We start from the raw sequence: 72,089 nt of genomic DNA, 5'->3' as shown, positions 1-72,089 counted from the left end.
TGACAACAACTGTCATTATTATATGAGAATTTCACTTCTTATAGGATGAAAACTCAGAAAAGATATTTTCTGGATAAGTGCTGCAAAATTCAACCTGAGTAGAAGTCATATGCTTGAATGGAAGCAGAGTATAATATGAAATGTCATACTGTGACAGTGAATGTCTTGCATGTAATATCTATGTATAAAAAGTCACATGCCATTTGGGTCTATATCTTTTAATTGAAATATGTAATTTGTCATACGTATTCATTTAACACTAAACAGCAAAAATCATTTTAGCGAACCTTGCAATCTTTATAATTTCAATAAAAGGAAACTATAAAGAGTGCAAATTGCTTTAGCAATTCTAGTGATGACGAAAAGCTATGTCTTAAACCGAGCTAGACCTCTGCATGGGCAGAAGTTCAGTTCTGACTTTTGGGGGTGTTGTTTCTTGCGCATATCATAAAGCGTTATAATTCCAGAGATTTGTTTAAATCTAAATACACCTCTCTACAAATAAATGCCGACATATTTCATCCATCATCGGACTGGTGGCAGGATGCAAATAATCAGTTATTGCAGGTGTTGAGATGCCCCCTCCAATCATAGCCTGATTTGATTAATGCGATAGTCGTATCCATCCTGCTAGCCGCAAGGAACAGTCAATAAAGCGATAATTGCAGAAAAATTGCTGTCTGGAGACCATGAGTTTTGTTTTGTGTGACACGCAGTGGCAGGTCCATTAAAAATGCTACAAGACACCTACCTTTCACTTCTACATTCATCTGCGCAGTCCACGTCCTCTTGAATTCAAATCTCCAGTAGGCGTGAAAGAAAGACGTAAACCATCAGTCGCACATAGACACAGAAGATGAAAACAGGTCGCAAACACCTGTTACGTCTGTGCGACTGGAAGGGATACAAAGGGCGTTCTTAAAGAGGAACGCCCTTTAAAAAAAAAACTTTTTTTATTTAAATTAATTTCTCAGCCAGTCGGTTCCAGGGGGGTGCAAGTGTGCACCCCCTTGCAACTGCCTGCAGGCGCCCTTGTTCGCATCATATCCAGAGGATACCAAATTCCCTTCTCACACCCCTCACCAACCCAAACGCCTCCCCGACATCCCACCCAATCAGAGGGAGGCTGCAGCTGCGGAAATTCAGCAGCTGTTGGGGGAAAAGAGCCATCCAACACGTCCCCCCAGACCAGTTCTGATCAGGTTACTACTCCAGGTTCTTTTTGGTGCCAAAAAAGACGGGGGACCCAAGGCCTATCCTCGATCTCTCCCTCCTGAACCTGTCAGCAACCAAAGAAAATTTCCAGATGGTCACCCTTCAATCCATTCTCCCCCTGTTGCGGGAGAGCGACTGGATGTGCTCGATAGACCTCAAGGATGCGTATTACCACATTTTGATGGACAAGTGATCCAGGAGGTTTTTCCGCTTCCGGCTAGGAGCCAGTCACTATCAGTTCAGGATCCTCCCCTTCGGTCTTACCTCAGCCCCCAGGGTGTTCACCAAGGTATTAGCATTGATAGCGGCCCACCTGAGGCTTCAGGGAATGCAGGTGTTTCCATACCTAGACGAATGGCTCCTGACTGCCCCAACAAGGCATCTACTCTGCTCAGCCAGGAATTACTTTCTCCACCTTGCTCCCCGGTTGGGGATCACCGTCAACATGGACAAATCCTTTCTCAACCCCACTCAAGTGATGGACTTTATCGGGGCCAGATTAGACACCAACAACTTACTAGCCTTCTTAACCACCGATCGACTTCACACCCTGAGGCTACATGTGCGGGCCATTTTACTATCGTCTGCTCCCCCGGCGGGATTGGTCCTGAGGGCACTGGGCTCCATGGCGGCCACAATTACCCTGCTCCCCATGGCTCGCCTGAACATGAGGGTTTTGCAGTGGACTCTCCAAGTCCAATGGTCCTTGTCGATATCCTCTGTCACCCCATTCCCCTCAGCAAGGCTTGCAGAAGGGCTCTCGCATGGTGGTTACAATCACTGGAACTCCAAGCGGGACGCCCTTTCTCCATGGCCCCTCCACTAGCCACGGTGACCACAGACGCCTCCCGCCTTGGGTGGGGGGGGCATTATGCGGGCAGGACGGTCCAAGGCACGTGAAACGATAGAGACCTCATTGCATATAAATGTTCTAGAGATGAGGGCAGTGCTGTTGTCGTTGCAAGCACTTCAGAGCCTTCTTCGTACAGGAACAGTTGCAGTTCAGTCAGGCAACATGTCAGTGGTCTGGTACATCAACAAACAGGGGACAACCAGGTCCTACCCACTCTGTCGAGAAGCTATGAGAGTGTGGGAATGGGGGATCTCCACCAACCGCTTTCTTATTGCAACGCACATTCCGGGACGGTCCAACATCCTGGTGGACAAACTCAGTCGCACCATACTGTCTCCTTACAAGTGGTCTTTCAACCCCCAGGTAGCGAAGCGGATATTTGCCGTATGGGGACAACCCTGTTGCGATCTCTTTGCCTCTCCTTCAAACACGAAATGCAACAGCTACTTCGCTCTAATTCCCGAGAGAAGCTCTGGTGCATGCTTGGCTTCCTGGTCTTCTCTATGCTTTCCCGCCTCTACCTCTGATGCTGAATCTTCTACAGAAAGCCAGTCGGTTGGGGAGCAAAATGATCCTCTTTGCCCCATTCTGGCCTCATCAAGCTTGGTTCCCTTACCTCTGGTCTCCTCTGGTGAATCTGCCTTGGATCCTAGATCCCCTTCCGGATCTGATTTCCCACCCCCGAACCTGGACAGTCTCAAGCTTACGGCTTGGTTGCTCCAGTTCCACTCGTAGCTAGGACTCCCGGTATCTCCTCCCCAGTTAAAGCTATCCTAGTAGCAGCACACAAGCCCTCTGCTAGGAAAGTCTATAGGAGTAAATGGAAGCTTTTCGCTATTTGCGCGGAGCGTCAGAACCTAGACCCTTTCACAGCTCCGTTGCCCACCGTCTTGGATTTCCTTTCAGGGCTTTTTCATCAGGGGGCTAGCTGTTCCACAGTCAAAGTTCAACTAGCAGCTATCTCTCATTACCACGTGGGACATGAACTGGGTCCATTGATCACCTCGAAGTTATGTAAGATCTTTCTGAAGGGCACCTTCTTACTCAGACCTCCAATAAAGGAAGTAGTGCCTTCCTGGGATTTGACGTTAGTACTTCAGGCCTTGACAGCTCCCCCCTTTGAACCTGCAGCTTCAGCTGATCTCAAATATTTGTCATGGAAAACGGCCTTTCTCGTCGCTATTACTTCAGCTAGGAGGGTTTCTGAACTTCAAGCCCTATGTGTAAAACCTCCTTATTTGACCTTCCACAAGGATAGGGTTTACCTCAGGACCAATCCCTCATTCCTTCCTAAGATTGCTTCAGAGGCAAATATTAACCCAATCTATTAATCTGCCAGTTTTCTTTCCTGAATACCAGAACAAAGGAGAATACAAACTGCATTCTTTAGACGTGCATAGACAGCTGCGTTTTTACATTCATAGAACGGCTGGTCATAGACAATCCGACCAGTTGTTCGTCTCCTTTGCCAAATTTAATTTAGGCAAATCTGTGTCGAAGGTCACCTTGTCGAGGTGGATTTCACAATGCATTCTTTTGGCTTATGAGAGTTCTGGCAGGCCCGCACCTCCGGGAGTCCGTGCTCACTCTACTCGGTCCATGTCTACTTCTGCTGCCTTTCGGGCTAGAGTACCCCTGGATGATATTTGCTCAGCAGCCACTTGGGCTTCACCTCATACCTTCATCAACCATTATAAATTGGATATTATCTCTAGAGGGAGAGCATCCTTTGGCTCTGCAGTACTCCGGAACATCCTTCCATGAAGGCCGCCCAAGGTACAGGTAGCTTGGGGACTCTGTCCCAAAGGTTGCTAACAAATGAAGTCAACTACTTCAGATTAAGAAGTTATGTACTCACCATAACATTCCATCTGAGTAAGTTGACTTCATTTGTCTGCAACCGTCCCACCCTCCTTCCCCCTGACCTTCGGATGTTTTTTTGGCCAGAAGTTTTTACTCTGCCCTTTCAAGGAAGGTAGTTAGTTTCCTTTTTCAGCCTTTTTGGTTATGGGCAAACTTGATCTGAGGTCAGTCAGGGATGGCAGGGGATTATGGGTGAAGGGGAGGAGCTAGGAGCTCGGATCTAAGCTGTGAAAGATTGCCAGCTCGGATCCGAATCCCAAAGGTTGCAGACAAATGAAGTCCACCTACTCAGATGGAATGTTATGGTGAGTACATAACTTCTTATTTATTGCATGCTGCTGCACAAGTAGGAAAGTATACTTTGCAATGTGGTTTTGATTCTCTGGAGGCCTCCTGCAGGGCCGCTGTTACGGGTTCTGTCATTAGGAGACCTGCTTGGTTAAAGGAACAGAAACTGCCAGATCATGTTAAAGCTAAGCTATTAGATGCTCCATTACAGCATGATACTTTGTTTGGTGTTAAAGCAGAAGAGGTGTTTAAGAAAATGGAGGACAAAGCAAAATCTATGCAAAGAGTCAAGGAGTTCTTACAGATACAGCCACCCAGATTTAGCAGGAACTGGCCTGCAAAGAATTGGTCCTTTCCAGTGTCAGGCCACAAAGAGGCAGATCCCAGCACCTAGGCTCATACAGACCTAAATAATGGGGTGCTTATACCTCCAAAAGTGGAGAAGACAAATCACAGCCATACAGAAAACAGTCCCAATGACTTTCCTCTGCCAGCATCAAGCACTTATCTTTTGGCAGCCCCCTTAGGGGGAAAACTAGCACTTTTTTCACAAAATTGGCACATGATTACCCAGGATAAATGGGTCTTGAATATAGTGTCACAGGGCTACAGGTTCCACTTTCACACCCTGCCAAGGGCAAAAGGTATGCCAGACCTGCCACACAATCAATGGGCAGAAGCACAAAAACAAGTTTCATCCCTCATGGACATGAGGGCCATTCAGCGAGTACCACTTCAAGAGCAGGGTCAAGGATTTTACTCAAGACTTTTCCTGGTACCCAGAAAGGACAAAGCCTGGGGACCAGTACTGGACCTGTCTATTCTAAACACATTTCTGGACATTCCAAAATTCAAAATGTTGACTTTGCAGCAGCTTCTGCCCATGCTGGGCAAGAAGGCTTGGCTGGTAACTTTGGACCTAAAAGAGGCATACCTGCATGTCCCAATCAGGCAGTCTTGCAGAAGATACCTCAGATTCAAAGCTGGCTCAATGCACTACCAATACTCTGCACTGCCCTTTGGCTTATCTACTGCGCCCTGGGTCTTCACAAAATGCCTGGCACCAGTAATTGCATTCTGCAGACAGAGGAATTCAAATATACCCTTACTTGGATGACTGCCTTATTCAAGCAGAGAGCAAGGACATTCTATTAAAGCATTTGGTGTTTGTAAAAATATTACTAATTTGCCTAGGGTACACAATAAACAAAAATAAATCAAAACTAGTACCCGCTCAAGAGATAATATTCCTGGGTGCAAGCTTAAATGCAACTGCCCAGATGGCTTATCTCACACCTGCAAGCACAATTCCTGCCAGAAAAGATAAATACTGTGGCAGACGAACTAAGAAGAAAACTCATGGATCCCCACGAGTGGAAACTGGATCCATAAATCTTCAGTGTGATAACGAGGAAATGGGGATGCCCAGTCATAGATCTATTTGCCTCCCCTCACAACTGCCAACTACGGAGATTCTGCACAAGGACTTATCACAAGCAAGCATGGAAAGTGGGTGCCCTGTCTTTCAGCTGGAAAACCCTAACAGTATATGCCTTTCCTCCTCTGCCTCTCCTCCCCAAGGTACTCCTAAAGGTCAGACAAGAGAAGCCAAAAATTATACTGATTGCCCCAGACTGGCCCTGCCAGCACTGGTACCCAATCCTAAAGAGTTTATCAAGGTCCAGCCTGGACATTACCTCAAATTCCTCACTTACTGACCCAACAAAACAATCAGATCCTGCACAGCCAACTCAGGACCTTAAATCTGGCAAAATGGTGGATAATGTAGCCATTCAGAACACTCCTCTCTCTAAAGCGGTGATTGATGTTATTTTACAGGCCAGGAGGCCCAGTACCAGAAAACCTTATGCAGAAAAATGGAAGAGATTCTGTGCTTGAAACCAGGCACAAGGGTTTGACACGTTTATTCCAAATATTCCTCAGATTTTACAATACTTAACTGCGATGCTGAACAAAGGCCTATCCTTTCATCAATTAAGATTCATGCCTCTGCCATTTCAGCCCATTACAATACGGAACCGCCAATTTTTTATTATCCATTACTAAAGCAGTACCTTAGAGGGGCCAAAAACATAAGACCTCCAAGGAGAGCACCAATACCTGCATGGGACCTCAGTTATGTCTTGGAAAAACTCACACTGCCTCCTTTTGTGCCATTCTCAACAGCTGATATAAAATTCTTATCCTGGAAAACAGTTCTGCTCCTAGCAATAACCTCTGCAAGATGAGTCTCAGAGTTACAGGCACTCATGGCTGTGGAACCTTTTATCATTTTCCATCCAGACAGGGTTTCTCTGAGGACAAACCCGACATTTATGCTATGCTTAAGGTGGTGTCCAGTGTGCCCCTTAACCAGACCATTTGTTTGCCTACCTTTTATCCAAACCCACAGAGTAAGGGTGAGAGACTTCTGCATTCTTTGGACATACACAGACAGCTACGCTTCTACTTGCACAGAACCAAAGCTTTCAGAAAGTCTGAGCAACTCTTAGTGGCATATGCTGCAGGATCACAAGGAAAGGCTATCTCAAAGCAGACTATTTCAAAATGGATAGGCCATTGCATTCGTTTCTGCTGTTCACATGGCAAATCAGTGCCTAAGGGCATTAGGCCACATTCAACCAGAGCAGCAGCCACTTCAGCAGCCTTCCTCAGACCAACCAAAGATATTTTAGAGGCTGCAACTTTGAGTTTAGTGCAGACTTTTACAAAGCACTACCACTTACTACTTTACTCTAAATCCAGAGCAGGCTTTGCCACTGCAGTTCTGCAGGGCCTCATAGCCTCTCCTAATCCTATTTAGACCCAGCCACCCATCCTCAGCTTTGGGATTCAACACAAATGTAATGACTGCAACAGTGAAACAAGATGAACATAGTACAGTTCTGTACCTGCCATAAATGTAGATGTTAGTGTATTCACTGTTGCAGTCCAGGTTACCCACCCACCATCCCCCTTTCCTTGCTGGGACTTATCTGTACTTCTCTAGTCTATACAACCTATGTATAGGAAGGAAATGTTTACTTTACTGCATGCATATTTGTTGGTATAATTTTTAGCCTACCCTTTTGGGGGCACCTGACATCTGGGGCAAGAAAAACTGAAGAAAATAGCATTGGCTGCAGCTTGTATACCCCTGGCGCACTGACGTCAGGGAGGAGGCGACAGAAACCAATGCCGGACCAGGACTTTGGAATTCAGGCCAACTGTGGGTAGCCTGCCAGCAGGATAACCCAAGTGTAATGACTGCAACAGTGAATACACTCGAACATCTACATTTATGGTAGGTACACAACTGTACTTTACCTTTGCTTTCAGCTGTTAACTGTTGAGACGTGCATGATTAAATACTTGAGCAAGTTCTCCAGCAGGTCCTAGATGGTTAGAGGAGAATCCACAGGAGGATGTGATGGCAGGATTGAAACTCGCCTAAAACTGTCATGTAGGTGAGGAAACATGCTATTAAATGCTGTTGTGATGCTGTTACTGCATCAACCAGGGTAAATGTTTGTGAGGTCAGTAATCGGGAGCCATGTTTGGCTGAGGATTTAATCTCTGCCAGAGTGTTTTGATGTGCAGCTAAGCTTTATGCAACTTTGTCTTTATAAAAGATTGCATTTTTGCTGATGCAGACCAAAGGGAATCAAACAAATGACAAAAATGAAGTCAGAGGGATTATTAGGGCTAGGATTCAGGAAGCAGCAGGGACTGCCTACCACCCCAGCCTCCCATTATCTGAGACTTCCTCCAGAAAGGAAGACATCCTTTTTTTTTCTGTGTACACATATGGAAGGAAATTTTAGCCTGTGCTGGCATAGAGGGGTAAAGCCCTGACTCCATCCCAGGTGACCAGAGTTAGACTAGCAGCTGCAGAGTTTGACTGTGCAAGCAAGGAGGGAGGGATTTGCCTGCTCTAATGATATGGGGGAGAGATTTGAGGACATATCTCAGCTGGAGAGCGGATGCCAGTCAAACTGGTACTGGGAAAGATGTGGGGTGTGATCACTTAACCCTGTGCAGGTAACCCCTGTCAACTCATGGGCACACAAGGTTGCATAGACAGCCATTGTGGTGATTAGTGCTTGTCACTTCTAGAGGTGCGCTTCCATTAAGAATGGAGAAGCTGGGAATTGCTGGTGAAGGCTTATTGTGCCTGTTGTTCTAAGAGTCTGTATTCTGGTTTAAGCACTTTGGTTCTAAACCAGTTACTTTACATTAGGAAGATCTGTGGTCAAAACTCTTGTAGCAGGAGAGGATAGCCTACACCATTCTAAGCTGGAAATTGCTGGTTGAAGGCCTATTGTGTCTGTTAGTCTATAGTGTCTTACTTCTGACTTAAGCACTTGGGCTCCAAAACCAGTTTTACATTAGGAGGGTTTGTTGTCTACACTCTTGTGCTGGGAATGTGTGGCCTACACCCTTCTAAGCTGGGAATTGCTGGTGAATAGCTGCTTTATTTAAACTATTTTTGCTGCTGTGACTGTGATTTTATGCACTTTGAATTTTTAGTACTATACTGAAAGATCTGAGGCATCTGTTGCTTCCAACTAATTATAAGTGCCTGTTTTTGCCCTTATATTGGCACTTTTAATTTGTATTTGCATTCCACTGTCTGTTTGAATTGTCTGGACTTTTTTTGCCACATTTTATTGTATACTGTACTAGTTCTGCTTGACGTAGCCGAGTTCCAGGTTTGCTGTTTCTGGGTCTGTTTTGTAACTTCTGATCATCAAATTGAAGCCATCTTTATTGGTGAAGGCCCTTTGGCACCCTTGTGGGAGGAGAGTGCTGTCTGGGGTCCCATCTAATCGATGGTGGTTGGACTACAACTCAGAGTGCATCCTTATTGGTTAGTTTGAGTTAAAAGGGTTTTCTTGTTTTATTTAAGCCCCGCTTTTGCTCTTGTTTACGTGTAACGCACCATCATGTAATGCCACGTAGCAGTGCAGTTGGTGGTTATAGACGCAAACATTTTGTTAAATTTTCCCTTTGCACTTTGGTAGTGGTCCTCCAGAGGTTTATCACAACCCTGCTCTCTACTGTCAGGTGGAACACTAAGCCTAGCCTCAGAGTTGCCAACACGTCTCTCACCCACTACCCATTTGTAAGTGCAGCCTCTTTTCCTGACCATATAAATTTACCTAATGCTATCAACGGCCAGTTTCCCAGATGTCCTTCAAGGATGCATCTGCAGTCCTAACAAATGGGTTGTCCTGCCTCAGGCAGCCCTTCGGTCGGCCGGATTCCAAAGTCTGGGTCTGGCCTCAGCTGATGTCGCACTTCACCCGACGTCATAGCTGCTGTCAATTGGGTATATAGGCATCAGCCGACGCCATTTTCCTCAGTCTTTCTTGCCGCGCGGTGCCCGAAGCAGAAGCTGTTCGCAAGTGCCGGTCGGTCAGATCCAGAGATTTCTACTACCGAAGACTTCTAAAAAGCTAAGTACCCCGTTGGGGACTCTTTCTTGCCTCAGCCGATGTCAGAAAAAGTAAATAATTGTTTAACTTGTGGGAAACAAATACCTCATAAGGATTTCCACTCTTACTGCCTTCCTTGCTTAGGCCCAGACCACGACGTAGCAGCTTGTCTAGCCTGTGCTTCCTTCAACCGACGGACACTTAGACGTCGGTCGGAGTTTGCGGAGGAGTTTTTTGGTCTCGCTTTTGCTTACAAAATGCCGTCGGAGACTCCGACTTCACAATTAGCTAAAAAGCGTAAGGAAAAGGACCGACACTTGCGGTCCGCGGTTTCGGCCGAAACCACGGTTAAGCCAACTGCGAGTGTCTCGGTTTCGGCTGAAACAGAGTCCTCGGTTCTTCCTTCGGCCGAAAGCATACCTCCTACAGCCGAGGCCTCACACAGCATGGCTGAATCTGCTACTGAAATTTCTCCTGCTGTAGCAGGCACCCAGGATTTATCAGATACTATTCCTTTAGACATATCTACTCCTGCACGTGGAGCTGCTAGGCCCCCTGCATCCATGTCTATCAAGGCTTTCTCTAGGGCTAAAGCAGCTAAATCTTCTAAGGCTTTGCCTGTCAAAACCCCCTCACACAGGCCTAGCTCTAGTTCCCAAATGCTCAGCCTGGCAGAGGATCTCATTTCTTTGATCAGGGGATCCCAACCTCACCCTGACAGGGCCTCTCATCCCCCTCCAGAGAAGAGGCCGAGAGCAGAGCCCCCTGAGCCAGTTTCTACGGATTATTCCTCTGATGATTCAGAAAACTCAAATCCTCCAAAAGGCCCTTATTCTCCATATGAGGACTCTGACGCAGAAGACTCCATTCCTTCTGCCTCTCCTCCTGAGGAATTTTCCTTTGGGGAAACCTTGCATGCTATGAGAGAGCAATTTCAATGGCAGGGCCAGGATTTTTCAGATTCTAGGAAACGGCTAAGGACCTTTTTACATTTGCCACAGCATAGGCCTTTAGCCATTCCTCCAGTACTAACAGTTGTGGATGATGCATTTAATGATGCTTGTACTGCCCCTGACTCTCTTCCCCGGCCCCTGCTAAGCCCGACAGATACTACAGGGTCCCGGACACACATTATCACTTGTATAAGGCTCCTATTGCAGATCCTGAAACTATTTCTCAGGGCCCCAAAGCTGTAGCAACTGCCAAAACCCCCCCCTCTGAAAGAGAATCTAGAGCATTAGAGAGATGGGGTAAAAAAGTTTATACTTCTGCTACTCTATCGGCTAGGGCCTTAAACTGTCAATTCCACATGATTCAGTATCAGGAATTTTTGTTAGATCAGCTAAATAAAAAACTATCCTCTCCTGAACCTATAGACCGTAAGTCCCTTCAGGATTTGGTACATAACACTCAGCAGGTCAGTAATCATTCCTTAAAATGCGGCTATGATGCACTGGAGGCTTCCTTTAGATCAGCTATGAGTGGTACAGTGATCAGAAGGCATGCATGGTTAAAAGAGCAATCCTTACCAGACCATGTAAAGTCAAAGCTCCTAGATGCTCCCATGGAGAAACTCAGTTTGTTTGGCTCCCCTGCACAGCAAGTGTTAAAGAAGGTGGAAGAAAAAGCAAAATCTGTCCAAACAGTCAAGGATTTCTTGCAGGTCCAGCCTCCTAGGTTTAGTAGAAATTGGCCTTCGAAGAATTGGTCCTTTCCAGACACCACCAGAGCACAGAGGGGCAGAAATAGGCGCCCACGAGGCAGAGGTCAATCCAGAGGTGCCTACAGGGGACGTCAGTGGCAGCCTAACAACCAGAGAAGTACTGCCACAGATCCAGCTACTACCACTTCCACAGGACAGTCACAGTGACTTGGCTCTGATACCGCCTACCAGGGAACAACTGCAAGCACCCTTAGGCGGAAAGCTAGCCTTATTTTCAGTAAACTGGCATTACATTACAGGAGACAAATGGATTTTACAGACAATAGACAAAGGTTACAGGTTTCACTTCCATACTCTGCCAAGGAAGAGAGGAATGCCAAACCTACCACCAAACCAAAAAACAAACGCTCTAGGACAAATCAACCACTTACTAAGGATGAGAGCTATAGAAAAGGTACAGTCTATGGAACAAGGACAATGATTTTATTCCAGACTTTTCCTGGTGCCAAGAAAAGAAAACCAATGGAGACCTATTCTAGACCTGTCCGCTCTGAACACATATCTCATTGTTCCAAAATTCAAAATGCTGACCCTACAGCAACTTCTTCCCATGCTGGGCAAGGAGTCTTGGCTGGTGACTCTAGATCTCAAGGAGGCATACCTGCACGTCCCTATATGACCAGATTGCAGAAGATACCTCACATTTCTTGCAGGATCAGAGCATTATCACTTCTCAGCATTGCCCTTTGGCTTATCTACTGCGCCCAGAGTATTCACGAAATGCCTGGCATCAGTAATTGCTCATTGCAGGCTTCAGGGAATTCAAATTTATCCATACCTGGACGACTGCCTGATACAAGCGGACAACAAGATCAAATTAACAAAAGATTTGGAAAACGTTATTCACCTATTGCAAGCCTTGGGATACACAGTCAACATAAAAAAGTCAAGGCTGGTACCATCCCAAATGATTACATTCTTGGGTGCAGAACTGGACACATCAAAACAAATGGCATTTCTCACAGCAGAAAAGCAAAAACAACTACCACTCTATTTCATGGCATTAACAACGCAAAACCAGCTTACAGCAAGGAAAGTCCTGCAAGCACTGGGTTACATGGCATCCTGCATAATATTGATTCCACATGCCAGACTACATATGAGGAAGTTGCAATGGTACCTAAGGAATTTATGGTCTCAGCACAAGCACAGCCTAGAAACCCAAATTCCAATAATTCCATGCCTGAAGCAAGAATTCCTGTGGTGGGCTCAGGCCTGTCAGTTGAACAAAGGACTGCATTTCCACAGCCCTCACCCAAACCAGACTATCACCACGGACGCCTCAGACCTCGGTTGGGGGGCACACATGGTAGACAAGTGTATACAAGGCCTATGGACACAGGACCAGCTGAACCTACACATAAATCAAAAAGAGATGCTGGCAGTGAAACAGGCAATTCAGACATTCAGACCGTTTCTTCAACAAGGTCATTTGCTGATAAGAACGGACAACACCACAGTTATGTGGTATATCAACAAGCAGGGAGGCACACATTCATATCCTCTATGCCAGATGGCAATGGACCTGTGGAATGTGGCCCTGAACCAAAACATTCAACTCCAGGCCATATTTGTGCCAGGAAAAGAAAATATACTAGCAGACACCTTAAGCAGAACTACCACGGATGCCCACGAATGGAGGCTGCATCCAGACATCTTCAAATCCATTACAAAGAAATGGGGGCTACCAGAAATAGACCTGTTCGCATCCCCACTCAACCACCAATTGAGAAAATTCTGCACAAGGACATACCACCCACTTGCTTGGAAGGTGGACTCCTATCCTTCAGTTGGGCAAACCTAACAGCATATGCATTCCCACCTCTTCCTTTGATGCACAAAGTGCTACTGAAGATCAAAGAAGATCACCCAAGGATCATACTGATAGCTCCAGACTGGCCGAGGCAGCATTGGTACCCGCTTCTGAGGAGTATGTCTCGGGCACACACATGGCCTCTACCTCTAGTTCCTTTGCTGCTAACACAGAACAACTTCAAGATCCTGCATCCAAACTTGAAAACACTGCAGCTAGCTGCTTGGAATCTTACATAAAACAAAATAACCCAGATTTATGTCAGAGGGTTAAAGACATTATCCTGGAGGCTCGCAGACCCTCCACAAGGAAGACTTATTCAGCAAAATGGAAAAGATACCTCATTTGGAGTGCAGCAGAAGGAGAAAATGTATCATTGGCAAACATAGCTAACATCCTGGAATATTTAGCAGAACTTTTACACAATGGCCTGTCTTACTCCTCCATCAAGATTCATGCATCAGCAATTTCAGCAGAATATAACATGGATCCTCCAGTCTTCTCTCATCCTCTACTCAGGCAGTTTCTGAGAGGAATTAAAAATGTAAAGCCTCCAAGGAAGCCACCTTTGCCTACATGGGACCTGAACTTTGTGCTAGAAAAGTTAACACTTCCCCCTTTTGAACCAGCAGCAACAGCAGAATTACAGTACTTATCTTGGAAAACTGCTTTCCTGCTTGCAATCACTTCAGCAAGAAGGGTATCTGAATTACAGGCATTAATGGCAGTACAGCCCTTCCTTATCTTCCATCAGGATAGAGTGTCCTTGAGAACTAACCCTACTTTTATGCCAAAGGTGGTCTCCAGGGTATCATTGAACCAAGCAATCCACCTACCAACATTCTTCCCCAACCCACAGAACAGGGGGGAAAGACTATTGCATACCTTGGATGTACATAGGCAATTGCGCTACTACCTGGACAGAACCAAGAACAATAGAAAAACTGACCAGCTTCTGGTAGCATATGCAGCAGGAATGGAAGGAAAAGCAATTTCAAAACAGACAATCTCAAAATGGATAGGAAATTGCATTAGATTTTGTTACTCTTTTCATGGAAAGACAACTCCAGAAAACATCAGACCTCACTCCACAAGGGCTACAGCCACTACCACAGCTTTCTTACGAGGAGTGGCTACCAAAGACATTTTAGAGGCTGCTACTTGGAGCTCTGTGCATACATTTGCCAAGCATTATAATCTGCCTTTATACTCCAGATCCCGAGCAGGTTTTGCCACTGCTGTTTTGCAAGGGATCTTAACTACACCATAATCTTCTTAGTGCCTCCTCCCCCAGTTTGGCTATGGTATTCTACCCATTTGTTAGGACTGCAGATGCATCCTTGAAGGACATAGTACAGTTTTGTACCTACCATAAATGTAGATGTCCGAGAGGTATGCATCTGCAGTCAGGATTACCCACCCTCCTTCCCCTCTGTGGTACTCCTAGGGTATTTGCCCATCTTGTAGCTAGCTGGGGGAATCTATTATGGTGTATTTGTTTGTATTTATGTACATACATGTTTATTTTTGTTTGCTCTCTACTGTTGGGAATCATTTGCATTTATCCAAATGTAGCCTTCCTAGAGGGCACCTGGCATCTGGGGCAAGAAACACTGAGGAAAATGGCGTCGGCTGATGCCTATATACCCAATTGACAAGCAGCTATGACGTCGGGTGAAGTGCGACATCAGCCGAGGCCAGACCCAGACTTTGGAATCCGGCCGACCGAAGGGCTGCCTGAGGCAGGACAACCCATTTGTTAGGACTGCAGATGCATACCTCTCGGACATCTACATTTATGGTAGGTACAAAACTGTACTTTTCTCCAGCCAGCTTCATCAACATAGGTATCCTGAGGCACTGTAGCAACTGCCTCATGTTCACCAACAACCCTCTACTCCTAGCCCACACAAACTCAACATGTGAGGTGCAACTGTAGTAAGAACCTTGAATGCATGCATGCTCACACCTGTCAGTGTATATGACTGAGCAGGTTGTCAACACGCACACCTCACTTCCTACTGCACCTAATCCCACATCACACATACCTACATGTGGAGGTCCTCACCAGAAACATAACTAAACACCAGAGACCTCCCAAACGCAAGCACGCTACACATACTTCCTCTGCAGAACACAATACAAATAGTAGTTCACACACCAGTGTCTCACCTTTCAAGCCCTTAAGGCAAAACACAAAATTAAACATTAGTCATGGGTGATTCCATCATGAGACAGAGATATTCCTCTCAACAGGGTGGATAAGGAAAAGGTCATGCTCAGCTGTCTGTCAGGTGCTAGGATCCGTCATATCATGCATGCACTTCAGTCTTTCAACAACAGGTACTGCTAATGACTCAGTCATAGTCCATGTTGGTGTGAACGATTTGAGACTTACTTATCTGGACTTACATGGAGAAAGACTTGGCTGAGCTGTTTGTTTCAGACAGGTATGTTGCTAGCCTTAAGCAGCATTTTTGCCTTAAGCAGCATTTTACCTTCACCTAGGATAATGCCTGAATACAAACAGAAAATTGACCAATAATTGGGTTAGTTTCTGGTGTCAGTCTAAGGGGATCTAGTATCTGTCAGCCTGGGATGACATGATCAACAGACCTTAATGCTTTGCCAGAGAGAGTCTTCATCTGTCACCCCTGAGATTTCTGCTACTGGCCAAGACTCTTGCCACCCCATAGTGCCTTTTTTAGGCAGTCTCAAGGACAAAATTCCTGATGTAAAAACTCCATCTAAAAACAACCTCAAGGTTATGCTGCTAAATGCTCGGAGTCTTAACTAGAAACTGCACTCACTGTGGAAGCATGCCTCGCCTTGGAAGGTGCAGGCATTTGTGAAGTCATGGACTCCTTGTTTCAAGGCTGTGGAGAGCACCCCAGCCATACTTGGTTACACCTCCTTCCACACATTCAGACCATAAACTGGAGGCATGAAAGCTAAAGAGAGTATGATTCCCTGAAGATACTTCAGGTGCAATTAACTGTTGGTAGAACACCTATTCAAGTCATTGCCAGCTACAGGCCCCCTCCATGAATCAGGGCACCCACTTTGCCTATTTGTATCTACTTGACTCTTATCAAGCTGCATCCAAACACCATGGTTTTGGGTGACTTTAACTACCCATCCATTGACTGGTTAAATTACTTGTGCTTAAACTCACTTGCCCACAGGTTCCTCAACTTTAACTCCATTGCTCTTGACCAGCTGGAGGACACCTCCACAAGGGTGCCAACATTGTGGATTTGGTGCTTACCAATATGGGGAGCCACTGTAGCACCCCCACTGTTAGGTCTTCCCTGTTGAGATCTGACCACAAATCAGTCTTATTCAAAGCATTTATCACACCTGACCCCCCCCCCCCCAAAGCAGTAACTAAACTAAACTTCTCCAAGGCAGATTATAACATCTTATGGGATTCTATATAAATTGCTTCATTGCACCTCCCCCTTAGTTGGAGCTGGCAACTATGCTGAGTTTCTACACCAGTGCATTATACAGACACCTGTATAACTGCATTGACTCCAGCCGTACCTGATAGGCCCAAAACAAGTTCTTCAAGGAAGAGCAAACCTTGCCTGGTGGACAACTACCATTAACAGGCTTTACAGTAAGATGAAGAAATTGCTGTCTGAGTAAGAGGGAGCGTGCCCTAAACTGGAAACACTCCCTCCTCAGCTTAAACAAGCAAATAAGTCTTCTTGTGAAGTCTTCCATAGCAAACTACAAATCCAAATTAGCTTCCTCAACTAAGGACAACTATAAGGTGTTCTTTAGTTACATCCATAACCTAAAAGGACAGGCCCATATTTGTGCCGAACTGGTAGTTAATGATACCACATATACTGAGCCGGTACTCATAGCTAACCTGTTGACCAACAAGTTCTATGAAAACTTAATTCTCCTGTCCTTGCCTTGCCACATGTACCCCATGACATCCGTACCACCTGTCCCCTACCTTACATTTTTAAAGGTCAGGTCATAAACACCCTCTCTAAGGCCAAAAACACACGCATCTATGAGACCTGACAATGTCTCAGGCTGCATCCTGCATGAGCTCCAACAAGAATTAGCAACACCATCCAATGTACTCTTTCCAGTCATATTCTAAACACCGGCTTCATCTCAGCTGAATGGAAAATGGCCATTGTTAGGTGCTTCCACTGACCCTGGGAACTATAGACCTATTAACCTGACTAGCCTTATCTGCAAGGCCGTGGAGTGAATCATCATGGACCCTATCAACAAAGGTGTAGGTAATCTCCAAACATTTGACAGTACTCTGGATTTGTCAAAGGAAAATCATACTTGTTAAACCTGGTGGTTTCGAGACTGTCACCAAGGCCCTGGATAAGGGGAAATCTGTGCATACAACCTACCTAGACTTAGCCAAGGCTTATGACACAGTCTCCCACTCGGGCATCATTGACAAACTCACCCAGCTAGGTATCAACCCTTATATCGTTAGATGGGTCACTAACTGGCTCAGTGATGGAACGTCTATAGTAAAAATAAGGGAATGCACTTACAACAACAGACATGTAACTAGTGGTGCTCCACAGGATCAGTCCTGGGACCTCTACTGCTGTTTGGAATCATATTTCTCTCAAGTACAAGCAAGACGTAAAGATGTTTTTTTGTATTTCACTGTTGCAGTTAGCACATTTGGGTTATCTGCTTGCAGGTAGCCCTCAGTCAGCCTGATTATCAAATTCTTGGGTCCTGCGTCGGTTGCTGTCTCAACTTCCATGACGTCAGGTAGTTGGGTATAAAGCATGCAGCCGATGCTATTAAATCAGTCTTTCTTGCTGTGTGGTGCCCAAAGCTGAAGCACTTTGCAAGTGCCGGTCGGCCGACTCCAATTTTCGTTTTGAACTTTCAGATTCGAAGTTTTCAACTAAGCTAAGTACCCCGTTGGGGAACCTTTTTCTTGCTCTAAACTGATGTCAGTAAAAGTTAATTGTATTTCTTGTGGAATGCAAATAACTCCTAAAGATTTTCATTCTACTGCATTCCTTGCTTAGGCCCAGACCATGACATACTTCGCTGTTGGTTTGTGCCTTATTCAAACCTCGTACTGTTCGTCGTCTGTTCATTTTTGCATCTAAATATTTTGGCACTCTGTTCAATTATCCAGAAATGGCTTCAGTAAGCCACCCGACTACCGACATTCTGAAAACATGCAAAGATAAAGACAGACCGCATAGGTCCAAAGCTGCCGACGACGCTTCTCCTAAGCTAGTCGCCAGTTCGCCCGGTACTCAGTGAGGCGCTTTCACAGCCCCTGATACCTGCTACTTCAGATTCACAGGTCTCTACTGATATCCATTCGGAGTCCGGTATACCGCGATATGATGCTTCGACTATGGAACCTGCAGATGTGTCCATGTTAGATGAGTCTGGAGCCACTGTGCAGACACCGGCTTCTCAGGGTGTATTCAGGCCTACTGACTTGCATATTAAACCGACGCCATCTTCTTGTTCAAGGCCTAAAACTCTATTCATGCCCAGAAAAACTATTACCAGACCGCATGGTCAGGCCCCTATGCCTAAAAAAAACAAATAAGAATGGCTGAAGACCTTATTACTCTAATCATGGGAAGCCACTTTTCTCCTTCTGAGACGTAGGACTGATTTTCCTTCTGATTCTTCTGATCTGGATGCTCAAATTTCTGTTTTTTCTGATGACCAGGATTTGCCCTCATCTACCTATGAACATTCTGATGCAGAGGACTCCATTCCCTCTGCTTCCCCTCCAGAGGATTTCTCTTTTGGTGAAATCTTGCATACTCTTAGGGAGCATATCCGCTGGGAAAGCCAGGATTACTCTGACTCCAAAAAGAGGCTTGGGGAAATGTTCGTGTTTCACTGTTGCAATCATTACATTTGGGTTATCTGCTTGCAGTAGCCCTCAGTCGGCCTGGTTAAAGTCTTGGGTCCTGCGTCTGTTGCTATCCATTCTTCCATGACGTCAGGTCATCAGGGGTATAAAACATGCATCCGATGCCATTACATCAGTCTTTCTTGCCGTGTGGTGCCCGAAGCAGAAGCAGTTCGCAAGTGCTGGTCGACCGACTCCTGAAATTTTCATTTTCGAGTTTCAGAACCGAAGTCTGCAACTAAAGCTAAGTACCAACTTTTTCTTGCTTCTTACCGATGTCAGTAAAAGTTAATAATTGCATTACTTGTGGAAAGCAAATACCTCATAAAGGTTATCATTTGTACTGTATTCCTTGCCTAGGCCCTGACCACGACGTACCTTACTGTCAGTTTTGTGCTTTATTTAATCAGAGCACTATCCGTCACCTGTATATTTTTGCCTGTAAATATTTCTCGTCTTGGTTTAATTATCCAGCAATGTGCGTTAGCCATCCGACTACCGGGATTTTGAAAAAACGCAAAGATAGACAGGCTGCTGAGGTCCAAAACTGCCGCCGACGCTTCTCCTAAGCCAGTTTGCCTGTATTCAGGCACTTTCGCAGCTCCTGCTACCCACTACTTCTGATTCGCAGGCCTCTACTAAGACCCATTCTGAGTCCGGTATGCCACGAGATGCTTCAACTATGGAGCCCACGGATGTCTCTCCCTTGGATAGGTCCAGAGCCACTGTGCAGGCACCGGATTCTGAGGTTGTATTCAGGCCTATGGACTTTCATATTAAACCGACGTCTCCTCCTTCATTTAGGCCTAAACCTCGAACCATGCCTAAAAAACCGACGCCCAGGCCACATGCTCAGGCCTCTATGCCTATAAAACAAATGCTAAGAATGGCTGAAGATCTTATAAGTCTAATCCGGGGAAGCCAACCTTCCCCCTTCTAAGAGACCTAGGACTGAAGTTGTTTATGAATCTTCTGGCCAGGATTCTGATTTTTCTGATTTGTCTGATAATCTGGATTTGCCCTTAACTACTTATGAGGATTCTGATGGAGAGGACTCTATTCCCTCTGCTTCCTCTCCAGAGGATTTTTCTTTTGGTTAAACCTTACATACTCTAAGGGAGCATTTCCACTGGCAAAGCCAGGTTTTTTCTGATTCAAAAAAGAGGCTTAGGAATTTCTTACTCCTGCCTCAGCATAGGCCTTTAGCTATTCCTCCTGTACTAGACATTGTTGATGCTTTTTTGGAATCAAGTTTGGCCCCTGATTCTTTGCCTCCTGCTCCCAGAAAACCTGACTGGTTATTACAGGGTTCCTGATTCACACAAGTTCCTTTTTAAAAATCCTATTGCGGATCCAGAGACTATTTCACAGGGGCCCAAAGGTTAAGGCTTCTACTGCTAAAAATCCTACCCCTTCTGATAGAGACTCCAGGATGCTGGATAGATGTGGTAAGTAGGTTTACACTTCTGCAACCTTGGCCATTAGGGCTTTAAACTGCCAGTTTCATATGTTAAAGTATCAGCAACATGTTATTGGATTGTTTAAACAGAAAATGATGAATGTTAAGTTGTCAATCTCGCCTTCATTCTTGCTTGATTGGTTCGGAGCCGATCCTCTGCTCCGACTCGGCACTTACTAAGCTAGAGAGTCACTTTTACCAGCTCGAGGCAGCCCCATATCCCATGATGCAAGGCAGTAAGTACCCAGATCTCGTTTGCCGCTTCGCTGATGAGGTCCTCCTTTTACCAGCTCCTGGTAAGTGTTTAATATTACTAAACTTTAGCCCCCAATCAGAAAAATTTTCTATTTTCTTTAAAATTCTATCTTTATAGATAATTGTGAGGCTTTTTCTGACTAACTTTAATTTTCCTTCTTTACTTTTTTAGTCAGGCCTTTAATCCCCTCCCATCCCCCCCCTGTCAGGGTGTGTGTGTGAGTTTTTTTTTTTTTTACTTCTCAGTATTTTAACTTTAGTTTCTCTGGTTCGGGACTGTGTGTGTGTAGTGTTTGTGAAAGCACCATGTCTAAAGAACAGAGGGTCTCGGGCTTCAAGAAGTGTGACTCGTGCTGTCAGAAGATGTCTGACAGACGGTCACACTTGTATATACTGCCTGGGACCTCTCCACCTGCAGGACTCCTGTGCAATTTGTCATTCTTTTAGCCAGAGAGTCCTGCAGGAAAGGAGGAATAAACTTATTTTAAGAGGACTTCTTAAACCGGAGGGCTCCCCGGCAAAATCTGCTCCGGGTAAGCCCTCTAAGACTACCAAGGCCCAGGCTTCTGTACCTAAGCCTTCGGCCTTGGCTCAGACTCCTTTGGAGTCGAGATCGGCTCCGGCTGGAGCCAATCTTAGCTTGGAGAAATCTTTGGCACCGATGGCTATCGGTGCCGATACTGTTAAGGTCACTTTGGTGTCTGCTCCGACTGGCTCCGACATCCATGTGGCTCAGGCGTCGGTGTCGGCGCCGACCGGCTCCGACGCCATGATCTCTTTGCCTGTATCGGCTCCGGCCGGAGCCGATACATCTATTCCTACACTCGGAGCCGAAAAGTTATCGGCTCCGTCTGGATCCATGGTTTCATCGGCTCCGATGGTTCCTTCGAGGAAGAGGTCCAGGTCTCCCTCTTTGGAACCGATACTGTCTGCTCCGGCCTCACCTCTTCTTTCGGAGCAGAGCCATCGGAGCTGATCATCTAGATCTTCCAGGTTGTCAGACCATGATTTATAGAGGGTGGTAAGCAGATTATTAAAATCACAGGCACTAGCCCAAATGCTTCAAAGTCCGTCTCAACAGACGACTATTAGTCCACACCCTCTTCAAGTTCCTCCTTCGACTCTACCCCAGAGTTTGGAGCTGGAGTCTACGGGAATAGTTACTGCTATGGCTGAGGGCCAGATACCCCCCCCCCCTTCTGCGCCTTCAGCATCTACTCTTATCTCCTCGAGACCTTCCCTGGAGGGATTCGGTGGCCGGGCTTCCCTGGTCTGCTCAGAGGGGGTGAGTGGCATCGGACCCTTGTCCGACCCCGCTCTTCCCCTTGGGGCTTCGGCCTTGGTGAGCTCGGCTCCGACATCTGCCTCGAGCCTTCTTCGTGGGCCCGGAGTCCCAGTTTCTTCGAACGGGTTCTCTCGGACCTCCCTGGGAGGAGCCGAGGTGATGAGGAGTGTGCTGGCCCCTGGGCTCAGTCAGCAGTCTATTCCTTTAGCTCCTCCCTCTACGGTGCCTGTTGATATCTCTTCCCGCTCTCTTGCTCCCGGACCGAGAGATCCACCGCCTCAGGTTTCCCCATTGGGAGGAACCCCCTCTTCCGAGGATTCTCCTGATCCGTCAGGAGGTCCTCCGCGGAAGAGGACTTGTAAGAGGAAGCACCTAGACTCCCCTGAGTCTACTACTTCGGATACCGACTTAGATGAGTCGGAGGGGTCCCCCTCTGAGGATGTCTCCTTTTCAGACATCCTAGAACTCCTGAAACAGAGGGGAAACTGGCCCACCATAAATCCCTCCGATGATGAGTCGGTATACCTAGAGGCGTTTGGTTCTCGACCCTCCACCTCCTGGGTGTCTCCGCCTTTTGACCCCCTCATGCAGGTAATTGCTCGAAAGGCTTGGGCTTCTCCTGATTCCGTAGAGCCAGTTCCCAGGAGACCTTCTAAATTTATTACAGCCCCTTCCGAACAGCAATTCCTTACAAAAGATGTCCCGGTTGATGCCATGGTGGTGGCGGCCGCCACTAAAAAGGAACTTGCAGATCCTTCCGTACCAGTCCATCCTCCTAACAAGGATTCCAGGACCATGGACAGGTATGGTAAGCGGATGTTTTCCTCAGCGACTTTTGCCATGCGTTCGCTGAACTATTTGTGTCACTTCACCAGACTCCAAAGGGACATCCTTAAGGAACTAGGTGAAGTAGTACAGGATCCTGCAGCTCCGGGGGCACAAGACAAGATTGCTTCTCAGCTAGGAATCCTTAACTCCATAACCAACTCCTCCATGCGGCTGATTTCATATGCAGCAGATGGAGCGAGTAGAGCCGCAGGCATGGGAGTGGCTCTGAGACGTCTATCCTGGATGCGGCTCTGTAATTTTGCTGATCCCTTCAAGGCGTCCTTCACAAACTCTCCCTTTGATGGATCAACTTTGTTTGGTCCTCAAGTGAAGGATACATTGACCAGGTGTGAGCAGGACGGCAAGACTCTTTCTGCCGTAGGGGTCCGTTTTTCCACCCCTTCTAGACCTTACCCCAAAGGACAGAAGGGTGGAAAGATGTGGTTCCGCAAATCCCAAGGAGTCACGCCGGATACACGTGGTCAGTTTACCCCTAGAGGCAGAGGGGGTAATAACAGACGCCGCCCTAGAGGCAGAGGGGGTCCACAAAACCAGGGAAGCAGAGAGTCTCTCTCTGACAAGCCCTTCCATCATCCCTGAGGTGTTGCCCGACTGTCCATCCTTGGAGGCAGTCGGGGGAAGATTATCGCTGTACCCACAAGCCTGGCTTTCCCTCTCACAAGACAGATGGGTACAGTCGATCATATCCGAGGGTTACAAAATTCCTTTCGAGGAAAGTCCCTTCACTCACAAAAATTCCCTTCCAGATATGCCACCCGGTCTAAGGGAAATCGCAAAGTTAGAAGTATCAAAGCTTCTACACAAAAGAGCCATTCAGCCAGTTAAAACAAACCATTCAGAGCCCGGAATCTACTCAAGGTTCTTTTTGGTCCCCAAAAAGACGGGAGATTGGAGACCAATATTGGATCTCAGCAGACTCAATAAGTCTGTGAAAAAGACGAGATTTCGAATGGTCACACTTCAATCAATTTTGCCCTTCCTGGGCAAAGACAACTGGATGTGCTCAATAGACCTTCGGGATGCGTACTATCACATAAAAATTCACAGACGCTCCAGCAGGTTTCTCCGCTTTCGGCTGGGGTCCAGTCACTTTCAGTTCAGAGCCCTGCCCTTTGGTCTCACTACAGCCCCCAGAGTGTTCACCAAATGTATGGCAGTGGTCACGGCTCACCTGAGACGTTAATGATTCCAGGTGTTTCCGTATCTCGACGACTGGCTCCTTTCAGCCACCACCAGGCATCAACTTCTCCAAGCCAGGGATTACACCCTAAATCTCTGCACTCAGGAATCTCGATCAACTACAAAAAATCCTCCTTGTTGCCCTGCCAGTCTATTACTTTCATAGGCGCAAATTTAGAGACTGTTCGGATGTCAGCAACCCTCACAGACCAAAGAATCTCAGATATCCAAAGTCACGTGCGGATCATCCTTGCCAACGAAAAGGTGCAAGCCAGACTGGTCCTGAAAGTGTTGGGCCTCATGGCAGCGGTCATTACCCTTCTTCCCTTGGCCCGCTTCTACATGCGTCTTCTTCAATGGATGTTGTTCACCCAGTGGTCTTACCAACAACTTCCCATGCGTCACAAAATCCTGGTTACACAAGCTTGCAAAAACCACCTATCCTGGTGGATTTCTTCTCCCCAGATTCATCAGGGCAGACCCTTTGTATCCCCGGCCCCGGTAGCCACAGTCACTACGGACGCCTCCCTGATCGGGTGGGGGGGGGGTCATTATCAGGGCAGGATGGTTCATGGGACGTGGCAACCGTTCGAATACCACCTGCACATAAATGTCCTAGAGATGAGAGCAGTGCTTTTAACGTTGCAAGCCCTCAACGACTTTCTTCCCTTGGGAACAATTGCAGTTCACACGGACAACATGTCTGTAGTATGGTATATCAACAAACAGGGCGGAACCAAGTCCTACCCCTTGTGTCGAGAAGCTCTCAGACTTTGGCAATGGGCGATCTCCTCTCATTGGTTTCTGGTAGCAACGCATATCCCTGGGAAAACCAACATTTTAGCGGACAGATTGAGCAGAGCTATTCTCATGCCTCACGAGTGGTCTCTCAAACAATCTATAGTGGAGGAGATTTTTCTAGAATGGGGCCGCCCATGTTGCGATCTTTTTGCTACTCCCCAAAACAGCAAATGCCCAGACTTCTTCTCTCTTCCCACTGCCAGGCCACCCCCCCAGAGACGCTCTTACCCAGGATTGGCCCCAGGGACTTCTTTATGCCTTTCCACCCTTTCCTTTGATTCCACAAGTACTCCAGAAAGCCACCGTTTTGAGAGCCAAAATGATTCTCATTGCCCCCTATTGGCCTCGACAAATTTGGTTTCCGTTCCTCCATCGTCACCTATTGGTGCAGCCGTGGCATCTGGACCCAGTGCCAGACCTTCTGATTCACCAATCGGGTCAGCTGCATCGGTCTATTCCTTTTCTCAACCTCACAGCTTGGTTGCTCCACTTCCTTCCTTAGCCAGGCTTCCTATGATCTCTAACCCGGTTAGGGATATCATAGTGGCTTCCCTTAAATCCTCTACTGGAAGGATTTATACCAGCAAGTGGAAACGCTTCTCTTGTTGGGCGAAATCAAAGAATATCGATCCCTTTACTGCCCCTGTTCATGCAGTTTTGGATTTTTTAGTGGAAATTTTTCAGTCGGGCTCTTCATCTTCCACGGTCAAAGTTCAGTTGGCTGCTATCTCGAACTTTCATGTCGGGTTTGCAGATCACAACATTATGTCCCACAGGCTTTGTAGAGCCTTTCTAAAAGGGATTTTCCTCCTTAAACCTCCTGTCAGGAGTCCTCCTCCTCAATGGGACCTAAATCTAGTGCTGACATCCTTAATTCTTCCTCCCTTCGAGCCAGCTGTTTCATGTTCACTGAAGTTTCTTTCATGGAAAACACTCTTCCTTGTCGCTATTACCTCGGCCAGGAGAGTGTCAGAACTTCATGCTCTTTCTGTTCGTCCCCCTTATTTGGTCTTCCACAAGGACAGGGTATCCTTGAGGACTAATCCATCCTTTTTGCCTAAGGTGGCTTTGAAAACTAATTTGAACCAATCTATTGATCTCCCTGTATTTTTCCCTAATTACTCTAACAGATCGGAACAAAAATTACATTATCTTGATGTTCACCGCCAACTCAGATATTATTTGGACAGAACAAAACAATTCAGGAAATCCGATCAGCTCTTTCTTTCTTATGCTGAAAATAAGAAAGGCCTTCCTGTATCCAAAGTTACCTTATCTAGATGGCTTTCTTCCACCATCTCCGAAATCTATCAGCTCAGGGGCAAACAGCTGTGCTCAAAACCAAAAGCGCATTCCACCAGAAGTTTAGCCACTTCCACAGCCTTTCAGGCTAGACTCCCTTTAGACACTATTTGCGCAGCAGCCACTTGGGCCACTCTTCATACCTTTGTTCTTCTTATAAATTGGATTTGGCCTCCAGGGATAGAGCCAGTTTTGGTTCTACGGTTCTCAAGAGTCTGTTCCATTGAGCCACCCAGGATAGAGGTGCTAGGGACGCGGTCCCATCAAGCAAGAATGAAGGCGAGATTGACAACTTAACATTGAGAAGTTATGTACCTACCATAACGTTCCATGTTAGTTGTCTTCTCTCGCCTTCTTTCTTGCGACCCTCCCTCCTACACCCTTGCCTGGACAGATCTTGATCTCCCTTGTTTGGAAGATTGCTTCTTTAGGCACCAGTTAGTTACCTGGTTTCCTTTACAGCCCTTATTTAGGCTAGTTGTTTTCTTTCCTTCAGTGGAAAGTTTTTTGTGCTAGGTGTTTCTCCCTATAGGTACAAACGAGATCTGGGTACTTACCGCCTTGCATCATGGGATATGGGGCTGCCTCAAGCTGGTAAAAGTGACTCTCGAGCTTAGCAAGTGCCGAGTCGGAGCCGAGGATCGGCTCCGAACCCATCAAGCAAGAAAGAGGGCGAGAGAAGACAACTAACATGGAACGTTATGGTAGGTACATAACTTCTCATTCCTGACACTGCGGAAAATAAATAATTACAGGATTTAATGCATTCTGCTGAACAGGTTGGAAAACATACTTTGCAATGTGGATTTGATTCAGTAGAGGCCACTTGCAGGGCTGCTGTTACTGGGTCTGTGCTCAGAAGGCATGCTTGGCTTAAGGAGCAATCTTTGCCTGATCATGTTAAAGCTAAATTGTCGGATGCTCCTTTAAATCAGGACCGCCCGTTTGGCAACAAGGCTGAGGAAGTTCTTAAAAAGATGGAAGATGAAGCTAAATCTATGCAAACTGTTAAAGATTTCTTACAAGTTCAGCCTCCTAGAATTTAGTAGGCACTGGCCCTCTAAGAATAGGTCCTTTCCAGCCCCTTCCAGGTCTTCTCAAGCCAAACCCAGACACAGCAGAAACCCCAGATTTCAGTCCCAGGGGAGACGCAAGATTTAACAGTGGGGTGTTTCCGCTCCCAAATCAGGGAGTAGTAAGACTCCCCCCCCCCCCCCATGGAAAACTGTCTCACTGACTTGCTTTTAAAACTTCCAAGCACTTTCCAACTGAGTGCTCCTTTAGGCAGAAAGATTGGTCTGCAGGCTAGAAACTGGGAACTCATTACCCAGGACGAATGGGTTTTAAATGTAGTGTGCCAAGGATACAGATTTCATTCCACACCTTTCCAACACCAAGCAGGTGGCCAGATCTACCCCCAAATTGGTGGGCAGAGGCCCAAAATCAAGTACTGTATCTTAAGCTTGAGGGCTATTCAGTTGATACCAGAAGAGGAAAAGTGACAAGGTTTCTATTCGAGACTTTTTCTGTTACCCAGAAAAGGCAATACATGGCGTCCTATCCTGGACCTTTCTACTCTAAATACCTTTCTAGTGATTCCAAAGTTCAAGATGCTGACTCTTCACCATCTGCTTCCTATGTTAGGCAAAGATACATGGTTGGCAACACTAGACTTGAAAGAAGCATACCTGCACATCCCTATCAAGGAATCTTGCAGAAGATACCTATGCTTCAAAGCAGGCGACATGCACTATCAGTTCTCTGCACTGCCCTTTGGCTTATCTACTGCACCCAGGGTATTCACAAAGTGTCTAGCTCCAGTCATTGCATTCTGCAGGCAAAGAAATATTCAAATATAACCATATCTGGACGATTGTCTAATTCAGGCAGAAAGCCAGGACATACTTTTGAATCATCTGGCCTTTGTTCAAAGGGTAATGGCTTGTCTGGGGTACACCATAAATGAAAAGAAATCACACCTGGTACCCTGTCAGCAAATTATATTCCTGGGAGCAAGCTTGAGTACAACTTCCCAGATGGCTTTCAACACGCCAGAGAAACTGACTCATTTGACAAACTACTTCAAACAAGTGGCCACAAAAACCCAGCTATCTGCAAGACAAATACTGCAGGCCTTGGGGTTCATGGCCTCCTGCATTCTTCTCATTCCATATGCAAGGCTGCATTTGAGGAAACTGCAGTGGTATCTCAAAAGCCTATGGTGTCAACATTCACAGGATCTAGAAGCTATGATTCCTATCATACCTTGTCTACGCCTAGAGTTCCTTTGCTGGGCAGAGGCCTGCCACCAAAACAAGGGACTACCATTCACACTGCCCTCTGCTGCCCAAACCTTAACAGATGCATCAGAATATGCATGGGGGGGGCTCATCTAGCAGGGAAGTGCATTCAGGGCAAATGGAACCCAAGTCAAATGCCACCTACACATAAATCAAAAGGAAATGTTAGCTGTACAGAATGCTCTGACAGCCTTCAAGGACCCCTTTCTTCCAGGACAACTAATGGCAAAGATGGACAACACCACGGTCATGTGGTACGTAAGCAAGCAGGGGGGTACACACGCTTACCCCCTCTGCAGACTAGCCATGGCTTTGTGGAACACAGCCTTGAACTACCAAGTGAATCTACAATCTCAATTCCTGCCAGGAAAACTAAATACACTGGCAGATGGACTAAGCAGAAAACCTCATGGACCCACACAAGTGGAAACTGGAACCAAGGATTTTCAACATGTTGACAACCAAGTGGGGCATCCCAGATACAGACCCGTTTGCTTCCCCCCAGAACCATCAACTGGACAAATTTTGCACAAGGATTCCCCACAAACTAGCATGGAAAGTGGATGCTCTATCTTTCAGCTGGAAAAACCTATCAGTTTATACCTTTCCTCCTCTGCCACTGCTCTCCAAGGTACTACTAAAGATAAGAGGACAAGCCAAGGACGATTTTAATTGCACCAGACTGGCCACGCCAACACTGGTACCCCGTCCTGCACAATATCACGCTTGGCCCCATGGGACCTGCCTCAGACTTCTTCCCTGTTGTCTCAGCAGAAGAATCAGATTCTGCACCCTCAGCTGCAAACCCTGAACCTAGCAGCCTGGCTATTTACCTAATCTCTCCTTTACCACCCCTCAATAAATCAGTGATGGATATCATTTTAGAGGCTAGGAGACCTAGTACTAGAAAATCTTGTGCTGCAAAATGGAAAAGATTTTGTACCTGGAACTAGTCTCAAGGGATGAGCGCAGCAGTGCCCAATTTACCTCAGATTCTACAATATTTGACTGAGATGCTTCATAAGGGCTTGTCCTTTTTTTCCATCAAAATTCATGCCTCAGCCATTTCAGCTCATTATAGCACAGAGCCTCCCCTCTTCTCTAACCACTGCTCAAGCAGTTCCTCAGAGGGGCCAAAAATTTAAGACCAGTGAGGAGAGCTCCATCTCCAGCCTGGGACCTTAACTTTGTCTTGGCAAAACTCACTCTTCCTCCTTTCGCGCCAGCTGCTACTACAGATTTAAAATTCCTTTCCTGGAAAACAGCTTTCCTTTTAGTAATCAATTCTGCAAGAAAGGGTATCTGCGTTACAGGCATTTATGACAGTGGAGCCTTTCATCATCATTCATGCGGCGGACAGGGTGTCCCTCAGAACCAATCCTTCCTTCATGCCCAAGGTGGTATCCAATGTGACTCTTAATCAGTCCATTCATTTGCCTACCTTCTTTCCTAACCCACAGAACAAAGGGGAACGGATACTGCACTCCTTAGATGTGCACAGACAACTTAGATTCTACTTGGACAAGACTAAACCTCAAAGGAAATCTGAACAACTGCTGGTGGTATTTGCTGCAGGGACAGAGGGGAAAGCTATTTCAAAGCAAACCATTTCAAAATGGATAGGCCTCTGCATTCATTTCTGCTATAAGCACCATGGAAAACCTATACCACAGGGCATCAGACCCCATTCAACCAGGGCTGCATCTACCTCTACAGCCTTTCTCAGGGGCATCCCTACAAGGGACATTCTAGAAGCTGCTACCTGGAGTTCTGTACATACTTTCACCAGGCATCATCATTTGCCAAGTTTCTCTAAATCCAGAGCTGGTTTTGCCACTGCAGTCTTGCAGGGCCTTATAGCTGGTCCTAATTCTATTTAAATTCCTCCTCCCAACCTTAGCTTTGGGAATCTACCCAAACGTAATGACTGCAACAATGAAACACGAACATAGTACAGTTGTGTACACTTCCCATAAATGTAGATGTTAGTGTATTCACTGTTGCAGTCCTGGTTACCCTCCCTCCAGCCCCCATTTCTTCTTTTGACTATACCTCTACTCTCACTTACTATGCTCAAAAAGCTTTTTGGTGTATTTGCTTTTTTGTTGGAGGTATATCCTTGTATTATAGATTTAATTGCTTCCCATTAGGGGGGCACCTGACATCTGGGGCAAGAAAAACTGATGTAGTGGCATCGGCTACATGTTTTATACCCCTGACAACCTGACATCATGGAAGAAGGGACAGCAACTGATGCAGGACCCAAGACTTTGTTAATCAGGCCAACTGAGGGCTACTGCAAGCATATAACCTAAATGTAATGACTGTGAATACACTCTAACATCTACATTTATGGTAAGTGTACAAAACTACTTTCTTACTCCTGCCTCAACACAGGCCTTTAGCTACCCCTCCTGTACTGGACATTGTAGATGATACCTTCTCGAAATGTAGCCTGGCCCCTCCTGCTCCCAGAAAACCTGATAGGTATTACAGGGTACCTGACTCTCAGGTTCCTCTTTAAAAATCCTACTGCGGATTCTGAGACCATTTCACAGGGACCCAAGGGCATTAAGGCCACTACTGCCAAAACCCCTACCCCCTTTGATAGAGATTCCAGGGCGCTGGATAGATGGGGTAAGAAAGGTATACACTTCTGCAACTTTAGCCATTAGGGCCTTAAACTGCCAGTTTCATATGTTAAAGTATCAGCAGCATATTATTGGATTGCTTAAACAGAAAATGATGTTGATTCCTGACTGTGCTGAAAATAAAGAATTACAGGATTTAATGCATTCTGCTGAACAAGTTGGAACACATACATTGCAATGTAGTTTTGATTCATTAGAGGCATCTTGCAGGGCTGCTGTCGCTGGGTCTGTACTTAGAAGGCATGCTTGGCTTAAGGAGCAAATCTGCCAGATTATGTTAAAGCTAAATTACTGGATGCTCCCTTAAACCAAGACCACCTGTTTGGCAACAAAGCAGAAGTAGTACTTAAAAAGATGGAGGAAAAAGCTAAATCTATACAAAGTGTTAAAAGATTTCCTGCAAGTACAGCCTCCCAGATTTAGTAGGCATTGGTCCTCTAAGAATTGGTCCTTTCCTGCCTTTTCCAGTCCTTCTCAGTTCAAACCCAGAACCAGCAGAACACCCAGGCGTCAGTCCCAAGGTTTTCACAAGCCTAAGCAGTGGGGGACTCCCACTTCCAAAGCAGGGAGTAGTAAGACGACCCCCCCCCCCATGGTAAACTATCTCAATGACTTAACTTTAAACCGTCCAAGCCCTGCTCAACTGACTGTTCCTTTAGGGGGAAAGATTGCCGTGCATGCAAAAAAATTGGGAACTCATTACCCAGGACAAATGGGTTTTAAATATAGTTTCCCAAGGATACAGATTCAACTTTCACTACTTAACAACCCCAAACAGTTGGCCAAACCTACCCCCGAATCAGTGGGCAGAGGCTCAGAACCAAGTTCTCTCTCGTGTAAGCATCAGGGCTCTTCAGCCTGTCCCAGAAGAATGGGCGCAAAGTTTCTGCTCAAGACTTTTCCTGGTACCCAGAAAAGACGGTTCCTGGCTTCCTATCCTGGACCTGTCTATCCTAAACACATTTTTGGTAATCCCAAAATTCAAGATGCTAACTCATCAGCTGCTTCCCATGCTAGGCAAAAATGCATGGGTGGCAACACTGAATTTAAAGGAAGCCTACCTGCACATCCCAATAAGGGAATCTTGCAGAAGATGACCTACACTTCAGAGCAGGCTACATGCACTTATCATTTATTTGCACTGCCCTTTGACTTATCTACTGTGCCCGGGGTATTCACAAAGTGCCTAGCTTGAGTTGCATTTTGCAGGCAAAGAAATATTCAAATATACCCTTACCTGGACGATTGTCTAATTCAGGCAGAAAGACAGGACATACTATTAATTAATCTGGCATTTGTAAAGAAATTGTTAACTTCTCTGGGATACACTATAAACGAAAAGAAAATCACATCTTGTACCCTCGCAACAAATTGTATTCCTGGGAGCAGGCTTGAATGCAACTTCCCAGATGGCCTACCTCACGCCAGAGAAACAAATTCATTTGACAGCCTACTTCAAACTACTGGCCACAAACACCCAGCTATCTGCATGGAAAATACTGCAAGCCCTGGGGTTCATGGCTTCTTGCATTCTACTAATTCCGTATGCAAGACTGCATATGAGGAAACTACAATGGTATCTAAAAAGCCTATGGTGTCAACATTCTCAGGATCCAGAATCAATGATTCCTATCGTACCTTGTCTAAAGTTAGAGTTCCTTTGGTGGGCAGAGGCCTGGCACCAAACAAGGGACTGCCATTCTCTCTACCCCCTGCCGCCCAAACCCTAACAACAGATGCATCAGACTGCATGGGGGGGCTGACTTTTCAGGGCAGTGCATTCAGGGCAAATGGAACCCAAGTCAAATACACCTACTTATCAAAAAGAAATGTTAGCTGTACACAATGCTCTGACAGCCTTCAAGGACCACATTCTTCCAGGACAATTATTGGTAAACAGACACCACTGTTATGTGGTACATAAGCAGGGAGGATCCCATTCATACCCTCTCTGCAGACTAGCCATGGCTCTGTGGAACACAGCCTTCAGCTACCAAGTGCACCTACAAGCTCAATTCCTTCCAGGAAAGCTAAGTACACTGGCAGATGACCTAAGCAGAAATCTCATGGACCCACATGAGTGGAAATTGGAACCAAAGATATTGAACATGTTGAGAAACAAATGGGGGAGCCCAGAGATAGACATGTTTGCCTCCCCTCAAAACTATCAATTGGACAAATTCTGCACAAGGACTCCCCACAAACAAGCTTGGAAAGTGGATACTCTGTCCTTCACTTGGAAAAACCTATCAGTTTATACCTTTCCCCCTCTGCCTCTCCTCCCCAAAGTGCTACTAAAGATCAAACAGGACAAACCAAGGGACAATACTGATTGCACCAGACTGGCCATGCCAACACTGGTTTACCCCCTGTTGTGCAGTGCGTCACTGCTGGCACCGACACCTGCCTCAGACCCCTGCCCTGCTTTTCCCAGCAGGAGGGCCAGATTCTGCACCCACAGCTTCAAACCCTGAACCTTGCAGCCTGGCTAATTACCTGATCTCTCCATTACCATCCCTCAGTAAGCAAGTGATGGATGTCATTCCGGAGGCAAGGAGGCCTAGTACTAGAAAATCCTATGCTGAAAAACAGAAAAGATTCTGTTCCTGGAGCCAAACTCAGGGGATGGCCACAGCGGTGCCCATTTTACCTCATATTATTCAATACTTAACTGAGATGCTTCACAAGGGCCTTTCCTTTTCTTCCATCAAAGTTCATGCATCAGCCATTTCAGCACATTACAATACAGATCCCACCCCTCTTCTCTCATCCACTGCTGAAGCAATTCCTCAAAGGGGCCAAAAACTTAAGACCACCCAGGAGAGCCCCTACTCCAGCCTGGGACCTTAACTTTGTATTGGAAAAGCTCACTCTACCTCCCTTTGAGCCAGCTGCGAATGCAAAGTTGAAATTCCTTTCTTGTAGCCATCACTTCAGCAAGAGTGTTTGAATTACAGGCCCTCATGACAGTGGAGCCTTTCATCATCTTTCATGCGGACAGGGTGTCCCTCAGGACCAATCCTTCCTTTATGCCCAAAGTGGTATCCTGTGTGGCTGTTAATCAGTCCATTCATTTGCCAACCTTCTTTTCTAATCCATAGAACAAAGGGGAACGAATACTGCACTCCTTGGATGTGCACCGACAACCTAGATTTTATTTGGACAGAACTAAGCCTCTCGGGAAATCTGAACAACTGCTGGTTGCATTTGCCGCAGGGGCAAAGGGGAAGGCCATTTCAAAGCAAACCATTTCTGGGTGGATAGTCCATTGCATTAATTTCTGCTATAAGCGCCATGGAAAACCTAACCCACAGGGGATAAGACCACATTTAACCAGGGCTGCATCTACCTCTACAGCCTTTCTCAGAGGTGTTCTTACCAGGGATATCCTAGAAGCTGCTACCTGGAGTTCTGTACATACCTTCAACAAGCATTACCACTTGCCAATTTTTTCTAAATCCAGAGCTGGCTTTGCCACTGCAGTCTTGCAGGGCCTTATAGCTGGTCCTAATGCTATCTGATTACCTCCTCCCATCCTTCGCTTTGGGAATCTACCCAAATGTGATGACTGCAACAGTGAAACACGAAGAACTTAGTACAGTTGTGTACACTTACCATAAATGTAGATGTTCGAGTGTATTCACTGTTGCAGTCCTGGTTACCCTCCCTCCAGCCCCCTGACGTCTATTGACTATACCTCTATTCTTGTTTACTATGCTTAAAGCTTTCTGATTTTATTTTCTTTTTTGTTTGAGGTGTAACCTTGTATATAATTGCTTCCCATTATGTGAGCACCTGACATCTGGGGCAAGAAAAACTGAAGTAATGGCATCGGCTCCATGCTTTATACCCCTGACTACCTGATGTCATGGAAGATGACCGCAACCGATGCAGGACCCAAGACTTTGATAATCAGGCCAACTGAGGGCTACCTGCAAGCAGATAACCCAAATGTGATGACTGCAACAGTCTTTTGTAGTGCTAGTAAAAGTGCATTGGAGTCTCATCTTCTTTCACATCTGAACAATTGCCCAACCATTCCAAAATTTAAATTGCTTATTTTTGCATGTCCTTTTGACCTCTCCTGTACTTTTAGGCACTGATTGGTGACATGGAGTATGTAGGATTCTTGTTTACAGATACCCATACACAAGAACCACAAGGTTTTTAATATTCAGGACAGTGGAATCCCATTACTGGCTTGCACTTTGAGTTATATACTGCACCTAGCATCTTTATACACCAGGACAAAGTAACATAGCCAGGAGGGTCCATGTGACAAATTTAATTTCTTAGGATTGTCTGGTACATGGCTTTTATCCTGATGACTACACTAGCTAGGCTGCACATAAGGAAATTACAGTGCTGTCTTCATAGCCTCTGACAGTAATGTCTGTGGTCCTTGGAGGAAGTCAATCCCCATGCTTTCCTGTATTCAGGAGGAGGTACTGCAGTGAGGGAGCCTCTAGGTGGGAAACAATTTAGGAGATTCTTTTCAAGAGTTTTGTCATTTTAACTTTATCCCTGGATGCTTTAGACTGATCCTGCCTGAGGGGCTCCTTCAGCAAATCGGACCTGCTGAAGTGGCATATCTTCTTCAAGGAAATGTTAATCATTGTGTCTCAGTACTTTCAAGCTGGCAAGCAACACAACTGTCCTACGATACATCAGCAAGTGGAAGGGATGGATTTCTTCCTTTCTTGCAGGGCAAGCATGAAGCATGTGAAGTAGTTTTAGGATTTTGCATGATGCTGTTGGCCTACTGCAGTCCATCTTGTCAGTATGCCCAGTGGCTCAGTTAAGCAGTACAGCTGAAGAATTTAACAAATGGTTGCTTCAAGAATACCTTTCTAGTTCAAACTTGCAGGTGGGATGTGCTGGAAGGGCATACTTTTTTTTGCATCTCAAAGTAATAGGTAACTGAGGAAATTCTGATCAGGAGAACCTTGCAAAAAACTTGGCAGGCTTTCTTCAGCAGTGCAGGTCTTTCTGTATGCTCATTCCATACTTTTCTCCTTGGGCTAATTCAAAAAGTCTGAGAAATTAAGCCAGAAATTATGCTGAACACTGTCTTTTGATCAAGCCAATATATTCCATGCTCTGACAGATGACCATGAAGAAATCTGCAACCCTACCTCAACATGTGCATGATGATCTTCGTGTTTCACTGTTGCCATCACATTTGGGTTATCCCTGCCAGGGTAGTCCTCAGTCGGCCCGAATGCCAGAGGCTTAGTATTTCTGTGTCGGTTGCTGTCGCTTCAGGACTGACATCAGGTCATCAGTAGTATAAAGTAAGGCAGCCGATGCCATTGCATCAGTCTTTCTTGCAGAGGAGCCCGATGCAGAAGCAGTTCGCACGAGTGCCAGTCGGCCGCTACCTGAGTTTTCTTTTTCTGAATTGAAGCTGAAGTCTTCTAAAATTAAGTACCCCTTTGGGGATCCTTTTTTTCTTGCTCTAACCAATGTCAGAAAAAGTTAACAATTGTCTCGCCTGTGGAAAGCAAATACCACACAGTGACTTTCATTCTTACTGCGTCATTTTCTTAGGCCCAGACCACGACTTCCCTCGCTGTCACTTTTGTGCTTTGTTCAACACCAGAACTGTACGCCATCGGGCCCTTAATGTAGCTAGATATTTTTGCTCTGTCCTTTATTCCGGTATGGTTTTAGTAAGCCATTCGACAGCAGATCTTCCAAAAAAAGTAAGACAGACAGACTGCACAGGTCCAAACCTACCGACGCTTCCGTTAAGCTAGTAGTCAGTTCTCCGGTCATTAGTGAGACGCTTTCGCAGCCCCTGATGCCCGCTTCTGTGGATTCGCAGACAATTACAGAGACCCTTTCAGAGTCTGGTATGCCACAAAACTCTTCAACTAAGAATCCTGTGGTTGTTTGTACCTTGGATGGGTCCAGAGCCGCTGAGCAGGCACCAGCTTCCGAGAAATTACTTCGCACTACTGATTCTCAACCCCGATGACTTCTTTCGCATCTACTGTTCTTTCTAAAACTACCGAGTTTCTAAGGCCCCGGGTACAAACCTATTTATGCTTGATGTCTACCAGGGTGGCTTATTTTTTTATGAGGACCTTGTTTTGATCCGTTCAGGTACAGCCAAATCTATACACTTGTATAGGTGTTTATACAGGGCATTTGTGAACACCTCTGTATAGGAGGAGTTGACAGTGGTAGCAGGGTGTTTGAAACTATTTATGCCATTATTTATGAGGCTATAGTTTGCTTTGGAGAAATTTTTCATCCTTTTTGCTCTTTGGGGGGGAGGGGGTTGGGCTTAACTGTATTTTCGAACAAGACTGATTTATGGTCAGACCTTACCAGGGAGGGCACCATGGGGGGGGGGGGGGGGGCAGAGGCCCCACCAATGTTGGGGAGTACGAAGTCTAGGAAATTCGAGCCCCTTGTTGGGGTGCAGAGACTGTTCCAGAGCACTTTTATTAAAGTTCAGGAACCTTGGGGCAAGCGAGTTTGTGCTCCTATACGACTCCCAATCAACAAAAGGATAGTTGAAATTGTCCATAAATGAGGTGTTTGACTTGTATAGTGAGCGAGTCAAGTAGGTCCAGGTAGGCAGAGTGGTGCTTGTGGTTCATGGTGGGGGACCTATAGCTAACAATGATATGGAAGGGGGTTTTACCTACAGTTGGACTTTGAGAAGCTCTAGGGAGTTGCACTGTTTGACCAATCTGGAGGATACACCTTTGCCTTTGGTTCATGCATGTTTTGAGGTCTGAACATGTGGAAGGCATTGTAGCCTTCCATGGCCTGGGTGCTTTCTGTGACCTTGAACCATCTCTGTGACTACAGAGGCATTGGCATTTTCCAATGTAAGGAGTGCTTCCCGTGAGTGCAGTTTCTGATTTAAACTCCTGGCATTAAGCAGCATAACCTTGAGTTTATCTCTAGTGGATTTTTTTAATCCGGAATTTTATGACATTTGCTAAAAAAGGCACTATGGGGTGGCAAGTACCATTGCCAGTTAATGCAAGCCAAGAGGTGACTGGTGAAGACCATCTCTGGCAAAGCAGTGTTGTTTGTCAGCCATATATTCCCTGGCTGACCGATACTGGATCTCCCTAGACTGACATCAGAGGCTAAGCCAACTGTTGAAGTTTTATTTTTTTGTTTATATTGAGACATCGTCTGTAAAGGTAGAATGCTGCTTAGAGCTAGGGACATACCTGCCTGGGACATAAATCTGAGAGATTAGTCATGTCTCTCTTCATATAGTCCAGTGAGGTACGTCTCAAGTCATTCACTCCAACATGGACTGTGACAGTCATAATGGTACTTGAGAGACGTGTGTGTGTGCGTGATCTGATGGATCCTGGCACCTGACAGGCAGCTGACAGTTTCCTTCTCCTTGTCCAGCCTGGTGAGGGGGACATCTGTGTCTCACTATGGAATTGCCTATCACCAAGACATTTGGTTTGAGGTGTTTTGCCTTAGAGGCTTACTGGCTGAGACACTATGTGTGATGTGTAGTGGATTTTGCTGGGTCTGCAGGGTGTGCAGTAGGTTTGCACTTGGGAGATCTCTGATCCTTGGGTAGGCTTCTAGCGAGTACCTCTGTATGTGGGTTTGTGTTGTCAGCTTATGTGCAAGAGGTGGTGTGTGTGCTGACAAAACTGATATCTGGTTTGTTATGCAAAAGAATTGATTCCAAATTCACAGTGTAGCTAGATTAGGAGTAAGTGGTTGTTAGTATACATGTGGCAATTGCTACATTGTCTTTGGATGCCCATATCAGGCTGGCTAGAGAAATGGTGGGAAATTGTATGTCCACTATGGCAGGTATATACTGTAGTTACTAGTGGGGAGTGGGCTAGATGGACAAGGTTTTTGCTGTAAGACTAGCAAAAAGCAGCTATTCTGTGGAGGGCTGGGGGTAGAAAACTGCATCAATGCTTCACAATGCACAACTGAGTTGCTCGCAGGGCAGCAGTGCAATCTCTGAGTAGCTCTGGTAAACTGAGCACAAACCTGCACAAACATAGTGCTTAAATACAAGCCAAGTTAAATGATTTTAAACAAAGTAACCAAAGGGAATGCCCAGGACTGAGCCTTATTCCAGCAATCCCCTACTCAGGTCATTGGCTGCACACTTCTGCCACAAGGGTACATGGGGACCTTCTTAATGTAAGATAGCTGGTTTTAGTGCTCAGATGATACCAAGCAGTCTAGATTCACCAAGCTTGATTCTAGCATGTGCTGTAAAATGCAGAAGTACTAGAAATTCAAAGTGCAGAAAATCGCAGTCACCGGAGGGGGAAAAAAACTTTAAAGCAGCGATTCAGTAGAATACTCTCACGAGACCGTACACCACAAATCAACAAAGGTGTTAGGAATAACGGGCACAATAAGCATTCAGCAATTCCTAGCTTAGAATGGTGTAGGCTATACTGTCCTGCCACACGAGTCTAGACCACAAACCTTCCTAATGTAGAATAACTGTTTTGGAGCCCAAGTGCTTAAACCGTAACTGAGACAGTTAGAACAGGCACAGTAAGCCTTCAACCAGCAATTCTCAACTTAGAAGGATGTAAGCTGCCTCTCCTGCCCACAACAGTGTAGACTGCGTACCTTTTTAATGTAAAACTGGGCTGAAGTCCAAAACTGAGAGGCTTAGAATGTTTGTCTTTTCGGCTTTTCCAGGTTAGGAGTCGCCACAGCAGAACTCTGGCCCGCTAATGATTGCCAGTCGATTTTTATGGTGCCGAGTTGCCAGCACGACACCCAACCTTCAGCGAAGGCACGCCCATTCACGCATGTCTTTCGGAGGCCACTCGACCTTTGGGAGGACATGACTCCACACAGAAGACACTCCAGCCGAGAATCGAACAGGAGAATGAGGCAACAACGCTGAGAGGCTTAGAATAACTGTTACAGTTTAATCAGGCTACTATCAAGCAGTAATAAATGCAGCAGAATAAATGCAATTGAACACTTTTAAGAACAAGCAGCAAAAGCATAATAAAGTTGGAAGAAAACCAAATAGCTGAATAAAGTGCATTTTTAAGTGGGAAGGGAGGAAACAATATAATTGAAAGTTAAGAAACTAAGGGGGCGGGCCTTCCCAATTGATCTCTGTGCTCAGTAACATGAGCTGATGAGATGGGACTGGGAGGAGTGTCCAAAATCAGATTTTGTAGTAGGAGCAAGCAACTCAAAAGCTAAGTTTTAAGCATACAACAACAGTTGGGCTGCAGACATATATCTGTAATATTCAGGCAGAGTACAGCAAGCAAACCAAACAAGCACTCCAGCTAAATAGAGATGCCTTCAAATATTTCTAGCTAAATGAATCCTATTTCTCAGCTTCTCCCACTAATTAGCTGCTGATATTCACGGTTTGCAGTGGAATCCTTTGCTAAGTTTTCTAGCTGACCTTAGCTAAGACCCCTTAAAACTCCAACAGAACAGAAAACTTAAAATAAAACAAATACTGTACAAGAAAGATAAAAAAAAATTGAAAAAAAAAAACCGTGAAACAGAGCCACCTCTGTGACACTGTTCAAAAGGAACCTGGATGAGTTAATGAGGCACCATAAATTCTTACTGGGGATAGCACCCGCAACAATCCTGGACATGGGCAGTCGTTACTGAATACAATCCTGGGTATTGACTATAGAGTGTCTGTTATATTGAGGTGAAAGGCTAGGCTTGAAATGACCTCTGGGTCGATAGCCTAGTAAACTGCTATAATCCTAAGTAACCAAACCTTAAATGAAAATCTTCAATTTAAAATAAAATGCAGATAGACATCAGCAATATTCAGAATACAGCAAGCAAGCCAAACAAGCACACTTAAAATATAAGCACACCATATTGATATTTTCCAATTTACACACACGTTTTACTTTGTAACTACTATCTTTCAGTTTAGCAGTACATAAATCACTCAGTTTTTGCCTTCCCGTAAACCTCATGCCATCTCATGGTTATTCTCCATGTATTGTTCCCACAGATTCCATTTATGTAATCTGCTCCTTCCATTTTCTAAAGAATCCCTCTTCCAGTTCTTTTATTTCTTACAGTATGTATTACTTCAGAATTTTGATTTCCATTTTCTAGTAATTACTTTTTTGACAGCCAGCAGAATTAAAACACAAGGCCTTGCTGTGTCTAGACAATTCCAATCCTGTTTCCCAGCTCAAAATAATCCTTTGGTTACAGCTAACAGGCATTTGCTTCTCCAGTATTTGACAGACTACTCTGTAGTGACTTCTTTATGTTTTCCAACTCATTACATTTACAAAAAAGCATGTTCCCAAGTACCTCTTTCTCCTCATTACAATTCCAACATTTGCTGTCTACGGGAGAAGAATGTTTTCAAGTCTGCTTGGGGTATAAAAGGACACATATATAAACACTTCAATGCAAAAATCCTAAACCTTTGGGACTTTGCATACTTGAGTCATACATATGCCCCCTTCATTGTTCCCTTGTAAATTGCCTTTCCAGTCTCACTTCCCAGTCTTTTCTAACCCTCTTATGATCAGTTTTTATAGTTATGCAATATTTTATATGTCCCAATTATTCCCTTTTAAAAATCAGCTTCTGTTCTAAAGTCAACTAAAATCTCTGCCAAAGCAGGTCTTTCATTTAGGACTCCCATATCCCCTTCTCTTTGCCTATACTTTGCGTTCCCTATAAGAGATTCTTGTCAGTCTGTAACCTGCAGCCAATGCTACTTCTTGGCCTCATCCCACTCCTGTTACCTTTCCTCTCTAGTTATTTGCTCAGTTCCTTTGCCCTTTTTCTCCAGCATATTCCAGCCCCCTTTGCCTATTTTCTGTACCCCTACTTGGTAGTCATCCATATTGGCAAAACTCTCCCCTCTCCATTCATGTATTGGCTTAGTTCTTAGAATACTTTCTACAGTTTTATGAATATATTTATGGTTGTTCACCTTAAAGATAAAGTTTAAATGTGCGAAATAAACTTTTGTTTTCATGCCAGAAAGTGTTTGCCTGCATCTTTAGGTATGAGAACTCTTTCTTTTCACAAAAAAAAAAAAAAAAAACTGCTTTGCAGTGTTTAAAGAAATTTTATTTTAAAGTTTTCTTCCAAAAACAGAAGACTAAATGTATACAGCTGTGTTTATGGCATTTATACTAGTGGGCAAGAAGGCAGCGGTGACTTCTTTTTGGGTTCCAGCTCTAATTAATATGGGTTAGTGTGGGTAAGTAACCAAATTACTTTACGTAATTGCCAGACTGTTTAACAGTTTCGCAAAAAAATAATGCTTATTGAGGAATATTAATGCTGAATATATCTAGTCTTCCATTTTCGGAAGTAAGTTTTAAAATCTTTTTTGCAAAGTGGTGGGAAACAACCTTTGATTTCTGCACAGAAAATGTTATGCAAGCAACCACTTTTTTAATGCAGAAACTAAAGGTAATTTCACACCAATTAAGCATGATCTTTAAGGAATTGCATCCAAAATCTCGTTCTTTTATTTCTTGATCCACACACGCACTTCATAATCATTCCTTTCCAAATTGAGTTATAACATTTTGCTTGTGTTTTTACAGATATATGAACCTCAACTGTGTAGCTCTAAAATATCCCTACAAGTCCGGTAGTCCTGAACTACATAGTTCTATGGAAAGGAGCAACTTATCCATTTAACTCTTCCCCTCTTTCCCTCCCAGATAAATTCCTCCTCCTCCTCCCCCTCTGTATTGTTGTCAACAATGTTTCCTCTGGTTGATTTGATATGTTAAAATGTGACCTGTAAATAAAACTAAAGAAAATAAACATTTTCACTGTTTGTATCTTACTACCCATATTCATGAAAGTGAGCGTCCAGTGTTTAGTCTCTTCCCATGTATCCTTAGCTGCTATAACAGAAGCTTTTTTAAGCCATACTGATAAATACTTTATCTTGTATAACATAAATGAGTATTGCTGAACCAAGTCATGAGTGGGGTACATATTGTGTGGCTGTAGCCATTGTTTTATTGTCCTCAATTTTATATCTTGTAAAGACTTGAAACTGTCTCAAAATTTTCCACCACACTGATGTCGTTTTTTGGGATTTTTCAAATGCAAAATAGCTGCAAATAAAGCCAATATTTCTTGAATACCATACCAGTTATATCTATGAATGTCTGTATCCTTTTTTTCTTTGCTAGTGCTCTAAATGTAAAGCAGATAAAGGGAAGGAGGACATGGTTCAAGCACAGCTTATCAGAGAGGAACCCTTAAATTTAATTCTTGCCTCCAATTCTTTGTATATCCTCCTCATTAACCTTGTATCAGGGAATGTAAATGCTTCCATTCCCATACTCATAAAATCCCAGCTAACTCTGTCAAGTACTACTACTTCATCAAGACTCCCCAACAACAGTGGTATTGTTTTACATTCTTCTGTCTGGATAATTTTTCTGTTAATGTCATCAAATGAACTGATACGGTCTCTTCTATCAATAGTTCGACTTCACCCACTCAAAACTCTGGATCCAAAACTCCTCCCTTTACTCATAATCCCGTCCTCCCCATGCAGTTCTCTTTTATTTCTTTTGCCACTTATTGGACTCTGACGCAATCTCCACTGTTTAGACTGGTTGTAGTGGAGTAGGAGAATTTGACGGTTCTGAAGTTTATGAATTCTTTGTAGGATAACTTTTTCTACCATAACATAATTTTAAATGTTGAGTTTTTACTTTTAAAGCTTAAACTTGGTTGGAAATTATCTTCTCTCTCACTGTTGGTGTTTTTTTTTTTCCTGGCTCTCTGGTTTACAATAGTTTAGCAGTGTAGGAGTTGAACTTTGGGTATTAGAATTAGCTTTGTTGTATTTTTTGCTGTGTAGTATGTGCAGTCCTTTCATGGCTGAATATCCATCCAGTTTCAAAAATTGCATGGTCTGTGTTCATAAAATTCCAAATTTGGACTTGCACAAAATGTGTGTATGGTCTCGGAAGTGTCTGGATGAACAGTGATCCATCTGCACTACTTTTCCCTCCATCACGGAACGAAGGAACAAGCTCCTTCTGTTTTCTCCCTGCAGGAGATCTGTCCCTTCCTCATCCATCTTCTTCTAGGGCTTGCGCATCTGTCGAAAAGCCTATTGACAGACATAAGGGGGATAAGAGTAGCTACAGACCTAAAGAAAATGAAAAATCCAAGGACTTTAGGAAGCAATCTCAGGACTGCTCTTTGCCATTGAAACTTACAAGATTTTCAGATCCAATACCCCTCAATTATTGGAGCCTAGGTTTTCACCTGGGTAGATTTCTCCCGGGCTGCTGCTACTTTCCTACAGGAAAGGACCTTTCATCAATCCTACAGGCCCCCCATCTACTAGCTCATCCCTCTGATCGGTGCAGTCTACCAGGATTCTGTCCAAAGCAAACGGGGATAGATGAAGTTCCTCAGGACCCAGATCTAGTTGGTTCTCTCCACTCCAGTCACTATTAAGCATAGGCTCATCCCCTCATATTATTGCTCCTACCCTGATTTATCCCTTGGAATTGGGGCCTCTGGATCTGAGCTTTACTCAGGGGCTTTTCACACCAGATCCAAAGGCTTGGTCATCTTCAGCTCAGACAGCTTCTCTGATCCAGCTGGTTCCAAGTGGCTCGGATCTTTGAGGATCCCTGGGCCGAAGTGTCGGTGGTGTGTCTTGGGGGACAGGATAGACTCTGAAGTTTTTGGAGCAGTGTCTTCCTCTCGCACTTTACAGCTCTGTCTGCTTCATGGCTGGGTCAGACACTGGATCAGTCTGAAGAGGAAACTTTGGCTTCATCTAGAGTGGTTTCTGGTCACCCCTTGGAATCTGCATTTGAAGCTTTCAAGACTGCATTCTCCCTTTATGGTGAGTGAATTTTCCTTCTCACTTGGGTTCATTCAGCCCTCATAGGATGCTCTTGGATCCTTATCCTGCTCATTCTATTCCGGTAGGACAGCCGGTCCCGTCAAGCTTCTAGGCAGTCCAACCTCAGGGCTTTCATTCTTTTACTGAGTCTCTTCCAGAACATCTCACCATAGAAGTTAATTGGAAACATGCATGCAAGAGGAGGCTTGTAGACGCTCCCCAGAATTCCTTAACTGAAGAAACTGACTTTGAAGTGGAAGAGTCCCCTAGACCCCACCTTGAGAGTATTTCAGAGAAGTCTTCAAACTATTGTGACAGATGGGTGTTTTTTTCTTGATGCTTTCTGGACCTGCCCAGCTGCTAATTGGGTGATTCTTCCTGCAGACAAGATGGTTGAGTTTGGCTCTAAGTGGGCATGGAAGAAACCAGTCTGGACTAAAGCTGTCCAGTGAAAGTGGGACAAATTCGTGGCTTCATCCAAAGATTTGCCACATTGCTGTTCATTCCATGGTTGTGGCCACCAAAAAGGAGCTTGCCTGAGAAAGCTGCTCTGTTCCTCCCCCCAACAGTGTCCAGGGTGCTGGACAGGTTTGAGAAGCAAGTTTATGCTGATGCAGCCATTGCACTGAGGCACTGAGCTACCTAGTACATGTGACACCTTTTCAGAAGGATTAGAAAAAGGAGCTCTCCAAATACTCTCCAGGCCTATTTCTGCAGAGGACAAGCCTGTGTAGATTCAACAGTTGACCGCTGTTCGGTTCCTTTTGAATGTGTTGATACACCTGGTTTCAAATGTGACTGAAGGTACTTCAAGAGAAGCAGGCACCAGTGTAATGGTAAGAGCACATGTTTGGATGTGCTTGTGAGACTTCTCAGAGCACTTCCTTTGTTAATGCCCTTTATGATGGCTTTACACACTTCAGTCGGAGCAAGACTGAAAAATCCTTTCTGCTGTAGGAATACCATCCTCTACTCCTCAGAGGTTTTTCTGTAAGAGCCAGAAGAGAGGAAAGAAGTGGTTCTGGATTTCTCAAGGGTTCTCTCCTGACACTTCTGGAGATAACCCCCCCCCCCAAACCCTCCCACTTTATAATTTCCCTTATTGTATCAGGGAATGCAAATGCTTCCATTGCCCAACTCATAAAGTGGATATTGCCCCAGCAACAGAGGTAGCCTCAAAGTCAAGGCTTTCAGGGTCCATTCTCAACCAGCACTCCTTAATGGATGCCTTCCTCACTCTGTTGGCATTCGGGGGAGGGAGGTGCGTCTCTACGCCCCAAGTCTTGGACATCCATCACTCAAGATTTGTGGGTGCAGAAGATCATATCCAGTGGTTTTGATCCCGTCTTACCCCCTCCAAGAAAGATCCCAAATATTCTAGTCTCAGATCCCCAACATTCTAGTCTCCCAAAGAAAGTCAGCAGTCCTAAAAATATAACACTAGATAATTAGGACATCCAAGAAGGGTCCTACCAGATGATAATGGATGCAGAACTCACTCAAGATTCTTTTTGGTGCCAAAGAACTGGTGTCTCAGGCCGATTTTTGAACCTCAGCCCTTTAAGTCAGTATTTTAAACAAAGTTTCAAATAGTCATGATTGCAGTCCATTCTTCCATTGACAGAAGATAATTGGATGTGTGTGAGAGACTTTTAGAATGTGTCCTACCACATAAAGATAGACCGGTATTCCAGAAGGTTTCTACGCTTCTGGCTGGAAGCTAGTCATTTCCAATTCAGAGCCCTGCCCATTGGTCTCACCACAGCACCCTGAGTGTATGGCAGTGGTTGAAGCTCACCTGAGCCGGCAAGGGTTCAGAGTGTTTACCATACCTGGAAGACTGTCTCATCAATGCCTCTACTAGGAATATTCTCATCTGCACCAGGGACTGCTTGTGTCAACTTTGCAGCCATCTAGAAATTACACTGAACTCCAAGTCCAAGTTTCTCCTTGTTCAGATAGAGTTCATAGGAGCACTCCTGGAAGCAAAGTGCCAAATAGCAAGACTACCAGAAAACAGGATCGCCATCTTCTACGGTTAGTCCTTACAGGTAGTTTCCAGTCAGAAGCCACCAGCAGGACTGATTCTGACTCCTAGGATCTGTGGCTGCTTCCATTACCCTCCTCCCTCTCTCCAGATATCATAGCGGACATTTCCAGTTCAAGTGATCAGACATCACCCTATGAATTTCCAAGTACTTCTCAGGAACATTTGCAGAATGCACATATGGCTCGAGTCCCCAGAGGTCACCTGAGGCTTCTTTGTTCTCCCTCCTCCCTAGGCCACAGTAACTACGGATGCCTCCCAACTAGAGTGGGGGGGCACTACTTGAGTTAGATTGTCCAAAGCATGTGGTCCTCTTCAGAGGCCAATCTTCATATCAGTATTCTAGAAATGAGGGCAGTCCTCCTAGCTTTACAGGCTACAAGATGTGCCAGTAGTCTTACATCAAGCAAGGGGGGAACACATTGTACCAGTTGCATCGCAAGGCTATGAGCAACATCTTCCCACCACTTTCTGGTAACAACACACATCCCAGACAAATCCTGTGTCCTAGCAGACAGATTGAGCAGGTCTGTCCTACTTCTTGAGTGTTCCTTGAATCAGACTGTGGCAGAACATATTCTCTATCTTTGGGGCCGCCAGTGCTGCAGTGTTTGCTTCTCCTTGCAACATGAAGTGCAGCAGGTACTTTGCCCTTATCCCCCAAGGGGGAGTCCCCGAGGAATGCTGTGACCCACATTTAGCTTCAGGGCTCCTGTGAACTTTCCCCTTTGTTTCTGCAGAATACTTTGGTGAGGAAGGTCATTGTCATCCTCCTTGCCCAATTCTGGCCTTGGCAAGTATGGTTTCCCCTTGCTCTGGCCTTCTCTAATGTTTACCTTGCCCAGACGTTCAAGCCCTCATTTTAACCACTTGGTCTCCACTTCCAATGATGGTTAGACAGTCTAGGCTGTCCTAGGTGATTCACATTCTTCTGCACAGAAACATTCTATGAGAAAGATTACAGAAGCAAGTGGAAAACATTTTCAATTTAGGCTTCTAATAGAAATGTTGACCCTTTTTCTGCCCCTCTCCAGCTATTTTAGATTTTCTGGATTCTCTTTCACAGTGGGGCAAGCTGCTATACTGTTAAAGTTCAGTTAGCAGCCATTTCATGGTTTTATATTGGAGAAAATCAGTCTTCTCTTGCTTCCCTTAAACTATCCAAAGCATTCCTCGGGGTGGGGGGTGGGGTGCCTGCCTTCTGACGCCCCTTGTTAGGGATTTTGCTCTCCCCTTGGATATCACTGTTCCCTTACAGGGTTTGACTTGGCCTAGTTCTGAACTAGTGATTGAGGTGGACCATACGTTTCTAGCATGGCAAACCATTTCTAGTGGCTGTTACTTCTGCTAGAAGAGTAACAGAATTGCATGCCATTTCTTAAACCTTATCTGTTTTTCATAAGGATAGTATCCCTATGAGCTAATCCTTTATTCTAACAGTAGGTACAGAAATTCACTTAATCTGTTAATCTTCCAGTTTTCTGTCAGGATTTTACCAGCAGAGGAAGACTATGCTGCAATTGTTGGGTGTGCATTACCAACTTTGTTTTTACAGTCATCATACTAAGAAATGTAGGAAGTCTGATCAGCTGTTCGTCTCCTTTTCCACAGTAAAACTGGGGCACTGGGTTTCTACAGTGACTTTCTAGATGGTCATCTGACTATATGTAAACAGAGAGAAGGGGGGTGACTTTATCTAATCCTCTCAAGGCTGACTTAACTTGATCTGTGGTGGCTTCTGCTGCCTTTTTTCCCCCTCTAGTTTCCCTTTATATTTGTGATGCAGCCACTTAGTCCAACATCCATACCTTCATTTCTCATAAGTTAGACATGCACGCCAAATATAGGACTGCTTTTGGTTCAGCTGTCCTCTTGAGTATCCTTCCATGAGACGTCCCAAGAGTTTAATAATTTGGGACACGGTCCCAGCCATTTAGGAACGAACAGAAGAGAGATGATGTCTGATAAAAAAAAAAAAAAAAGCTATTTACTTAATATAATGATAGATCTGTTATCTGCTTTGTCCTCCCAACTTCCCTTCACCCCCCTTCCTTTTGTTTCTAGTTTTCTGGTATGACTACTGATTTTACCTGTTCAATCACCTGCTCTTCAAGCTCCAGAGCAGGTAGTTAACATACTAAATCTTTTGATTTTGTCCTTTGAGAAGAGGGTCCTTTGTCCATTAGATAACACTCCGGCAAACTGTATCTTAGGTAACTGCATGGGCAGGATGGGATTATGGCGAAGAGGAGGAGCCTGAGCTTTGGATCCAAAGTATAAGGTGGCATAAGTCTGATCTGCATCAATTCTGAATACCCGTCTATTGAGGAAAAATGAAGCAGACCGCACAGATCCATTGATATGTACATAACTTCATTTTGCCTCCCCTTCACAAAACCATATTGAGCCCATATCTATTAACTATTTGTTGAGCACCATCTTCCGCAAATCTTTACATAATTTGTCTTCACAAATATTTCAGTTTATGCTCTTTCTTGGTTTCCACATTCCTGTGCTTTGTACATATTTTCATAAAACTTCTTAAAAATATCTGTACCTACATTACTTCTCTGGGTATTTTTCTTGTCTTTTGCTCCCAAAATGTGGCAGCAGCCCTTTCTACTTGACTTGAGTCTTTGTGCATTGGTGTTATCAAAAATGGTTGCTTAACTGTAGTCCATGTGTAAATAAACTCATGCATATTATCCAAATGCTCCCTTATTTTCACTTTACCACTCGGCAGTTGCTTATCTTTTTATTCTGTGAGATTCCACTTATTCTGAATTACCATTACTTAATCTTTGTTAATTTCCTGTTACTAGTTAACCATCTCTCTCTCTCCTGTTTTTCAACTCCATTTTTTTATCCCACGCATTATTCTTTCTGAAGGCGTTTCTGTCTTCCCTAATAACTCAGATGTTCTTAGTGTTTCACTGTTGCAGTCATTACACTTGGGTTATCCTGCTGGCAGGCTACCCTCAGTCTGCATGAATTCCAAAGTCTAGGTCCGGCATTGGTTGCTGTCCCTCTTCCCTGACATCAGTGCTCCAGGGGTATAAAAGATGCAGCTGACTCCATGTTCTTCAGTCTTTCTTGCAGTGCGGTGCCTGAAGCATAAGCAGTTCGCAAGTGCCGGTCGGCCGACTCCTGAGATTTTCGTGTTCGAATTTCAGATCTGAAGTCTTCATTAAAAGCCAAGTACCCCATTGGGGAAACTTTTTTCTTGCTCCAGACCGATGTCAGAAAAAGTTAATTGTATTTCATGTGGGAAGCAAATACCTCATAAGGACTTTCATTCTTACTGTATTCCTTGCCTAGGCCCTGACCACGACGTTGCTAGTTGTCGGTTTTGTGCTAGATTTAACCAACCCACTATTAAGCGTTTGTACGATTTTGCATTACACTATTTTGGCAGAAGATTTAATTATACAATGTCGTCGGATAGCCATCCGACTAACGGAATTCACAAGAAATGCAAAGAAAGAAAAGGACAGGCATCCGAAGTCCAAAACCGATGATGAGGCTTCTTCTAATCCAGTCGCCGGTTCTCAGTGAGGCGCCTTCACAGCCCTTGATGCCCGCTACTTTAGACCCGCAAGCTGCTACCGACTCCCACGTGGAGTCCCTAGGCTGCTGGAAGCTCAAGGTATTGGACCTTCGGAGACTATTCTCTCAGATGGGTCCGGAGCCGCTGAGCAGTCATCTGCTTCTGAAGGTGTTTTCAGACCAACTCAATTATACATTAAAACGACTTCAGCTTCAAAGACTAAAGCACCCTTAAAGACAAAGAAACAAGTATAACAGCCTCATGGACAGGCCTCCATGCCCAAAAAACAGATGCTTAAAATGGCCGAAGACTTAATTACTTTGATCAGGGTTTCCATCCCCCACCTGATAAAAGGCCTAGGCAAGAGACAGAATATGAATCTTCAGATCAGATTTCCATTTCAACTGATTCCTCTTCTGATCAGGAATACTCTCTTCCTCCCTATGAGGATTCTAATGCTGAAGAATCTCCCTTCAGCCTCTCCTCCTGAGGATTACTCTTTTGGGGAAACTTTGCATACCATTAAGGAGCATTTCCACTGGGAGAGCCAAGATTTTTCAGAATCTAAGAAAAGGCTCAGAGACTTCCTTTTACTACCACAACACAGGCCCCTAGCTATTCCACCTGTGTTAAACATTGTTGATGTATTTTCAGAGTCCAGGCTGACCCCCCCCCCCCCCCGACTCCTTACCTCCAGCTCCTGTTAAGCCGGACAGGTGCTACAGGGTTCCTGACTCTCATAAATTCCTTTTCAAAAACCCTGCTGCTGACCCAGAAACTATCTCTCAGGGTTCCAAAGGGGTCAAGGCTTCGGCTGCAAAAAAACCCTACCCCCTCTGACAGAGATTCTAGGGCATTGGACAGATGGGGAAAAAAGATTTACACTTCCGCTACCTTGGCTATAAGGGCTTTAAATTGTCAGTTTTATATGCTCAAATATCAGCAGTATATTATGTCACTGCTTAAACAGAAAAGGTTGACAAATTCTGAATGTGCAGAAAAAGAAATGCAGGATTTATTGCATGCAGCTGAACAAGTTGGAAAGCATACTTTGCAGTTTTGTTTTGATTCTTTGGAGGCCTCCTGCAGAGCCACTGTTATGGGTTCTGTCATCAGAAGGCATGCTTGGTTAAAGGAACAAAGTCTGCCTGATCAAAGCAAAATTATTAGATGCCCCATTACAGCATGATACTTTGGTGTTAAAGCAGAATGGGGGACAAAGCTAAATCTATGCAAACGGTTAAGGATTTCTTACAGGTTCAGCCTCCAAGATTTAGCAGACACTTGGCTACAAAGAATTGGTCCTTTCCAGTGTCAGACGGACCATAAAGGGGCAGATACAGACGCCCAAGAGGCAGATCCCAGCCCCAAGGTTCGTACAGGTCTAAGCAATGGGTTGCTTCAACCTCCAAAACTGGAGAAGACAAATCACAGCCATACAGGAAACTGTCCCAATGACTTCCCCTTGCCTGTACCAAGCACTTATCTTCTGGCAGCACCTTTAGGGGGAAAACTAGCACTTTTTTCTCAAAACTGGCACATAACCCAGGACAAATGGGTCCTAGACAGTGTCACAGGGCTACAAGTTTCACTTCCATACCCTGCCAAGGACAAACGGTTGGCCAGACCTGCCAAAACATCAATGGGTAGAGGCACAAAAGCAAGTCTCATCCTCATGGACATGAGGGCCATTCAACAAGTACCAGAGCAAGAGCAGGAACAAGGATTTTATTCAACTGTTCTTGGTACAAAGGAAGGACAAGACCTGGAGACCAATACTGGACTTCTAAACACATTTCTGGATATACCAAAATTCAAAATGTTGACTCTACAGCAACTTCTGCCCATGCTGGGCAAGAAGGCTTGGCTAATGACTTTAGATCTAAGAGAGGCATACCTGCATGTCCCAATCAGACAAACATGCAGAAAATACCTCAGATTCAAAGCTGGCTCAATGCACTACCAATTCTCTGCACTGCCCTTTGGCTTATCTACTGCGCCCAGGGTCTTCACAAAGTGCCTGGCACCAGTAATTGCATTCTGCAGACAGAGGAATACAAATATATCCTTACTTGGACGACTGCCTCATTCAAGCAGAGAACAAGGACATTCTGCTACAGCATCTGACATTTGTAAAGAGATTTCTAACAGGCCTAGGGTACACAGTCAACGAAAAGAAATCAAAACTAGTACCCTCTCAAGAGATAATATTCCTGGGTGCAAGCTTAAATACAACTGCCCAGATGGTTTATCTCACGCCAAAGGCAACTGACTACCTATTTCAACTTGTTGGCAACAAAGGCCCAGTTATCTGCAAGACAAATTCTGCAGGCTTCATGGCATCCTGCATTATACTAATTCCATATGCGAGACTGCATATGAGGAAACTTCAGTGGTACCTAAAAAGTGTTTGGACTCAACATTGCCACAGCCTGGAAATAATTATTACCCCTCATTCCCTGCCTGCAGCAAGAGTTTCGTTGGTTGGCGAAGGCTTGTCACCAGAACAAGGGACAGCCATTCACTTTACCCCCAGCCAGGCAGACATTAACAACGGATGCACCAGATTATGCCTGGGGGGCCCACATGGCAGGAAGATGTATTCAAGGCACATGGTCACAAAACCAATTGCACTTGCATATAAATCAGAAAGTGATGCTAGCTGTTCAGAATGCCTTGACAGCCTTCAAGGACCTACTTCATCCTGGACAACTAGTGATAAAGACAGACAACACCACGGTCATGTGGTATATAAACAAGCAGGGAGGCACTCATTCTTACCCCCTTTGCAGACTAGCCATGACTTTGTGGGACACAGCATTGACTTACCAAGTACATCTGCAGGCACAATTCCTGCCAGGAAAGATAAATACTCTGGCAGACGAACTAAGCAGAAACCTCATGGATCCCCACGAGTGGAAATTGGATCCACAAGTCTTCAGCATGATAAGGAAATGGGGATGCCCGGATATAGATCTATTTGCCTCTCCTCACAGCTACCAACTAAAAAGATTCTGCACAAGGACTTATCACAGACAAGCATGGAAAGTGGACGCCCTATCTTTCAGCTGGAAAAGCTTAGCAGTATATGCCTTTCCTCCACTGCCTCTCCTCCTCAAGGTACTCCTAAAGGTCAGACAAGAAGCCAAAGATGATACTGATTGCCCCAGACTGGCCCCGCCAGCACTGGTGTCCAATCCTAAGGAACTTGTCTCAATGCCCAGCTTGGACCTTGCCTCAAATACCTCCTCTACTATCCCAACAAAACAATCAGATCCTGCACAGCCAACTAAAGACCTTAAATCTGGCAGCATGGCAGATAATGTAGTGAACGCGCCTCTCACTAAAGCTGTAATGGATGTAATTTTGGAAGCCAGAAGGCCTAGTACCAGAAAATCTTGTGTTGGAAAATGGAAGAGATTCTGTGCTTGGAACCAGGCTCAAGGAATTGACACAGCTGTACCAAATATTCCTCAGATTTTGCAATACTTAACTGAGATGCTGAACAAAGGCCTATCCTTTTCATCAGTTAAAATTCATGCCTCTGCCATTTCGGCTCATTACAATACAGTGCCACCAATCTTATCCTCATCCCTTGTTAAGGCAGTACCTCAGAGGATCCAAAAACTTAAGGCCTCCAAGGAGATCACCAATACCTGCATGGGACCTCAGTTATGTTTTGGAAAAACTCACCCTGCCTCCTTTTGAGCCAGCCGCTACAGCTGATATAAAGTTTTTATCTTGGAAAACAGCTCTGCTCCTAGCAATAACCTCTGCAAAACGAGTCTCAGAGCTACAGGCACTCATGGCTGTGGAACCTTTTATCTTTTTTTGTCCAGACAGGGTTTCTCTGAGGAGAAACCTGACATTTATGCCTAAGGTAGTGTCCAGTGTGGCCCTTAACCAAACTATTCATCAGCCTACTTTTTATCCAAACCCACAGAATAAGGGGGAGAGAATTCTGCATTCTTTGGACATACACAGACAGGTACACTTCTACTTGAACAGAACCAAAGCTTTCAGAAAGACAGAGCAACTACTAGTGGCATATGCTGCAGGATCACAAGGAAAGGCTATCTCAAAGCAGACTATTTCAAAGTGGATAGTTCACTGCATTCATTTCTGCTATTTACAACATGGCAAGCCAGTGCCTAAGGGCATTAGGCCAAATTCGACCAGAGCAGCAGCCACTTCAGCAGCCTTCCTCAGGGGAGTACCAACCAAAGACATTTTAGAGGCTGCTACCTGGAGTTCAGTGCACACCTTTACAAAGCACTATCATTTACCACTCTACTCTAAATCAAGGGCAGGCTTTGCCACTGCAGTTCTGCAGGGCCTCATAGCCGCTCCTAATGCTATTTAGCTCGAGCCTCCCAACCATAACTTTGGGATTCAACCCAAGTGTAATGACTGCAACAGTGAAACACGAAGAACATAGTACAGTTGTGTACACTTACCATAAATGTAGATGTTTGAGTGTATTCACTGTTGCAGTCCAGGTTACCCACCCACCATATCTTTGATGCAACTTATCTGCACTTCTCTACTCTATACAACATATGTGGTGTATTTGCTTGTCGATGAAGGTATTATATATTTTGGTGCATGCATGTTTTATTTGCATATTTTTAGCCTACCCTTTTGGGGGCACCTGAAATCTGGGGCAAGAAGAACTGAAGAAAATGGCATCTGCTGCATCTTTTATACCCCCTGGCGCACTGACGTCAGGGAAGAGGTGACAGCAACCGACGCCGGACCTAGAGTTTGGAATTCAGGCCGACTGAGGGTAGCCTGCCAGCAGGATAACCCAAGTGTAATGAATACACTCTAACATCTACATTTATGGTAAGTGTACACAACTGTACTTTTCTACTACTTATTCCTTAAATTCTTATCTTAACAGGTAGATGGTAAAGCGCCAGTCTGGCTGGCATTGTTACCCTACATTTTTCTTTGTTTTTATCAGTGCATGATCTGAACCAGTTTTTGGATGTGTTGAAGCTTTCAATTAAATGCACATGCCCTTGTTCATTCTTGCCCTGTTAATGTATCTTGGGGAATAAGTTAACTCTCTTAAGTTCCTACTGCTGAAGTCGCGTTTTCCATACCAGTTACTTAAATTTCTTCAGAAATCCACTTTTTGTTAAGCTTTCCCTTCTAGGTCCCCAGATACATCCTCACTATTGCAGTCCCTATCTGTAAGTAATAATCCCTGCTGAAAGCTGATTTCTGCCAAAATTATGTTAAGCTTCCATAGTGGCAGTTTTTGGTGGAATGTAAATACAGAGTCCCTTACTAGAAAAATGACAGTGGCGCTTCCTGCATATCTGTTGAAGAGGAATTTAAGGAATGGGTAGTGGAAATTATTCTGGAGTTATTTAATGAAGATAGAAATTTCTTCTGAAAATATAGCTAGGGAGTAGGATAAAATTAAAGTGGAGTTTAAAAGTAGGATGGAAATGAGACAGATGGTTAAGGAGTAACAAGAATGATTTAATGTGACTGTCAAAGGTTAAAGTATTGCAGAACAGGGGAAATCTTGCAGAACAAGAAGGAGTAATTGCAGAATGCTAAACAGAAAATAAGGGATTATCTCAATGCGCGAGTTTAGAAAGGTTGCTATTTATCAATTTTTTTTATAGTAACTCCAGAACACAAAAACTTCTAGCACAACTCTGGCAACAAAAAGTAGAAAGGGCCGTCACCAAGCTTAGGGAGCCTGTAACAAGAAAGATAACATTTACAGAAGTAGTACTGGAAATATTGTGAACATTTTTTTTTATGAAAGTTGGCATAAAGCAGATAAATATGAAAATCAAGAAAAGGTACAAATGGAAATGTTTACAGAAGAATTAAATATGCCAAGGTTAGAGGTAGATGTGAAAAATTAATTTTATGGTGCTAAAGCACTGTGGTGTTACTCTGATGCTTACTGTGATGGATTTGAAGTCTTAAGACACTCAGTCTTGCTGGCTGGATTCTGCTGAAATCAGCGTCTAGTTATAGTTGCATTCACAGTCTGTTGCATACAGAAACTTGCAGAATATATACTGATGAGAGAATATACTTTGCAGCACCTGTCTTTAAGAGCAGTAACCAATAACTTTTATAATAAACCACACATACTTCTGTTACAGCTTCAGAAAATGTTCTACTTTACTTCTCATATAGTACAGATGATGTGAGAGATATAACATTTACCTCAGGACAAATGTGTCCCTACCAGTACCCCTAACATAACTGGATTTAATACAGACTTTATATATATTTTTAGTTAAACACACACCCTCTTGGTTTTGGAAAGATAGTGCCTTGATGACGCAAATGATGACACATCTGTTCTTGTGCAAATGCTGATAAGTAAACTGTCTTCAAGGAAACGCCTTGTGGGTTAGAAAAGCATATTTTTAAACTTTCTTAGAAAAACCTGTCCTGTTGTCAATTCTTTAAAGAAAGCAAATTACTTTCTTGTCATGTCCGTAAGAAGTCAGCTTTCTTGGTGTGTGTAATACACTCATAAGCAAGTTCCTTATTTTTTAAGCCACAGTCATTTAGTATGGATGCTAATCACATATTACTAAACTCTATTTCTACATTTAAGCAAGCTTTATTTTATTCCTTATTTATGATGCATATTTGTAGCAAAGTTACTTTCAACCTTAAAACCTTGTTGAGCATAATCTTACAATTCCCTCTATTTTAATGTACTCCACTCTTTATACTGATATGTATTTTTGATAACATTATATACAAAGCACATTAAGAAACAAAATCTTTAGTTTTCTTTTGATACACAAGTCAAAATGCAATTTTACATAGTTAATACAATTATATCAAGTATTACTACTAAAACTGAATGTATTTAACTTTTTCTTTTACAGACCATTCTGTGAAAATATTTTATCAGTTATGAGCTGTCTGCTTTAGTTTTATTTTTTTAACTTGATTAATTTATTATTTTGCAATCACATAATTTAATTTATGACTTAGTACTCTTTTATTAACTCTTTGCACCTGTTGAATTAACTCTCTACTTTTATTGATTATTTTATATCAAAAGATTAGAGATAGACTAATATCTATGGGACAAGAACTATGTGCTACTCCAAGCATTTATACACTGCTGAAAATGTACAGTTTCCATGTAATTTTAACCATAACATTGTGGTCATGTCTCTGAACTGCCCATTAACATCTTGGTTGACAGTGAAGTGAACATAAAGTACTGAAGTGGGCTTAGATAATACATATTTGAATGCAATTATTTCAGTATATTTAATACTTGAGGATTTAAAAAAAACATGTATATACTAAAGAATGTTATGTACATATTAGTCCATTAGCTGTATGAATACTATATTTAATTTCCTTTAACTGGGGTAACCAATAAGATTCCAACTTAAAATTAGTGATAATATTACAACTTGGACAAATTACTACTAGGCATTAATTTAATTTGTACTGAATTCTTTATATAAAGAGACTGTAAAGTACATTTAGTCCAATCTTACAAATTTAGTAACATTAACATCAAGCAAAATCTTGGAAAATTCTTATGTTTCTTGAAGTATCTAGTGAAATTGCCACCAGAGGCAACAATGCTTTTTGCATACCAACATAGTCTTGCCAAAAACATATTAAAAATAGTGACCATTTTTGCTCAATTTTTACATATCTTTACTCTCTCTTGTATATCTTTAATAAAGCAATTTTAAGTCATCTCTTGTATAGCTTTACAGTTTAACAAGTCTTAAATACAGTTTAATATTAAACAATACAATAATAACTAGAATGATAGCTATTACCAACTTGTAAAATACCTTATCCTGTCCGGTTTAGTCTGTTTACCAATATTTTTAATGCACTAATACCTGTTTTTCCTCCCCCCTGAAAGAGTATTGTCAATAAGGAATGAGATATTATTTCTTCTCTGTAGCTTTATTTTAGACCCCTTTGCAGTACTGCTCACAGTCAGTGTAAAACTGAGAAAGTACCCCTCCCCGTAGTATTGCACTATTGTTTATTTGCTTTAAAATGTACGTCAGCCCAATGCTTTGGTTATACATTTGCTTTATTAGGTTATTAAACTGTAGACCTTTGTCTGATTTGATCATTTTTTTGGCTGTTTTCTTTTCTGTTGCCTTTGCTGTCTACTTCTAATAGTAGTTATTTGTACCCTCTTGTATACTTTATTTGAACTGTGTATGTATACTATAACCCATCTGTTTGCTATACTTGATGTAACTAAGGTTTTTTTTATTTTTGTCAGTGACATATATGCACAATTGTGATGTTTTATTATAATTACCAAATAGTGTTGCATGTGAACATTTTAACAATTATGTTTTAATAGCAGTAAGTTTTTAGAAAAACTCAAGCCACTTGTCTGGCAGTCTTGTTTCTTATCTGCTCAACATTTCCTGTAACTATTCATCCAGTCTAGGAAGGTCTGAGCTCACATTTCAGTTAACCCTTTTAGCATTTTTCCTTTAATCATCTTAGTAAAATGCAGTTAGAAAATACTCAGTTTATTTAACTGCTCTGTCATTCATTTTACAAAGAGTGTTTGACTAATTCCATCAGTGATTCTTTCTTTTTAAAATTCAGAACTTTAACTGTTTTGTGTGGTATTACCATACAATTATAAAAAAAAATGTAAAAAATAGATATTACCTTAACGAACACTTTTATATTTACATTATTTATATTTGCTGTTGTCTGACTGATCTCTTGTGCTTTTTATGTAAAGAAAATACATGCATGTCAGTCTTGTGACTTTAAATCTTTATACAAGCATGTCAGTGTTGTGACTTTAAATCTTTACTCTTATTAACTATTTTTATTTAATTTTTATATACTAGAACTGTTTTGTTTACCTTTTGACTATGCTATGAGAATGGCAGTCATACGCTGTACTTTACAGGACATGTTTTTCTAATATCTTGCTTTAACCGAATGGAAGTTTTAAACATTTGAGAATGATGTGTATTTTACCATCCTACTGTGTATGCTTAACCATTTTCAAAACACAAACGTATTATAAAATATATCTCTTTTGTACAGATCAGCTGTAGTTTCCTGCTCTTTCCCAAAGTATGTAGGAAGTCCGTCCTTGTCAGTTTAGCTAATCTATTTTCTTCATCTTGCAACTGCTGTTTGAGTTTCCTGTAATGTTGCATGGTCTTTCTAGCATTCTTTAGAAACCTGTTCTGCTGAATCTGAAACTCCTATGCACTTTTGAAAAAATGTTTGTATAACTTGTCTAAGCTTTCTGAACTCGTTGTGTCTGTCTCTTAGAAGTTTATTACATTCTTTTGTAACAAAATGTACTAGAGGTCCTGTCTAACTGATTTGACTCCTGTTGCAACTGTGAGATTAACCTTTCACATGTGGTGACAGGACACAATTGTTCAACATCTGAATATAATGGAAACACTTTACTCTTAATTCTTTATCGTGAACAGATCTGTCTTCACAGTCTATTGTTTTAGCAATATCATGCAATATTTTTTTATGGCATAATACACAAAATGCAGTTTTTGTTGAATCCCACAATAAACATTTACTATGATATACTTCATTTTTTTGTTGCAAATACCAATCAAATGTTACAATCCACTTACATAATGCCTGTATGTCCACCTGCCCTAAGGTTTTACACTTACTAATGTGTTGTGTATACCAACATTGCAATTTACTCCATATTTTATCTGGCTGTTCTGTTACATTAAGAGTAAAACTTGACTTATATTTGCTGGAATTCTGTCTTATAGCATCCATACTAAAAAATGTGACAAAAAAGTCTTACCAGTGAGCAAGAAAACAGGTGATCAGGCTGTTCTTGCAAATGGCTGGAAAATTTTCAAAGTCACTCGAGAAGCTGGTGAACATGGTTCTTGTGTCTCATAGATATTAGTCTTAGTCTATCTCTAATTTTTTGATATAAAATATTCAATAAAAGTAGAGTTAATTCAACAGGTGCAAAGAGTTAATAAAAGAATACCAAGTCAAATTAAATTATGTGATTGCAAAAGAATAAATTAATCAAGTTAAAAAATAAAACTAAAGCAGACACAGCTCATAACTGATAAAATATTTTCACAGAATGGTCTGTAAAAGAAAAAGTTGTTAAATACATTCAGTTTTAGTAGTAATACTTGATATAATTGTTCCTATGTAAAATTGCATTTTGACTTGTGTATCAAAAGAAGACTAAAGATTTTGTTTCTTAATGTGTTTTGTATATAATGTGATCAAAAATACATATCAGTATGAAGTGTTTTGAGTACATTAAAATAGAGGGAATTGTAAGATTATGCTCAACAAGGTTTTAAGGTTGAAAGTAACTTTGCTACAAATATGCAACAAAAATAAGGAATAAAATAAAGCTTTCTTAAATGTAGAAATAGAGTTTAGTAATATGTGATTAGCATCCATACTAAATGACTGTAGCTTAAAAAAATAAGGAACTTGCTTATGAGTGTATTACACACACATCAAGAAAGCTGACTTCTTACGGACATGACAAGAATGTAATTTGCTTTCTTTAAAGAACTGACAACAGGACATGTTTTTCTAAGAAAGTTTAGAAATATGCTTTTCTAATCCACAAGGCTTTTCCTTGAAGACCGTTTACTTATCAGCATTTGCACAAGAACAGATGTGTCAGCATTTGTGTTATCAATGTAGTATCTTTCCCAAAACCAAGAGGGTGTGTGTTTAACTAAAAATATATATAAAGTCTGTATTAAATCCAGTTATGTTGGGGGTAATGGTAGGGACACATTAGTCCTGAGGTAAATGTTATAGACACACATTTGTCCTTGTGCAAATGCTGATAAGTAAACTGTCTTCAAGGAAACGCCTTGTGGATTAGAAAAGCATATTTTTAAACTTTTAGAAAAACATGTCCTGTTGTCAGTTCTTTAAAGAAAGCAAATTACATTCTCGTTATGTCTGTAAGAAGGCAGCTTTCTTGGTGTGTGTAATACACTCATAAGCAAGTTCCTTAATTTTTTAAGCCACAGTCATTTAGTATGGATGCTAATCACATATTACTAAACTCTATCTCTACATTTAAGCAAGTTTTATTTCATTCCTTATTTATGTTGCATATTTGTAGCAAAGTTACTTTCAACCTTAAAACCTTGTTGAGCATAATCTTACAGATGAGGCTCAATTACTAATAGGATAGGAAGAGATGAGATAAAAATGGTGTATAACCAATCCACAGGAAAATCCCCAGGAATGGATGGTATTCCTGTCGAAGTTTGGATGCAAAGAGGGGGAAAAAATGAAAGATCTGGAAGGATTTAACAGTATTTTAAGAGAAGCACCACCAACATCCTGGAAGAAAGCTGTGGTGGTTGTCCAGCTTCTTCATACAAGCCCATTTCAGTCATAAACCATGATTATAAAGCGTCTCTCTAAAAGAATGACAAAGGTGATGCCGAATTGATATGAATCGGTGTGGCTTTGTGGAGGGGAGGCAAACATTTGACAACATTAACAGAACATTGATCCAGAGGGAAGCGGAATGTAAGAAAATACCATTGTTGGTAGGTCTTGATGGAGATAAAGCATTTGACAGAGTAAGCTGGGGGTGTAATGAGCAGGGCATTTGAAGCATTTGCATTGCATGATAAAATTCTAATGTTGATTAGGATGATATGAGGGACCGGTGGCAAAAGTTAGTGGGTGGGCCTCTCTGATAACTTCTGTTTGAGCAGAGGGAAACAGGCAGTGGTGTCCTCTTTCCCCTTTATTTGCATTATATTTGGAACCATTGGGAAAGAGACTAAAGGACTCAGAAATTCAGTGATATAATTGGTATGGTAGTTGAAAAGCTGGCTGTATTTGCAGGTGATATTTTATACTAGATAAAACCAGAAAAGGACATTTCAGTATTGTGGAATACTGAGACAGTTTTGTATCTTTTTGGGATACAAAATTAATGAAGCTAAAACAAAGGCAGTAGCTGTAAATTATGTACCCACACACAAATTGGTTCAGCAGTATCCATATTTATGGGGACATGATAAAATGTAGTGTTTAGGAGTATGATTTTAAAAAAGATTCTGGTGTGACAGCTATATGTGGGAAGACACTAAAACGATAATACAAAAACTGAGAAATTGGAAGCTCTGTTTTATGGATAGCAAGATACAAGTATTTAAAATGTTTTTAGTCCCTTTAGTTTTATACACCGATCAGGCGAGTTTTTATGAACCAGAGGAGAAGTTGTAGATAGTAATTAATAGAGCTGAAGGATTTTATCTGGGAGAAGATGACAACAGTCAAGTGGGATAAGATGATTCTTCAGTAGAACAAGGCGGTCTGGGATTACCCAATTTGAAGGGGTATTTCAGAGCTACACAGTTAAGGCACCTATACATAGCACAATCAGAAGTTTTTAATTCAAAATGCAAAGGGATGATGACAAAACAAGGGAACTCAAGTAATAGATAAACTGGGATTTTGAATGCAGATCCTTGAGAAGGAATAGCAACCATATAAAATATTATATTCTTAAAGTAACAAGGTATTTTAAGACGTAAGCCAACATGGGAATGGTGAAAAGAGATGCTGCCAATAGGGATGACTGCACTTGAGGATATTAGACAATAGGCAAGTGTTGGCTGGAATTTATAGTAGAAAACTGGCAAAAGAACCAGAAGGTATTGGGAGCAAATAATTAGGGAGGTAATGGTAGAATGGGCAGAGGATGAATTTATTTGGACTGCAGGCTAGAGATTGCCTTCCCTGTCAAGGATCTATATCATAGTGTAGGCAAACAAAGAAATAGGGGGGTCTTAAGCAAAAGTCCAGCATTAGTACAGTTTTTAGTAGAATCTAGAACAGACGCTGCTGTTTAATTATTACAGCATATAGAATATGGCATGATAACTATAAGAATCAGTCAGATGAGGTTAGAAGGGGTTGGGAAGAGATTGTAGATAAGCATTCACAAAGAAACAATGGGGGATATGTATGTATGTCTCCCAAATATGCCGCAAAGTTTAGACTATTTAGGATCTTTGCTTGAAAGTGTTTCTGTAGGTATTTTTATACCCCAAGTAGACTGCAAAGAATTTTTCCTCGGGTAGATAGCAAATGTTGAGGGTGTAATTGGGAAGAAAGAGGTAACTGGGAATACATTTTTGGGAATGTAGTGAGTTGGCAGACTTGAGAATTCCCTGCAGACTACTGTGTCAGGGGTGCTGGGTGAGCAAATCGGTGCATCTGAGGACATAATTTTTTTGAGCTATGATATAGAATCAGAATTGCCTAAAAGGCCTTGCTGAGTCTAATTATGGTGGCTGTCAAAAAAAATAACTAGGAAATTAGTCTAAACCAACTGTACTAGAAGTAGCAAATATAGTAACAGAAAAAAACTGGAAATTGTATCTTTGAAGAAGTGTAAGAGCAAATTACGTAGGAAAAAAGAGAATTGTGGGAACAATACATTCAGACGAGGAATGAGGTATAAAAAAGGCAGGATTTCAATGAGATATGTAATGTTTGATGGTGACTAGATAGATTATAAGTGATGTATAATGTTTGCAAATAACATTTGTCAGTATGGTTTGTTTATGTATATAAATGTATGATTGTCATAAATGATAATTTAGTAAGGATGTTGCTTGGGTTTTGTTTTTTAAACATGTGGTGATCCATCAGCTAAAATGGCAGAGTCTACTTTCGAAGCTGTGGAGATGGCCTTGGCTGGACCAAGGCGACTGGAATGCTCCCACAGTTCAGATCCACCCTGACCTCTTCCAAAAACTGTACTTTCGTCTTCACATTCTGGTAGGCTGGAACAAGACAGATCATTTATACTTCACGATTTCTTGGCACTCAAGTCCCATGTCTGATTCCGATGCGTCTCCCTCAGGGGTCCTAAGGCATATCCCTCAGAAGAGGAATTGTAAAAGGTCTCCTGAATCTGTCACTAAAGGCAGATGAAGCAGAAGGTTCTCAAGGTCTGTCCCTGAAGATGTCTTTCAGACAACCTCGAATTGATGAAACAGCAGGGGGGGGGGGCATCGAAACCCCTTCTGATTTTCTTAAAGCCTTTTGGTTGGCCCTTCAACATCTTGGGTGGTACCCCTTCCCAAAGCCCTGATTGACATTATCGCTCAGAAAGCCTGGAAAGAACCTGATGTAGCAGAGCCTGTTTCAAAGAAGCTAGACAGAATTTTAGGTGCCCTTGAAGGAAGTTCTAGGCAAGGGGATCCCCCTCTAGATGCCACGGTGGTAGCAGCAGCCACTAAAAGGAACTATCTGATGAGAGGATCTCTGTCCATCCTGTAACAGGAAGTCTAGGGCATTGGACAGATTGAGGAAATGGACATTATGCTTCAGCCACTTTCTCTCATTTGCCAAAATGTATAGCTCACTTGACATGCTTCCAGAGGGATTTGATGAAGGAACTTTCAAATTCTCTGACCAACATGCCAGCTGATATTCAAAAAAGTGTGGATTCCCAGTTGTCTACCTTACAGTCTCTGACTGTAGCCATGAGACTTCTTTCTAATGCAGCAGATGGTGCATCCCATGCAACTGATATGCCTGGATATGTCTTTGTTGAAAGCTTTAAAACGTCCTGCATAAACAACCCTGTATGTGGCTCCACTTTGGACCGTAAGTCGAGGACACACTTAACAGAGGTGAACAGGTTGATAAGATCGTGTCACCATTGGAATACACTTTTCAACCAATCATAGAGATAATTTTCCAGGAGTCAGAGGGGGATGAAAAATGTTCAAAAAATCACAAGGTTTTCGCAAGGGCACTTCAGAGGAGATGAGCCTCCCAGAGGCAGAGGAGGAAACCGTTCCACTGGTTGTCACCCAAGAGACAGAAGTGGTCTGCAAAATCAGTTCTCATGGTCTTTTTACAAAGAAACCATATCAGTGTCCCTGAACACTTTCCCGACTGCTGCACTCTGCAGGCAATTGGGCGATGTTTCTCTTTACACCCTCAAGTCTGGCAAAATACAACTCCCAGTGTGTGGGTGTTAAGGATCACAACCAGAGTTTATAAAACACCCTTTTTTGGAAACCTCTAGAGTAAAACAATATATATTCCCAACACTCCACCCATCTGTTGGAATCTGCAGCAACAGAACTTCAAAAGTTGCTGGACAAGTCATCCATCTAGTCCCCCAATATCAGAATCCGGAGTCTGTTCAAGGTTTGTTTTTAGTACCAAAAAAGACTGAGGGATTTAGACCAATTTTGCATCTTGGCAACTTAAATCAGATTTGTAAGACAAATGGACACAGTACGGTCTATTTGGCCTCTGCTCAGAAAGGGTGACTGTATGTGCTGTATAGATCTCAAGGGCACCTACTATCACACAGAGATTCATCTGCATTCCAGGAGATTCCACCTTTTCTGGTTGAGAGTCAGTCAATTCATAGCACCACTGACAAAGCAAAAACATGGACAGGATAGGAAAGAAGGTGTATACCTCTTCCACTCTAGCCTTCAGAGCGATCAACTGTCAAACCCATATGATAAAATGTGCCTTGGACCTAGTATCACAAGCCTCTACTGTCCTGTCATCCACTCCTGACTGCCCTGCAAAAACTGAGATGGCATCAAAATTGTCCCTGGCTTCTCAGGTACCCAGACATGCTATTAGTTGCAGTTGTAATGCAGCAAGAGGCCTCAGCATGGTCCGCAGCTTCAGCATCAGTACTCCGCAGATACTCTTGGCTATGCCTTTGCTACGCCTTCAACCCTTACCAGAAGATTTCAAGTCTAAAATCCTATATGCCCCACTAAACCACAACCTCCTGTTTGGCAAACAGTTTGCAGACCTCTTCAAAAACCTGCAGGAGAAAAGTAGAGCTTCAAGACATCAAGCTGCTACTAGTGTCCCCCATTTGTAAATATTGCAGAAATTACCCTGCTAAGACTACATTTGTCAGGAGGAACCCCTCCTCTGCTACCCTTTCCTCTTCTACCCTTTCCTCTTCCAGGCATAGGAGAGAAACCAGGAGGCAGACCACGTCCAGACCCAGTTGCCTCACAACCTGCTCAGTCTTTTCATGATAGAAGTAGACCCAACAATGTGTGACTGCTTTGCCCGCCTCCCCTTGACGGTCTGCCTCTCCCACTGCCTCCCCATTTGAAAGTCTGTCACATCAGACCACTGGGTGCTGGCAATAATACAAAACTGATATTGCCTTTCTTGGAAGAAAAAAACCCTCCAAGGTGTATCCCACCCCCCCCCCAAAAAAAAAAATCAGCATGCCTTCGATACTGCAAGACCTTCTGAACTTAGGATCTATAGAACCTGTCCCTTGAGGACGGGAAGGAAAAGGCTTGTACTCAATACTATTTCTGCTCCCCAGAAAAGATGGTCCTTGGAGACCAATACTAGATCTGTCCTTTCTTAACCTATACCTAATAAAACCCCCTTTACTAGCCAGGCTAGATGTTAAATTATTCCTAAAAGGGGTCTTACACATCAGACCCAAGAACCCATCTCACCCCCCTAAGACCTAAACTTTATCCTGGAAAAACTAACACTGGCCCCATTTGAACCAGCTAGTGCTGCAACGCTCCAGATGTGCACATGGAAGACTGTACTGCTGGTGGCGCTTACCTCAGCTAGAAGGATGTCAAGAGTTGCAAGCTTTAATGACCTGCTCTCCCTACACTACCTTCCACAAGGGTAGGGTGACCCTACTTACTTTATCCTTCTTTCATGCCTAAAGTGGTCAATGAACTGTCCCTAAACCATTCCATTCACCTGGCCACTTTCTCCCCCTCGCCAACCAGTGACAGTGAGAAGATGCTCCCATTCCCTGGTTGTGCACAGACAATTAAGGTTTTATTTAGACACAACTAAGTCCATCAAAAAATCAAACCAACTCTTTGTATCCTTCCACCGTAGGGCCCTGGGCAAGGCAATCTCCAAGCAAATCATTTCCTGTTGGATTAGAAAAACAGTTTGCTTCAGATACTCCCACCATGGCAAAACCTACCCCATGGCGGAAGAGCTCATTCTGCCAAGGCCGTGGGAATCTCCAAAGCCTTCCTCAAAGGCCTAGACACAGCCTCCATCCTGGAAGCAGTCACTTGGTCCACCATACACACTTTCTTTCACCAGACACTACAAATTGGACCACTTCTACAGAGCCTGAGCAGGGTTTGCTAGAGCAATCCTGCAGGGCTTTGTGGAATTGGCTACCTCTACCTTTCCCTTTTAACTAAGCTGTGGTACTCTACCACTCTAAGAATACTGCAACATAGGAATAGAAGGACATAGAATAGTTGTGTAAAATCTTACCATAACTATAAATGTCTTTCTCTTCCATGTTTTATTCCTTCCCACCCAACTACCCCCCCTTTTCTTTTTTTTTTTTTTTTTTTTTTTACTGTTGACCTGTCTAAAGGGCACTCTGAGGCACTCCCCTAGACTAGGGTCAGACTAGCCAGCATATGGCACTTTGCACCTCTTGTTGATATCAATTGTTACTCTCTATTGGGCTGTCCGACCGGGCATTTAAGTTCTGAGGTCTGTGTGTACAGGTGTCATATTTAAGGTCCCTGGTTTATGCCCCTACATGTGTGACGTCCCACGCACCTACAGCAGCCAGGCTTAAGCTTTTGTATAGGCGCTGATGTTCGGGTCGCCTGACGCAGGAAATCCCACACTAAGAATACTGCAACATGGAAGAGAAGGACATCTATAGTTTTTTTCCAGTTCTGACAATGGACCAAGGTGCCAGGCTTTCCTCTCCAGTAGTGCGAGTCGTATCTTCCTTGCAAAGAAATTCTACAGAAAAGTACTTCATTTATTTTATTCATTTATTTATTTTACATTTGTTAACCGGGATAGTCTAACTAGATTTATGTCCATTTTCAGAGATGAGCTCCAAGAGATTACTAGACTACTAACATTCAGGTACTAGTTGTTATACAGTTAAATACTGCAAATTTTAAACAGTTCAGGAATCTTCACAGTTTATACAAAAAACATGTTACAAGCATTAGATAAGATATTTTAGACTTATGTACAAAACTTCCTTGGCAACTAGGAAGTAATTGTTACACAAATACATACTTCAAATTTCAAAAGTGCAGCAATGCTCACAGTTTAAACAATACTTAGTTTAAACAATACTTATTGCCTGCCTTAGGTATGATGCTTTAGAATTATATGCAGAAGAATTTAACTAGGTTTTTTTAAATTATCACTATTAGAATAAGATATGTTTTTGCCAAGGATAGACCTTGATCTAAAAAAACACAGAGCAGGAATTAGGTCTTAAGAGAGGGTATTTGGGATATAGTATGACATTAGTCTGGATTTGTACAGGGACATAACCAATGGGTTTTAAGATAGTTTCAGACTGTTTAAAAAGTGTAAATGAAGACAGTGTGATGTAAGTTCATGGGGGAAGTTGTTTCCAACACTTTCCAACTGCATTTGAGAACAGAGCATCTCCTGCCATGTTAGATTTACATGTTGATACTAGTAGTTTATTAGATGAGCGTAAAGTTGAAAGGTTTTATATCGGGTAATGAGACTAGCAAGTATTGGGGTATTGATAGGTTGGAAAAGGGTTTTGTGCGCAATGGCAAGTTATTTAAAGTGAGTCTGATTCAGAAGCTCTAACCAGCCTAATTGTTTCAGGTTATGGCAATGATGGGGAGGCTTCAGGAGCAAATTTGTGGAAGGGTTCCAGCCCACTGGAAATGTCTTTGAAGGTGTTGCTTTGCATCCTGATTTACCACCTGTTCGTAGGAAACTGGAGAGGGTTTAGAGTGCTTAAATCTCATTTAATTTTACTTGAGTAAAAGGAAGCATTTTCTCCATCTGTGCATCCTCTAATGGTCGCTCAGTAGGCCCCAACTTCTGATGTTCTTGTTGTATGTCTGCAGGGAGACGCACCCTGTCTGCTTCTGCTGCCAAAACCTTAACAGACGTAATGGTTGGACAACTGCACCCTCAGGTTATCCCTTTTAAACACCTAAACTGAAGCAACCCATTTCCGTTTCTTTGCCCTCTGTCAGCCATTTCTCAAGCCGATGCCCAAGACCACCTAAAAATAGCACAGGAGTTCATGGCTTTCATGAAATCCAGGGAACCCTTCCACAATTTTGCTCTTGAAGCCTCCCCATCTGAAAAAATCAGAGGTGGCCTTTCAGGAAGATTCAGGTTGCAGGTTGCTTAAGCTCAGAAGAGGAGTCTTAATCTGGGTACCTTTCACTACAAACTTGTCCAGATTCAGACTCTGGTGACACCTTCTCTTCTGCCACATCTATTTCATTTGGAGATGGAGGCTTTCAACTGGGAAAGCAAACAATTTGTACAAGCTCAGACCCATCAACGGTAGTCTTCTCCCAGCCCACTGGAAATGTCCTTGAAGGTGTTGCTTTGCATCCTGATTTACCACCTGTTCCTAGGAAACTGGGGAGGGTTTAGAGTGCTTAAATCTCCAACACCTTTACAAAATCCCAAGACTGACTCCTCAGTAGTGTCTACTGAGTCCACAGAAGGTGTCCCTAAGGGGCCAATTAGACATCCCTTAACTAATGATAGGGAAAGTAGACTATTCAACAGATTTGGGGGGGTCTTATACCTGTGCCACTCTTGCAATGAGAGCACTGAATTGCCAATTCCATATGCTAAAGTACTTTGAATCTCACCAGGGCAAAATTCTAGTTAAGGTGGACTGTATTTGGAGGTAGGACCTTATCGGTGGAAATTCAGGAGACCCTCAAGTCTCCAGTCACTCCTAAAGTGTGATTGTGATGCTTAGATGCATCATGCAGAAAGGCTGCCACAGGTTGTCACCTGCAGAAGTGCATGGTTCAGGACCTGGCTGTTGTCATTTCGGTTAAAGGCTGAACTATTAGATTCTCTATTAGACAGAGAATTCCCTTTCAGACCTCCAGATGAACAGATTTTCAAGAAGCTGGATAGGAAAGGAAAGTCAGTAGAAGCTGTGAAGGAATTTTATTCATCTCCAACACCAAGGTACATTAGGAATTACCCCTCAAAGTCATGGCCTTTCCCTGGCAGACAAGCGGAGGCTTCCCCATAACAAGAGACCCAGACAATCCAGGAGATGGCAGCTAGAACAATTACACAGAACAGAGAGCTCCAAAGAGCACATGCAGCACAGAGAACCAGCTGTGACTGTGCTCAACCCCAGCCTCCCATATCCCCACCCATGCTCCCCTCCAAACATCTGGCTGGAAGACGCTTTTTCCTAAAAGTATGGAAAACTATCATCGGGGAGGGGACTAGTGGGTTATCAGCCTCATAGAAAGGGGATACTCGATCCATTTCAGAAAAATCCCACCGTTAGGCATTCCAAAACCACCAAAAGAATATTATCAGGTAACTTCTACAAGGGTCCATTCAGTCTGTTCTTCCAGGTCAGGAGAGAAAAGTCTTCTTATATTCAAGGATCTTTCTTTCAAAATTTAAGTTTCTTAATATCCCAACATTGAAAATATGTACTTTACAAAAAATTACTTCCCTGATCTTCCAAGTTGCTTTTGTGGTCACTCTACACATAAACAACACTTACTTCAGTGTCTCCATAGCAGTTAGTCACAGAAAATGCCCAAGATTTGTAGCAACAGTCTCTGACTTCCAGGTCTGTGTCTGGAAAGCAGACAGTAGAGACCCTAGATGCCTTGCAGATCACCATAGACTGCAATCAGAAGATAGGTCTTGCCTTAGATCTTCAAAAGTAAAAACTCCTCCCCAAACAAGGGAGCCCTCATAGATTTAGCCCAACAGAAAGCCTTCATTCCCCGTGAAAAGATACCTTGCCTGATGGGACTACATGACCAGCCTGTTATCTAAGCAACACATCTCGGCAAGATCATTTCTGAGAGTTCTGGATTACATTGTGTCCTACATTCTCATGATTACACTTGCGAAGTTGCACATGAGAATGTCATTGATTCCCAAAAAATGCATAGGAACAGCATTCACAACCCCTGGATACCGTATTGCCTTTCCTTCCATGCCTGAAGAAGTTGTTATGGTGAAAGAACACCATACTTCAGAACCCAGAGATGAATTTCTCTTTACTGGAAGCAGACAAAGACCATCACCACAGACAGTCCAGACATGACTTGGAGTGACCCACTTAGTTTCTCTGTTGCAGGGTATCTGGACGTCATAGCAGAGAAAACTGCATGTAAACCAGTAGCTGCTAGCAATTTACCTGGCCATAAATGCTTTTCAGCAGAACTTAAGCATAGGAACCTTGCAGATTTGGACAAGACAGCACCACAGTGATGTGGTACATAAGCAAAGGGGGGGTACCCTGTCCTGCCATTGTGCAGCCTCATGAAGATTTAGATGCTGGCCCAAGAACTAGGACAGAGTCTCATAGCATCTTATATTCAAGGTCAGGACAGTGCCCTGGCAGATTTTTTAAGCAGAAATCTTCTAGACCCCAGCAAATGATCAGCGAGGTGCTCCTGGACCTGACTCTACAC

This window comes from Protopterus annectens, chromosome 8.part0 (assembly GCF_019279795.1).
Source record: "Protopterus annectens isolate FY-2018-M chromosome 8.part0, PAN1.0, whole genome shotgun sequence".
Taxonomy (NCBI): domain Eukaryota; kingdom Metazoa; phylum Chordata; order Ceratodontiformes; family Protopteridae; genus Protopterus; species Protopterus annectens.
The sequence above is the reverse complement of the archived record's forward strand: the minus strand, read 5'-3'. Positions refer to the sequence as shown.